At 46.0% G+C, this 72,089-nt stretch overlaps 2 protein-coding genes and 1 pseudogene across 2 annotated transcripts; 1 reads left to right on the top strand and 2 right to left on the bottom strand.

Moving 5' to 3' along the window:
- The first annotated feature begins 4,480 nt into the window (after window positions 1–4,480).
- Window positions 4,481–8,208, top strand: LOC136487105 (laccase-19). The gene is made up of 3 exons (XM_066484238.1): window positions 4,481–4,585; window positions 6,053–7,568; window positions 8,054–8,208. Exons 1-3 carry the CDS (start codon window positions 4,481–4,483, stop codon window positions 8,206–8,208), a joined length of 1,776 nt encoding a protein of 591 aa, XP_066340335.1.
- A 50,878-nt stretch (window positions 8,209–59,086) lies between these two features.
- On the bottom strand, window positions 59,087–59,716 carry LOC136489490 (putative F-box protein At4g09190). Its single transcript, XM_066486109.1, has one exon. The coding sequence runs from the start codon at window positions 59,714–59,716 to the stop codon at window positions 59,087–59,089; it is 630 nt and encodes a 209-aa protein (XP_066342206.1).
- A 6,050-nt stretch (window positions 59,717–65,766) lies between these two features.
- On the bottom strand, window positions 65,767–70,072 carry LOC136489489 (uncharacterized; annotated as a pseudogene).
- Window positions 70,073–72,089: the final 2,017 nt, after the last annotated feature.

The following is a 72,089-nucleotide window of genomic DNA, read 5'->3' as shown; positions in this document are numbered from 1 at the left end:
GGAAGCTCCATATCACAGGGACGTCAACTGATTGACCACAAGTCTAGTAATACTCAGGAAATTCATTATTACCATAGCCATCTGTTACTCATCCGGGATTTTAATCCAAATAATAAAAATAAACAAGCGTAAGTAGGTGTCGTACTCAACAAGTGTAACATAGGGTTCATGAGGCTCAAAAGGCTTGACACACGTTTAACAGCATTAAGCTTTTAGTTGTCACAATTTTAGCATAAGAGTAGCAACAAGTTGTTTTAATCCCATAGTAAACACAAGATCAATATAAACATGAATAAGGAATAGCATAAACGGATAATTCTTAGCGATCATCTATTCCATAAGAGTCCAAGGCCGCTCGTGGTCGTGAGCACGGCTAATATACAAGTTTTACACTCTGCAGAGGTTGTACACTTTCACTGTAAGTCATGATACCCATATGCCTGGGTTAATTACTCCCAAAACACTTCCAAGGTGAGCAGACAGGGTTCACTATGAAGCCTTTTAAAGGTTCGTCTAACAAGTTAGGGCCATTAGATTCACTCGGCAAATAGATGTAGAGACCCCTTTCCGATGGCACATTGACACGTAGCCTATACACATGGGGACAGAGGCCGCACTATACCCGATTCGGCAAACCATTCTTACGTCATAAAGGTAACCTCTAACAGGCTTGAAAATGTCCTCATACTGAGCTAAAGCCAGAGCCATGTAGCCCTCACAGCTGTACTGTAAGTCCCGGATGTTCGCTTACAGATAATTTCTTAGGGAGAGGAATCTGAAGCATCTAGAAAGTAGCCAAACACTCCAGCCCCTATTTCCTAATTGCTAAAAAGTCATGTTTTAATGTTTATTGCATATACCATTAGTCAAGTTACAAGATCATGGTTTAGTTGAGCACTAACAAAGCTACCCAATGCATATTCCATAAGAGACAAGGTATAAGTCCAATTCTAGTGAAATCCTATTCAAGGTGCCACATGCAATATGAATTAAATGTATTAAAGTTGACAGGAAACAAGGATGATCCCATGCTATACATGCCTTGAACAAAGTGTTCCTGCTGATCCTGCTCGTCAAAGTAGTACTCTTGATCACCTCTATACTCGATAATCACAGCAACATACAAGCATCTAGAAGCAATCATGCAAAGCAAACAATGACTATAGATTATAACAGTACACCAACAACATAAAATCAAGATGAAAAGTTTGTAAAACGAATCTACGTCTCGCTATGAACACACAGACGCGAAAATCACGAAAATCGGAGCTAAAACAAAAAAGTTATGAATTAAACAAGATTTCCTTTATTTAAACAATAGATTAAATCTAACCTCAAATTTTAAAAATTGAAAATATACTTAACAGTATTATGAACATGTAGATTACTCAATTATGAACCTAACGCAACCTGAACGGGTCAAATCGGAGTTAAAACAAAGATTTTATGGCTAAAACAAGATTAGTGGCAAAACTATAAATAGATGAAAATGAATTTTGGATCTAACCGAAGAAACTACATTTTCAAAAGAAGAAAACGTATTTTAGGAATATGCTTTGGACCGCGGGTTAACACATAGAAAACTTCAGGGGCTTGTTTGCAAAAAGGCTGGCTAAAGGGGTATGGTGAGATATGAGCCGTTGGATCCAATATGGATGGCTTAGATTAGACAAGGGAGAGAGAGAGCCGACCGGTCAGCCAGAATAGTGCCGGCCATGGCGGCTTCCATGGACGGCGGCAAAGAAACTCGTTGGTGCACATGGTTAGGGCCCTAGAGGCCACGATAGAGTAAACCAAGAGCTCGGGAAGCAAGAGGAGGAGATGGCGAACTCACCCAAGTAGCTTTCGCGGTCAGAGACGGCACGGAGGCGACGCGAGATGTGGTGGAGCGGACGACGAGCACGACAGTGCTAGGTTTTGCGGTGGCACGGCGATTCGGCGAGGTGGCTATGGCTCCGAGGCTTGGGATGGGGAGGCACGGCCGCGGGCAGCTGGTATTTAAGGCCCGGGGAACCTTGGGCTACATGGTAAGGCGGCGAGGCATGGGCGGAGCGGAGTCAGGCGGCAGCGGCAGTGTCCGACGTGGATACGTGCGGGAGGAAGAAGGCGCCGCTGATGCGTGGGACCGGACTGTCAGCGACACACGCGGGGAAGAGGGGAACGGCGCGGGCGTGGCTGCTGCTGGGCCGGCCAGCGGGATGGGCCGCGGGGAAAACGGCCACGCTGGGAAGGAGGTAAGGCCAAGTTGGGCCATTGAAGGGAGAGAAGGCCGAGCGGGAGGTGGGCTGCTCGGGCCAAAAGCCGAGAAAGGAAGAAGAAGAAGAAAATAAAATCCTTTTTTCTATTTTTCTTAACACATTTTCAAATCCAATTTAAACTCAAATTCAAATTCTTTTCAAATTTCAATCAAACCAAAGCATCAAAAAATAAATATGCAGCAGCATGTATGCACATACATGTATGTAGTCCTATATTTTATTTTATTTTTAACAAAGTTAATATTTTTCTAAATTTAAATGCTCACAAAATACATAATTAAATCATTTTCTCCTATTTTAAAACCATGCAAATTTTAGGGATTTACAAACACCCGATCTACTTTTGAAACATCCAGATGCAACATTTGCAATATACGTATGAAGACAGATGAAACACTTGAAACAGATGAAACACTTAAAACATGCATATGAAACACTTGCAAAAATACATGAAAAACACTTGAAAAACATGTAAAACATAGGCAACGTCCAGATAAAACACTTGCAACATATGTGTCAAATATATGCAACATCGAAATAAACACACTTGCAACGTACGTTTAGAAAAAACAGATAAAACATTGGCAACAGAAGCTTGCAAACATACGTGTACAACTATTGCAACAAATGCAACATCCCGAACTACTTTTACAACATCCTCATAAAACAATTGCAACATACCTCTGAAACATCTGAAATACTTGAAACATACGCTTGTAACATGCGTTTTCAGCACAATGTCACCTTGCTGCTTGCATGAACGGACGCTCGTCGTTGTGGAGCTTGACACCGACGCGGAGGTCGGTGGCGGCAAATGAAGCTCGCCGATGCAGCAGCGGCATGGCCCTCCTTCGATTCTCCAACGCCTAATCGTGGCCTAGGGTCGGCCCTGTTGCTGCAACTCCAGCGTTGCTGCTCGCTTGACCGTAGTCATCTAGCGCTGTCCACTTGTAGGGGATGGGGCGCGCCGCAGCCAACGATGGGTGTGCAGCACGGTGGGGGGAAGGGCGCGATGGGTCTAGGGCGCAGTTGGGGAAGGGGCCGCTGCGGACGGACGAGTGCCCGAAAGCGCTCAACGAGGCCACGATGGGCGGATGAGTGGAGTGGGGAGTTTTTTTTTTTGAGAGGCCAGTCCGCTGCACAGGAGGCAGCACTGGGAGCCACGTCCGACACGTCCGTAGCTGAGTGTTTCTGTTTTTTTTTCATTGCTTCCGGTTCTTATGTGGATTGTAGCAAGCAGTAGGAAACGAATGACGCAGTACCAAAGAGGCTTATAGGTGAGAAGTTGAAAACGTTTACCTTAAGACAAATTAACCTGGGACGAAGCAGTACACAGAGGTTCCACTGAACACCATCATTGAGGCACTAGCCCGATGTCCAAGGCAACACTTGGAATTTCAGTCCTTTATTTTTTTTTCTTCGAGTCTAGTATCCTCCGCAACTGTGCTTGTGCAGTACACACTGACCCTGTTTGATAGAGCGGTCAGAAAAAAGGCTTTTCAGTTAAGCTGTAGAAATCAATAAAGAACAAATGGGAGCTGACGAGCTGTCGGCAGAAGCATAGCCAGAAAAAAACTAAAAAAAGCACTGTTTTGGCTGTTTGTTTTAGTTTATTTTTGTCGTAAGCAGCTTATAAGTTGTACAAAAACTAAGTCAACTGTCTTCTCTTGAGCGGTTAAAAAGAAGCATTGAGGGTAAGATTTGTGCTCGGTCTATAATATAATCAGTGTCCCCTACCTACCTGTCAATGCAGTCTTATCTGGAGTTAACTAATGAGAACCAAAAGCATGCATGGTTATTTAGTCCTCCGATTTTATTGGTGTAAAAAGATGCATGTTGCCAATGATATCTATCTCCCTTCTGACCATCTTTTCACAAATCACATACCCTATATATACTAAAAAAATACTACGTGCAAAGAAAGTAACCAAATGTAACCCATGCCATGCAACTAGGTTGCGTACGTGCGTTGCGTAGTAAGAAAAGTAAAAAGTCCAATGTTTACTGTTCTCCACCAATCTTACCCGGTCAAACATTGCAAACAACGCCCGTCCGATTCAGGCGTTTCATTTCACCAACATTGCTGGAACCATTACCGTCATGGGCGTGCATAAATAGCGTCACTTCCTTACAAGTTACAAATCAAATCGATCAAACTGAAACCAAGTGGTGTGTGTTGGTTAGCTATAGCAAGTAGCGCCACTGTCGTTGCCATTGCCGCCATGGGGAAGATCTCCATGGCAGCACTCATCCTCTGCATGTCCCTTGTCGCCCTCTCCACGGCAGTTTCCATTGGCGAGGCAGCGGTTGTGGAGCACACCTTTGTTGTAAGTAAATATACATCAGTTTCTATTAGCTAGGTTCATGTTTAGTGATATTTGAAGGAAATATATAGAATTTCCATCGATTTTGTTTCAATAAGGCTCTCATTTAGTGATATTAAAAGTAAATTTCATTAGGCATTTTGCTAACTAAAATGGCGTTAAGATCCAAATATTATTCAGAAAACTATATTGATGCTCACCACACTATTACAAAAATACAGATTTTGAAGACGCTATATTCTTTTCCATAAGGGGCTCTGCTCTACTCCCTCTGCCACTTTTTAAGTGTCGCCTAGATACTCATACCAGTCAAACTTAAGTTTGACTAGAATTATAGAAAAGACTATTACTAGTTGTATCTCCAAATAAGTGTATTATAAAAATATATGCAATGATTAATCTATTGATACTTATTACGCATTATAAATGTTAATAATTGTTGTATATATTTGGTTAAAGCTGAGTATGTTTAACTCCTCGATATGTGAGATCGACAGTTAATGAAAGGGACGGAGGGAGTATAGTATACTTCAGGCGACCCCCAATGCCATGACTCATATCTATAAATTGGTATTCACTTTTTTAGAGGTGTTTGGCTTAAGACTACAGTCTCGAAAAATATGGGTATTTGTAGATGTCGTCTTAACTGGCTTCGTATGGAAATGCCATTTGCACAGGTATCACTTAAGATGACCACCTACGAAAGGGTTATACCGCTAAAAATACATGTCTAGAAGTAGTTAATTGGATGTCTATGAAAGCAAACCATTTTCTAGAGGTCTTTGGCCAAACAACCTCCTCCTGATTTTTGCATCTTGTAAAAATTACTTTTGGAATGTAGTGGTCCTAGTGCTTATTTCTATAATAAGCCTTAAAAGATGAGAAATAATAACAATTTTTTTTTTATCTTGGGAAGTAACCCGGGACAAAATTATAGTGTAACTAATGAGGTTATGAAACTTTACAAAGCAGGTACCAACTTTGGTACCTCCTAACTGTTTCTAAATAAATCAATTCCTAGTGTTGTCTTATTAAGTCAAACCTTTTAAAATTTGATCAAATTTATAGAAAAAACGTAAAGATTTATGACACCAAATTAGTTTATCATTAGATGCGTCATAAACTACATTTTTATAAAATGCTTATCTGGTTTAATAAATGTTTGTGTTTTTTCTATAAATTTGATGAAACATAAAAAAGTTTTGTTAATTTAAGATGACTCTAAGAATTGATTTATTCAGAAACGGTGGATGGAGTATAGTTTTGTGGTACCCCTCCGTTACCGTCAAACCAGCATAAATAAAATAATCGTTTGCATTCAACAAGCTTGTGATGATGTGACATTTTATCATTGTGCTCCAATTTAGAACTCTCGATGGGCTTGTTTGCTAGCTAGACAGGTTTAAGACGGGTCGTTAAACGCTGACATTTATAGTAAACTACATTGACTAACCTTGGCTTGTCAAACAGGTCCACGAGATGAACGTGACCCACCTGTGCAACACGACTAAGATCTACGTGGTGAACGGCCAGTTCCCTGGCCCACAGATCGACGTCACCGACGGCGACACGGTGGTGGTCCACGTCGTGAACCGGCTGGACCACGGCCTGACCATCCACTGGCACGGCGTGCGGCAGATCCGGAGCTGCTGGTCCGACGGCGCGGGCTTCGTCACCGAGTGCCCCATCCCTCCCGGCGCCAACCACACCTACCGCTTCAACCTCACCGGGCAGGTGGGCACGCTGTGGTGGCACGCGCACGTCACCTGCCTCCGCGCCACCATCAACGGCGCCTTCGTCATCCGCCCCAAGGACGGGAGGTACCCGTTCCGTACTCCGCCGGCCAAGGATGTGCCCATCATCATCGGCGAGTGGTGGCAGCTCGACCTCGTGGAGCTGGACCGGAGGATGGCCGACGGCAACTTCGACGACAACCCGCTGTCGGCCACCATCAACGGGAAGCTCGGGGACCTCAGCAACTGCTCCGGCGTGCCCGAGGAGAGCTTCGTCCTCGACGTGGAGCGTGGCGAGACCTACCTGCTGAGGATCGTCAACACGGCGCTCTTCTCGGAGTACTACTTCAAGGTGGCCGGGCACACGTTCACGGTGGTCGGCGCCGACGGCAACTACCTGACGCCGTTCGAGACGGACATGGTCACCCTCGCGCCGGGCGAGACCATCGACGTGCTGATAACCGCCGACGCGCCGCCCGCGCACTACCACATGGTCGCGCTCGCCAACCAGCCGCCGGAGCCGGACCCGCAGATCCCCGTATTCGTCTCGCGCGGCGTCGTCCGCTACGCCGGCGTGCGTGGTGACAACAATGGCCTGCCCGTGCCGGTGCCCCTCATGCCCGACCAGCACAACACCCTGCCGTCCTACTACTTCCATGGCAACCTCACCGGGCTCGCGTACCCGGGGCGCCACCGCGTGCCCATGCACGTCGACGAGCGCCTCTTCGTCACGCTGGGGCTGGGCTCCCTCTGCCGTGGAGGCAAGAAGGTGTGCAAGCGCCGCCGCAGTATCGAGACCATCGTGGTGGCCACCATGAACAACGTCTCCTTCCACCACCCCAACGCCACGTCCCTGCTGGAGCGGTACTACGACTACGGCAATGGCGAGGGCGTGTACACCGAGGACTTTCCGGTGAAGCCGCCGCACCCGTACAACTACACCAACAGGGAGCTGATCCCGCCGGGGCCGTTGGAGGAGGCGCTTGAGCCGACGTTCAAGGCGACCAAGCTCCGGCGGTTCAAGTACAACACGACGGTGGAGATCGTGTTCCAGAGCACGGCACTGCTGCAGAGTGACTCCAACCCCATGCACCTCCATGGATACGACTTCTTTGTGCTTGCGCAGGGGCTTGGCAACTTCGATCCCAAGAGGGACGTGGCCAAGTTCAACTACCACAACCCACAGCTAAGGAACACCGTGCAAGTGCCCAGGACAGGATGGGCCGCAATCCGCTTCGTCACAGACAATCCAGGTACTGCCACTGGACAAGCTCAACTTTGATCCTAGTTTTTGCAAACATAGACACTCATACATGCACATATATTTAGTGTACGGACTAAACTTTAGTCCCTACCACCCTGTATGATGGACTAATGGTCATCGAAACTACTATACAAAGACCAAAACGCCACTGATGCACAAAATCTCCAACTCCTCCTTCGTCTCCTCCGCCGCATTTGTGAGGGGCAGGGGTGTCTTTTTGGGCTGGTTTAGTTCTCTTTACTCACCCCAAAGAACTAATGGATTAATTGGTTTAGTCACCCTGTTTGGGTCCTTAGGGGCTAAAAGAGAACTAAAAGGGGGTGACTAAAGTTTAGTCACCCCAATCAAACAGGCCCTTACCACAACGAATGGAAGCACATATCCTAGTTTTATGAGCATCTTCAAAATACAAGTGAATTACAAAGTATCATTCATTTACCTAATCATGTTCCTTGCTTGAATCTTGATGGGTAGGAATGTGGTACTTCCATTGCCACTTTGAGTTTCACATTGTGATGGGCATGGCGACAGCGTTCATCGTTGAGAATGGGCCAACACCGGAGACCAGCCTTCCTCCACCACCACCAGAATACAAGAGATGTGGTGCCAATGGTCTTAGTCAACCATAGAGTTTTCATCTAGATCAACAATACTGGGTCCAACTTTTTTAGATATATGACTATATGTTGAATAAAGACGGAGGTCGGTGAATGTCATGCTTCGTCATATATTATTTATTGGTTATTTTTGTTGTGTAAGATGATTTAATTATTTTACTAGTTTGATATTTCAATGTATGCATGCGTCAAGATGTAATAAGAACTAAAACATATGTACAAGTTCAGTTGATGTTGTTATTGTTTTTTCCCTTGCCTCATTAAAATGACACTCGGATATATTGGGGGGGGAGGGGGGGGGGGGGGGTTGTTAATTTCTCCTCATCATAGGTCCATATTGCTCTTTCTTGCCAAACCCAAGTTCACGACACTACTGGAAACAGAGACTTTGCCGAGTGTAAAATTCTTTGCCGAGTGTCAAAAATCGGGCACTCGGCAAAGACCTTCTTTGCCGAGTGCTGTACTCGGCAAAGAATTGCACTCGGCAATGAGTTCTTTGCCGAGTACCGGGCACTCGGCAAACACGGGCACTCGGCAAAGGACTTCTTTGCCGAGTGCCAGACTCTCGGCAAAATCTCTACACTCGGCATAGGCTGCCCGCGAAACGGCGTTCGATCATGGCCTTCTTTGCCGAGCACCTGCTGTTAGGCACTCGGCAAAGATTTGATTTTTTTTAAATTCTTTGCCGAGTGCCCCAGATCTGGCACTCGACAAAGATTTAATTTTTTTTTAAATTCTTTGCCGAGCGTCTCAGATCTGGTGCTCGGTAAAGAAAAAAAAATTTTAAAAAATACTTTACCGAGTGCCCCTGGCACGACGCTCGGCAAAGATTTTTTTTATAATTTCTTTGCCGAGTGCTCCTATGGATGCACTCGGCAAACAGGAAATTTTTTTAAAAAAAATTAAAACACTCTTTGCCGAGTGCCTTATGCCTGGCACTCGGCAAAGACACTCTTTGCCGAGTGCCTTATGCCTGGCACTCAGCAAAGACACCCTTTGCCGAGTGCCTTATGCATGGCACTCGGCAAAGACACCCTTTGCCGAGTGCCATGCCCCGGCACTCGGCAAAGTTTTTTTTGTTTTTGGCCTCCAATTTTTTTGTGCAGCCCTTTTAAAGCACCAGGAACTCCTAGTTACAATTTGGGGATTTTTTGTGGCTTTTTGATATATTTAGTTACTTTATTTCGTTTACTTGAAATTTTCTGAAAAATAGAAATTTGAACTACACATGGTACGAATAATGGAGTTTAATGATTCGAAAATTGATAGTCATGTTAGTGAGTGTTGTGAGAGGTCGTATCCAGGAACGGACCCGAAATTTCGGACATCTTGTTCACGAAACATGTCCGCGAAATTGCGTGTGAAGTGTTTTTAAATTCTATAAAAAGCAAACAAAGTCCAAAAATCATGAAACTTGTTGAGATGTCGTGATATCATATGTGGAGGCTATGATAAAAATTTTAGAAGATTTCGTGCACGTTGTCATGTACGATGCTTACAAATCAGGACATCTCTACATGTGAAGGGTGTCTTTGCCGAGTGCCAGGCATAAGGCACTCGGCAAAGAGTGTTTTAAATTTTTTTAAAAAATTTCCTCTTTGCCGAGTGCGTCCACAGGAGCACTCGGCAAATAAATTATAAAAAAAATTAAATCATGGCACTCAGCAAAGTATTTTTTTTTAAAAAAATTTCTTTACCGAGCACCAGATTTGAGACGCTCGGCAAAGAATTTTAAAAAAAATTAAATCTTTGCCGAGTGCCAGATCTGGGGCACTCGGCAAAGAAATTTAAAAAAATCAAATCTTTGCCGAGTGCCTCCCTGATCCGGCACTCGGCAAAGCCGCGGGGACTTAGGCATTTTGGGCCGGCTGGGCAGTCAGAGCCAGCTAGCCCCGCGCCCACGCCTGCCCACCCCCGCCTCCGCACCGCGCCCACACCGCCCCGCTCACCCGCGCAGCCACCGGCCGCCCGCGCCCTCGCTGCCCGCGCGCCCGGCCGCGCCGTGCCCCCGGCCGGCCCTTCCCCCGGCCGCGCCGCCCTGACCCCGGCCGGCCCTGCGCCCCGGCCGTGCCCTTTTCTCGGCCGCGCCCTGCCCCCGGCCGGCCCTGCCCCAGCCGCGCCCCATGGACCGCCCGCCCCGACGCCGTCCGTGCCCGACCCCCATCCCCGACTCCGCCTGATCCCGACGCTGCCTGCCCCTACCTCGGCGCCCGTCAGGTATGCCTTCTCACTTATTATTGTCGAGGTAGTGGTAGTTGTAGTAGTATTAGTTGTACTAGTGGTAGTAGTAGTACAACTAGTGGTAGTATTAGTAGTAGAATTAGTGGTAGTAGTAGAAGTAGTGGTAGTAGTAGTAGTACAACTAATGGTAGTAGTTGTAGCAATAGTGGTGGTAGTAGTAGAACCAATGGTAGTAGTAGTAGCAATAGTGAAAGTAGTAGTACAAGTAGTGGTACTACTGGGATATATTCTTCTGTATGGATTGATATCCAAACTACATGGCTTCTCTTGAGCCATATGTGCTTGTCGGTCATCGTGCCATTGTTTTTTGTAGGTTTTGGAAACCTCACCGTGCAGGGGAGGTTCTGCCGAAATTTTTTGTAAATGACAATATTTTGTTCCATTTTTGTAGAGAAGAGCCCGTCGGAGTTGAGTCGGAGTTCTCGCCACCGTGCTGGTCTACCAGCACCGCGTTGTCTCGCCACTGCACCGACCTGCCACGGCCCTGCTAGCCTGACTCTGCCGCCACCCTAGGTATAACCCCTCTTTTCGTATCATGGTCGTAGATCGCGTAACCCAGTTAGGCGTCTCCCGTTCGAAAGAGATATGGTTGGAGGTATGCAGATCTATGACCGTATCTATTTTGAATTGTCCACGCTTTTTGGATAGCCCGCGGATGCGTAGATGGGTTAGTTTCCATGTTCTACTCTGGTCCGAGACAGAGTTTCAGCATCACCTCCCTGTTGTTCTCTGGATACGCACTCTTCTTTGGCAGGACGTGTATCTGGAGAACAGCGGGGAGGTGCTGCCAAAATTCTGTCTCGGATAGGAGTAGAGCATGGAAACTAACCTCATCTACGCATCTGCGGGTGGGATTAGGACCTATCCTCACCTATTAGACAGTAGGAACACCATGTAGATGCAATTGTTGGTTACATTACTCGCTGATACATATGTTAGAGGATGGATGACCATCAGTGGATGTACATGGGCTGGAGAAGTCAGAGTGATTACACCACGGAATGGATGAACAAGACCGATGCTTTCTTGAACAGTGCATTTGGCAACGCTGCTAAAGGACATTGCCTAGTTTTGTGTCCCTACAGCAAATGTGGAAACAGGAGAAGGGTAAACAAGGTGGAAATGGGTAAACATCTTGTGAAGAATGAATTTACGCCGGACTACACCCAGTGGGTCCACCATGGTGAAGCCCATCGTATGAGAGAGGAGATGGTGAGACCACGGGTGGAGGCTTTTGATGCTGATGCCGGGGTAGCAAACATGTTAGATGACTTTCACCAAGGATAGTTCGATGAGGGACATGAGAAGGAGGAGATGGAGGCAGCCGCATAGGCGTTCTACGACATGATGGACTTGGCACAGAAACCCCTTCACGATCGGTCAACGGTGTCTCAACTGGATGCCATTGGACGCTTAATGGGGTTGAAGTCCGAGTTAAACTTGAGTCGATCTGGCTTCGATAAGATGTTGGCCGTGATTGGCACCCTACTTCCGGAGGGCCACATTCTGCCAAAGAGCATGTACAAGTCATAGAAACTCCTTCGAGCACTTAAGATGCCGTATGAGTAGATACATGCTTGTCTAAAAGGGTGCGTCCTATTTAGGAAAGAACACGAGCATGCAAAGTTCTGTCCAAAGTGTAAATCCTCCAGGTCCTATTTAGGAGGTGTCGAACTTCATAGAGAAATACTACACTGAGAAACTTCCTAACGTTTATAATCCACCCCCTCATTATAATGCTGGCGAAAATGAATCGAACCTCAGCCTTTTCCAAGGGCAAGTCGGAAGTGCAAGTGCATCGACCACTAAGCAATTGAAAAATGAAGAGTGGCGCAGTATCATGCTATATGTGTTGACCAACCTTGTCGAGGTGCAACCGTTCATTCGGTAAGTTCTGAACGAACTTGTTTCATTTCGCCGTATGTCCTTGTTTCTTCGTCCAACCCCCTTGTTTCTCGTTGGTACAGGGAATTTCTTCGTCAATCCTGGCATGGATCAAGGCAACCTACCCCGCAAGAAAATGATACCCTTCTTTCACGGGGTGCGGGACTAGGGAGCTCTGATTTCATTTATTGGTTCAAACAGAAAGCCCAAACTAATGCGCCTATAAGTGATGAGTTGAGACAGGTTGCAAATAGTTGTGCCGTTAGGGTCAAGTCATTTACCGGTTATGACGTGAATGGATATCGTTTTCACACAGCAAGCTACGAGCAGAGTCGGCCCAATCGACAAACCACAAACAACGGAGTTGTTACGTCCGGCACTGATAGACTCGACTATTATGAAAGAATTGAAGAAATCTACGAACTATCATTTTATGGTTCCAAACCTCTTACTCCTGTCATATTCAAATGCCACTGGTTTCATCCTGGTGTAACGAGACGTACCCCTAAGCTTGGGCTAGTTGAGATTCGACAGGATTCCGTCTATCTAGGAAAAGATGTCTACATTGTGGCTCAACAGGCCGTCTAGGTTTATTATACGTCATACACGTGCAAAGACGCCGAGCATCTTAAGGGTTGGTCTATTGTGCACAAGGTATCGCCACACGGTAAACTACCTGTCCCAAACGATGAAGATTACAACTTCAACCTAAACACATATGATGGAGAGTTCTATCAAGAAGAGGGGCTACAAGGGAGGTTTGACATAGACTTAACCGAAGAGATAGGAATGGAAGTAGACAATGAAAGGGATGATGACGAGGACACTGGAGATGAGGTGCGAAATCTAAAGGACATACAAATGCTTGAGCGATTACATTTGGGCAATGACAATGAAGACAACATTCCTCCTTCGGATAGTGTTGATGAGTTGGACAATGTTGATAGTGATGACGAGACCTATGATTCAGCTAATCTCAATCATGAAGATTATTTCTAATACATGTAATACTATGTTTTTTGTAATTATGTTTTGTTCATTTTTGCATATATTTCTAATACATGTATTACTATGTTTTTTGTAATTATGTTTTGTTCATTTTTGCACCTATTTCTAATTATGTCTTGTTTTTCTTTTTTATTGCAGGTGATTGAACAAAGATGGCGGGCGACCGTCATAGGTCTGTGAACTCGATTTACCAAAGACCACGCTGGCCGCAGGAGGGGGCAGAGGGGGCGGCAGAGGGATCGAACAGGAGGAGGAGGACCGCTAGCTGTAGGAGGGGGCCGTCTCCTCCCACGCCACGTGAGGAGGACCGCCAGCCATAGGAGGAGGTGGCGTTCGTGGACGAGTCAGATGAGGAGCTGGTTTGGCAGAAGGAGGAGGAGGAGGAGGAGGAGGAGGAGGAGGAGGTGGGGGAGGCGGCAGGCACGGGTTCCGCTTCCTCCAACTCCTCTTCGAGTGTCTACTTGTGAGGTCCCACGAGCCTCCCACAGGTTCCGCTTCCTCACCAACGCCCAGTGATTCTCCTTGAAGGACAAAAGTAAGTAAATGTATATGTTATCACCACTACTTCATATGATATGATGAAAAAAACTAATAATTTTTCTTAATCACTTGTGCAGGAACTGGGTGGTTGTTTCGGGTGGTAGCGCACGGCTAGTCAATGGCATCCTGGGTCTTCTGTGCAGGCAACACTTCCCCAGCATTGTCACATACGCATTGAAGACGGAGCCAGCCTACTCGTTTGACCACTACATCGTCGCCTCCAATGCGGAGTACCCCAACAAGGCGGCGCGGGTGAAGGCAAAGTTTTGGGTAAGTCTCCCTCGCACAACATTGCTCAATACGTCGCATTCATAGGACTTTTCTTGAAATAATGAATGTATACATCGCTTTTGTATGCAGACTTATTATAGATGCGAGGGCGGAGCAGGCAACTACCAAAGCCTGTAAAAAACTCGTCATCGACATGCATCACGAGGTGCGCATCTAGGCCATCGTAACCTACTACGGGTCGAAGCTTGGAGAGAGGAAAACCAAGAAAGACACAAGAGAGATGCAGCTGACCCGGGAGCAGTACCTTGAGGTAAATGAAGAACATCAATATTGATTCGTTTTGAGATTAAGTTGGTTTAATTTGATCTTTTTATATGTCCAATACTTGATGACGTGTAGATGATTCCCTAGTGGTGCCAAGCGTATCCCGAGTGCTGGGCGATGATGGTGGAGAGGTGGTTCACGGAGGAGTATCTCAAGATGCACAGGGATGCCCGGGACCATCGTTTGCTGATGCAAGGTCCAGCACACCATCAAGGCAGCCGCAACCTTGCCGGATACAAACAAGCATGGGTACGTGAATTGATTTATCTATTGTCACGCTAAGTTCTGCCTGATTTCTAATCATCGTGCTGTCTTTCTCGCAGTCGGCGTCACAAAGTGGCCAGGCTTGCTCGTACTTCTAGGCATGGTGTATGGCCCACAAGGGCAAGGCGACGTCCGACGTCTCCTTCAACCTGGAGGACCCGACCGAGGCATATACGAACCCGAGCATCCACTCCCGCATCAGTGAGTACACTGAGGTGGCGAGGTCGCTCCATGGACTTTGATGGAGAGGCCGTCATGAGGGCAGGGCAAGGCAAGAAGCATGGGCGGTTCTGTCTTGGCGACGGCGTCATCAACACGGCCTCTACTCCCTCTCTCTCCCAGATTCGAGCACAGAGCACGAGCAAGAGCCCGACCATTCGCACACGGCTGACCGCTGCACAGCACCGGGTCGACGCACTCGAGGTTATTCCTGTTTTACTCGTCATACATTGATCTTTACACACCTTAATTAGCTTTGCATTACTAAAACATTGGAGTGAAATATTGCAGGCCCGGATGGAACAAGAAATGAAGGAACGTCAGGAGCTGGGGGCCCAGCTAGAGACCGAGCGGGCCAAGCGGCAGGCCCAGGCGTAGAGACTGATGGACATTACAGATTTCCTACAAGGGCTTGGGCAACGTATGGGCTTGTCTCTGCCACCTGGGCTGTTGGTTCCACCTTCGCCTCCGCGTCATGCAGCTGCAGCTACTCCTGTGAGTATCAAAGTTTTTACTTTCGCTTGTGCTTTGCTTGTATGGCCTCTATCGTCCTAGATTAGCTATCAAAATAATCTTGTCTCACATGCAATCTTTTCTTCTTTTTGCAGTCTCCATCTGACGGTGGTTCGAATAATCCACCTCATGCACCTCCGAATGATGTATCTGAGCCTTCACCATAGTCGCAGTGGCCGAGATGAGTGCATGTTGTATTTTTTACATTTGTTGTTTACTTGGTGATGGACTTGTGATATACTTGTGATGCACTTGTGGACTTTGATGGACTTGTGGACTTATTTGGATGGACTTGAGCACTTATTATTATATATTGTGATGGATGTGATATGGGCGGATGGATGTGTGGATGGATGAGATATATATGTGATGGATGAGATATAAATGTGATGGATGAGATATATATGTGATGTATGTTTGTATGAATGTATTTGTCATGATGGAATGCAAAAAAATTTTTTTTGCCGTTTTGGGTCACTTTGCCGAGTGTTGCACTCGGCAAAGGACCCCTTTGCCGAGTGCAATGGTCACAACACTCGGCAAAGCTGGAAAAATGGGCGACCAGAAAACAGATTTTCCAGCTTTACCGAGTGCTATGACCATAACACTCGGCAAAGAAATTTAAAAAAAAATTTAAACTTTGCCGAGTGCCGGCCATAGGGCACTCGGCAAAGAAATTTTTTAAAAAAAATTCAAAATTTTGCCAAGTGCCATCCATAGGGCACTCGGCAAAGAAATTTTTTTAAAAAAATAAAAAATCTTTGCCGAGTGCCTTCTGGGTTGACACTCGGCAAAGCAATTTTTTAAAAAAAATGAAAAACGTTTGCCGAGTGCTCGATGGCCGGCACTTGGCAAAGAATTTTTTAAAAAAAATAAAAACACTTTGCCGAGTGCCTGTAGGGTTGGCACTCGGCAAAGAAATTTTTCAAAAAAAATTAAAGCTCTTTGCCGAGTGCCTTCCGGGTTGGCACTCGGCAAATAATTTTTTAAAAAAAAATAAAAAATCTTTGCCGAGTGCCTCACGGGTTGGCACTCGGCAAAGAAAATTTTCAAAAAAAATTAAAAAAATCTTTGCCGAGTGCCTGCAGGGTTGGCACTCAGCAAAGTGACCGTCAACGGGACCGGCGCCGTGACGGTCGCTTTTCTTTGCCGAGTGTCCCCGGGGCACTCGGCAAAACCTTTGCCGAGTGCCCGATAAAAGACACTCGGCAAAGAGGGCTTTGCCAATCAAATTTTTGCCGTGTGTTCTTTGCCGAGTGCTGCACTCGGCAAATGCTTTGCCGAGTGCAATTTGGCTTTTGCTGAGTGCCTCAGGCACTCGGTAAAGAACCTGAATCCAGTTGTGCGAGGCATATACATGGCTGTCGAAGTCCTTCTGTCAACCTAAGCACAAGGTGTTTCTTTTTTTTTTTGCTTCTACTCAGTGATAGGCTAAGCACAAGAAATATATTCTGAGGAGAACACATATATATGCATCTTGATTATTACAATGGTTTCTTATGCCAAAATAATAATGAAGAAACTCTGGAGCGCCTGTTCATGAATTGCATGTTTGCAAGAAATTGCTGGGACTTTCTTACAAATTGTGATACCTACAAATTGCACAACTGAGGAAGCTTTCTTCATGAATGCAGTAATTATTATGTGATGGGTAATTTGGACAACAAGAATGGATTAATCTTCAACAACATACCTGCGAGCATATAGAACTGCAAGGAGATTTTCTCTAGAGAATTGTCTCTGTTTGTGCACAGAGCATAAAAAGCAAGCTCATTTCTGTTTGAATTATGCATGACTATTCTGTAATCTTCCTTTCTGCGCTTCTTTTCTTTTGATCCTTTTTTTTTGTTCTTGAGCTTTGTACTTGTACTTCTTAAGTGTTTTAAAAGTATTCTTTTTCAGTAGGGGCTTGGGCCTCTCCTGTTCTTCTCTCAATAAAAAAAATTAATACACTGGACACATTCTCGTGTAAGCACTAGGATACTCTTCTCATCTGGAAAAATTAAGCAATTTATGTGATATTCAGACAAACTATTGCTATGGATTCCATATGGTAATTTATAAATAAATAATCACAGCAACAAAGAGTGCAGGCTTACACTTTGTATCATCAAGGCAAAAACCTCAAGATAATATAATGAAAGGAAGACAAATATATTCAACAAACAGCTCCAAACAATATTTCAATCATGGATTGTCAATATGTCCTTATTTCATATCAAAATATTGCATAAGTACCTTATTCATATAGTGGAGAAAGATTCAAGAAATAAAATCAAAGCTTCTACTAAAACACTACATTTCTTCAAAGTACCATAGATGATCTGCTAAGACCACAACATTCATGCATCTGCCAATGGTAAGATTGTAAAGCTTCTACTCACTGCGCTCCAAGGGTGTGTTCGCCTTACTTCTAGTCTGCAGTTGTGAAACCACCCACTAATCTTTGAGGAACTGAATTGGTTTACGCTAAGCACTTGTGACATTCTCGCTATGACATGGTGCTCTGAAGAACGCTGAGGACTGGCTGCATATCCACTAATCCTGCAATTCATGTGCTCCCACAGTCTCATGTTCCCGTCGTCAATGTACATTTCCTCAAGGGCCATTCCTCTCTCGACGAAGAATTTGGCTAGTTGGACGCCGACACAGTCAGGCTTATCCATCTGAAACTGCAGGCTCAATTTCCTTAGATGGAATCGCAGACAGCTGAAGTGGAACAATCTATCGCTCAAACCAGGAATATCAGAAACAACATGAACTTTGTCATCATCACCACACAAGGGAATCACTGGACGATCTTTGCGGCGCCTGAAATGATCAACAGACTTGTGAAACTCCAACTGAGCTTTGTTTTTCAGAAAAGTGCTCCTGCTGTTTCTGCTTCTGCTTCTCCTAGGTTGGTCAGCAGTGTTCAGCTTGAGCCTGAGGTCTAGAATAACAGGGCAGCACTGGAGCAAAGTTTCCTATTGCCACAGCCGCATCCTTTCACGTGGGGTTGTGTCGTGCATCGATCTCAAGGTGCTCGACATTGAACAACGTCTCACCTAGGAGCTCCCTGAATCTCTCCCTGTCCGGGACCGCAACATAATCGATGGGGCACTCCAGCTTCAGCTTCAGGACCATCGCATCGCCGAAATTCTTTAGAAAGTTCCAGAACATTTCGCATTTCACGTTGTCTCCAGTACCACAGCAGGCAAGAACCTCACTTCCAGCAGGGGAGATCTCAGTGTGAACCGGTCAATCCTCCCTCTGTATCTGAAGTGTTGCACCCTTGGCACTGTTGGCCCACAGGATCACCAGCTCAGGTGAGTCGACCACCCACCAGTCTTACCGACCACGACAAACGTTGTTCGACCACACACTAAGGCTAGAGGTAGAAGAAGCGAGAGAGAACAGAGCATACACACACAACAGAGACACCAGAGCTCTGTATAGGAGATGCCAAATCTGAACTCTCTCTCTTTACTGAGTTGTAGTGGAAAACTATATATACAATTCTATCCATTTAGTCCTAGTACAGCTGTCATGCTGCTACAGTGAATAGATGTGACAGCAGGGCTAACCCTAGCGCCTGCCCCCGCTGTGGCTACAGTGCGGCAGGTGAGCCGTTCGGCGCCTGCCCCCGCTGTGGCTACAGTACCACGGCAGGGAGCCTTTTCGACGCCGCCTTCCCCTGACATGTGTTCACATAAAGGAGCAGTAGATTATCTAATAATTTTTCCCCTAATCCTACTGCTAACCCTTGAACCCCCTCCATGCCGATCATCTCCTTCAGCTCCGTGAGTTGAAGACGGCCGAGTGGCTTGGTGAGGACGTCCGCGAGTTGCCGACCAATTTTGACAAACTCGATAACGATCTGCCCGTCATCGACACAGTCCCTGGGAAAGTCAAACTTCACGTCGATGTGTTTGCTCCGGTCATGGAGAACCGGATTCTTCGCGAGGGGGATGGCGGGCTGGTTGTCCACCATCAGTGCTGGTGGGTGAGCTTCCACACTGGTCAGCTCGCCCAACAGCCAGCGCAACCACACAACTTGGCACGCCGCTGTGGCTGCCACTACGTACTCTGCCTCGTACGTAGATAGCGCCATCACCTTCTGTTTCAGCAATAGCCATGTGATCGGAGCCGACCCAAGGAAGACGAGCACGCTAGAGGTGCTCCGTCGTCCGTCGATGTCCTCCGCCATGTCTGCGTCGCTGAACACAGTAAGCTGCAGCCTACTTCTACCGATCTTGGGAAAGACGATCCCCTGATCTACCATCCCCTTGATGTAGCATAGTAGCCGCTTCACCGTAGCCCAGTGATCCTCTCTGGGATCCTCCATGAAGCGACTGGCGTAGCCCACGGCGAATGCAATGTCCGGCCTCATGTGGACTAGGTAGCGCAAACCGCCGACGATGCTCTGGTAGAGTGTTGCATCCACCTTCGCCGTGGTACTGGCCTTCGTTAGCTTCAGCCGCTCCTCCTTCAGAGTCACGCATGACTTGCACTCAGCCATGCCACTCTGCTCTAACAGCTTCAAGGCGTACATGCTCTGACCGAGCGTGAGTGCCTCCTTCTCCTGTCTCACCTCAATACCGAGGTAGTAGGAGAGCACGCCGAGATCGCTCATTCGAAAACGAGCCACCATCTTACGCTTGAAGCTGTCGATGTCCTCTACACACGCGCCTGTGACGATCAAGTCATCCACATACACGTCAACGACGAGCTCCTCCTTCCCCATCGTCGTGTGTAGAGCACGTGCTCGGTTGCGCACCTCATGAACCCAAGCTCACCCAGCGTGGCATCAAGCTTGGCATTCCACGCTCGCGCTAGACAAAGCCTCGGGCGATGAGTCGCGCCTTATGCTTGACAATGGCGCCATGCTCATCCCGCTTGACTTTGTACACCAACTTCAGGCTGATCGGATGGCATCCTTAAGGTGGATCGACGAGCTCCCAAGTCTTGTTTTTCTTGATCGCTTTCATCTCCTCCAGCATCACCCATCGACAATTTCCATCGCGCTCGGCCAGCGCGAATGTGGGTGGTTCCTCTGCACTGACGAGAAGCAGCTCTAGGTCATTGAGCAGCCTACCCGCCAGTTCTAAGGGTCCTGTGCCACCGACGATGTCGTCTAGCCTGTGGAACCACACCTCCTCACCATCGTGGAAGGCATCCACGAACTCAGTGATGTCACATGGAGGTGAGGCAAATTTAATCAGTGTTGATGGAGTTCCATGTTCCACCGGAGTGATTGACACAGCACCTGGAGTGCTCGGCACCCCGGATGCAGTACTCGGCACTCCTCCTGGACCGCTCATCACCACTCTTGGAGTGGTCTGCATCCCTCTTGGAGTGCTCGGCACCCATCCTGTAGTGGTCGGCACCAATGCAAGACACCTCAGCTCCGCTACGGGAGTGTTCAGCACCCATCCTAGAGTGGTCGCCACCACTGCAGGACCTCCTAGCTCCCCTCCTAGAGTTCTCGGCACCCCTCCTGGAGTGCTCGGCACCTCTTCCCCAGCGTCTTGACCACCGTGGATGACCAAGTGCTCAACGACGAAGGTACTAGTGAAGCCGCCTGCTTCCTCCATGCTCAGATTGTTCTAGTCCCAAGCCGCCTTCTCTTCGAACACGACGTCGCACGAGACAAGCACCTTGTCTCCACGTGGGTTGTAGAGCCGGTATGCCTTGGTACCCTCCGCGTAGCCCAGGAACACCATCGGTGTGCTCCTATCCTCTAGCTTGGTCAGGATCGGCTTTGTCTTCCTGATGTGGCCGATGCAGCTGAATGTCCGGAGGAAGGACACGCTCGGCTTGCGTCCATGCCAAGCCTCGAACAGCGTCTTGCCCTTCAGGGCCTTGGAGGAAGCGCGATTGATGATGAACACCGCTGTGGTCATCGCCTCACCCTAGAACCTTATCGGCATGCCCTGAAAGCATCTAGGCCCCTAGTTGGATTTCGGTGATTAATGACAATACAAGATTGCTATGACTAACGTGTGTTTTGTAGAGGCAATTAAGTTAGGTCATGGTAATGGAGATCGATTGGGCAATCGAGGTTGTCATGCCCCTACGATGGAAATCGTTTCGGTTTTCAAAGGATGGACGACAAGGTTAAGGATGACTAGTTCTAAGTGTCGATTGGAGTTGGAGTGACACTTAGAGTAGTTTAGGACTTTGTTTTTCCTTTGGCCGTACTATTAAGGGGGGTATGGACGGGTAGCTTGACCTAGATGAGTCTAGTGAGTTAGGTGTGTTGCACACTTGTTGAAACTAGCACTAGGTAGCTCCTCAATATGCCTAAGATCCATTGGAGCAAACTTCATTCACATATGTTCGAGAGTTGGAAGTGAACAGAGGGTCAAATGCTGACCGGACGCTGGCTCCGGTGCGACCGGACGCTGGCCGCAGGGTCCGGTCAGTTCATTTGATCAAGAGACTGCGTTCAGTGTGACCGGACACTGGAGTGGTCAAGTGACCGGACGCTGAGAGGCAGCATCCGGTCGACTCCAGTAAGGTTCCAGAGAAGAGAATCTGCGACCAGACACGTCCGGTCAGTACTAACCGGACCTTGGGTTTTAAGCATCCGGTCGAGTACAATAAGGTTCTAATAAGGGTTTAATGCGACCGGACACGTCCGGTCAGTGGTGATCGGACCCTGCCAGCGTCCGGTTAACACATTTTCACTAGAATGCGGGTTGAACTAATCGGAGCGTCCGGTCAACATGATCGGAGCGTCCGGTCACCTCGCAGAAACTCATAACGGTTCATTTTTCAGGCTGCCTTATAAATAGAAGCTCCACTCGTGTGTGGAGTTACTTTTGCTCATTCCAATAGCTGAGAAACACGTTTGTGAGTGCCAAGAAGAGCAAGGTCCTAGTGAGGTGATTGAGATTTATGAATCCAAGTGAGTTGCCTCATTAGTGAATCAAGAGTAGATAAGTGTGCATCCATCTTCTCATTAGGCTTCGCGTGGTCAAGTGAGAGTTCGTTCTTGTTACTCTTGGTGATCACCATCACCTAGATGGCTTGGTGGTGATTGGGAGCTTGGTGATCACCCGGTGGAGCTTGTGGGTGACCCAACTCAAGTTGTGAGCAGCTTTGGGTGATTCGCCACGACGGAGTGTTGAAGAATCAACCCGTAGAGAGCACTTGATCCTTGCACAGATCAAGGGGGAGCTACACCCTTGCGCGGGTGCTCCAACGAGGACTAGTGGGGAGTGGCGACTCTCCGATACCTCGGCAAAACATCGCCGCATTCCTCTCTCTCTCTCTCTCTATTTACTTTGAGTATTTACTTTGAGCAATTCAATACTTGTCTTTACATTCATAGAATTGCCATGCTAGAGTAAGTTTGGAACATAGATTGCTAGTCCGTTGTGTGTTAGTTTATTAGAAACACTTTTCTAGGCACAAGGGGTTAATTGGGCTAACCGTAGGATTTGATTATTACAAGAAAATTTAGAATTAGCCCAATTCACCCCCTTCTTGGGCATCTTGATCCTTTCAATTGGTGTCAAAGCCACGTGCTCACATTTTTAAGCTTAACCGCTTAGAGCAAGATGTCTCACGGGGATGGACCTCCTCCTATCTTTGAGGGAGATGACTTTCCATATTGGAAAATCCGCATGGAGGCGTACCTAGAAGCTCTAGACGTTGGTATACTTAGAGCCACCTCACAAGGCTTTCCAAAACCTCGGGATGCTACTAACTTACAAGGTGATGAGGTTAATTATGAAAAATGGAATGCAAAGGCTCGAAACACCATCTTTAGAGGCCTTTGCAAAGATGTGTTCAACCGCGTAAGGAACCACAAAGACGCCCATGTACTATGGTCGGACGTTTATGCGCTCCATGAGGGAACCAAGAGTGAGCATGAGGAATGCTATCATCTTGTGATTAAAAAGCTAAATTCATTTATGATGCTTCCCAAAGAATGTGCTAATGAGATGTATTCGTGTTTGAATGTTCTTGTAGAGGAAGTCAATGGGCTTGGACTTACTCAAATGTCACCATCCGACGTTGTGAGAAAGATCTTAAGTGTCCTCCCCATTGACAAATATGGGTATATTGTGACCGTGCTACACCAAGGTGATCTTTCCACCGCTACACCGACACAAATCTTGGGAAAGATCAATGCTCATGAGATGTACATGCACATCATGCCACAAGATGGCTCATCCTCTACCAAGAAGAAAGAGAAGGACCTAGCATTCAAAGCTAGCCAAGACAAGGGCAAAGCAAGACTTGAATATGAGAGCTCAAGTGATGAAGAAGATAAAGATGAAAATCTTGCTCTCATGGTGAAGAAAGCCACCAAGATGCTAAAGAAGCTAAACAAGAGTGGCATCAAGTTCGATGGCAAGAAGAAGTTCTTCACAAGCTCTAGAAGAAAGCCAATCTCCGAAATGGATTGCTTCAATTGTGGTGAACTTGGTCATCTAGCACATCAATGCCCCAAGCCCAAGAAAGACAAGTTCAAGAACAAGAACAAGGGCAAGAAAGACGACTCAAGTAATGAAGATGAAGATGAAAAGAAGAAGAACAAGCCATACAAGAAGAGAGATGGCAAAAAAAGGGACTTCCATAAGAAGAAGAAGAGTGGAAAGGCCTACATCGTCGGTGATTGGCTCACGGACATTAATTCATCTAGTGGATCATCCGATGATGATAGTGACAATGAGAAGGTGGCCGCCATTGCTATTGATCTTCCATCTTCACCACTACCATCGCCATCATCCTCTACACACCTATGCCTTATGGCTAAGGGTGAACGCAAGGTAACTAAGAATGATGATAGTAGTGATGATGAGCAAGCTATTGATGATGATAGCGATAGCGATGATGATGATTCACCTTCATATGATGATCTTGTCAAAATACTAAGAAAATACACTAAGATCATTAGAAAGAGTAGAGCTACAAATGAAAAGCTTGATGCTAAAAATGATTCACTCTTAGCAAAGTGCGACACATTAGAAAAGGCTAATGATGAGCTTAGAGAAACTAATGATATGCTATATCATCCAAACTCAAGGAGCTAAAATCTTCTAAGAAAGAGCTTAAAGATAAACATGATAGACTTGAGTGGGTGCACAATGAGCTCATCACTAGCCACAACAAGCTAAAAGATGAATATACAACTCTTAAGATCAATCATGATACACTTGTTATTGCTCAAGAATTTTTACAAAATGAGCCACATGATGCTACTAACCATGTTGTTAAGATTGATATAGCTACATCATGCGATGATTTGATTGATGAGAGCATTGAGCAAGGATCTAGTGGCAAAGGCAAGCAAGTGGTTGAGTGTAATGACTATGATGAATATGTCAAGCTCAAGAACACTAATGAAAAGCTCATGAAAGATCTTGAAGAAATGAAAAGCCACAACACCATTGTACTAGAAACTCTTGATCATGACAAAGAGTTAATTCTTGATAATGAGAAGCTCAAAGAAGAAAACAAGAAGCTCAAAGAAGAGAAGAAAGATGATGCTCTAAAGGAAGAAAATAAGAAGCTCAAGTTGGAGAAAGAGCATCTCAAGATGGGATTGAGCAAGTTTGCAAGAGGCAAGTATCTCTAAAGTGAGCTACTCATGAACACCATCATGAAGATGGATAGAAGTGGCATTGGATATGTGGCAAGTGTAGAGAAGAAGAAGGCTCAAGCTCAACAACAATCAAAGCCAAAGCCAAAGTCAAAGAGATGTTTTGAGTGTGGACAAGAAGGCCATTTTGCTCATGAGTGCCAAACTCCACTGCCACAACCCTTGCCCAAGCATGCTAGACCCTTTGCCTTCAATGCTCACTACATGCTTAGAAAGGACTCTAGTGGGAAGATGAAAGTCATGTTCTTAGGTCCCCCAACAAGAATAGGCCTAAGAAGATTTGGGTGTCTAAGTCACTTATTGAGAAGGTGAAGGGCCCTCAACAAGTTGGATTCCTAAAGCTTGAATCTCTTGTGTGTAGGTGAACTACAAGACCGGTGGAAGTCATTAGGTTATTGATAGTGGTTGCACTCAACATATGACTGGTGATCCTCGTATGTTCACCTCACTAGATGAAGAGGTAGATGGACAAGAGAAAATAACATTTGGAGATAACTCAAAGGGCAAGGTTAAAGGATTGGGCAAAGTGGCAATATCAAATGATCATTCCATCTCCAATGTGCTCTATGTTGCTTCATTGAGCTTCAACTTGCTATCCGTTGGACAATTGTGTGATCATGGCTTCCAATGCTTGTTCATCGAGAAGGAGGTTGTTATATCCAAGGTAGATGACAATCAAGTGATATTCGATGGATTTAGATACAACAACTTATATCTAGTGGACTTCACCTCCGAAGATGTAAATTTGAAGACTTGCCTATTCACCAAAACAACACTTGGGTGGCTATGGCATAGAAGACTTGCTCATGTTGGGATGAGCTCACTCAAGAAGCTTATGAAGAATGATTTGGTGAGAGGGTTGAAGGATGTGAAGTTTGAGAAGGACAAGCTTTGTAGTGCATGTCAAGCCGGCAAGCAAGTTGCAAATACTCATCCAACCAAAGCTTTCATGTCAACCATAAGAGTGCTAGAACTCCTACACGTGGATTTATTTGGACCAACAACATACAAGAGTTTGGGACGGAATCTCTATTGTCTTGTGATTGTTGATGACTATTCAAGGTATACATGGGTATTCTTCCTTCATGACAAATCCGAAGTTGCATCTTGCTTCAAGAAGTTTGCCAAGAGAGCTCAAAATAAATTTGAAGTAAAGCTCAAGAAGATAAGAAGTGACAATGGCAAAGAATTTGACAACACAAACATTGAAGCCTATTGTGATGAAGTTGGGATCAAGCATGAAGTCTCCGCAACTTATACTCCTCAACAAAATGGTGTAGTTGAGAGGAAGAACCGGACCTTGATCACTCTTGCAAGAACTATGCTAGATGAGTACAACACCCCCGAAACTCTATGGGTGGAAGCAATCAACACCACATGTTATGCATCCAATCGCCTATTCCTTCAAAAGTTCCTTGGCAAGACACCTTATGAGTTGCTCAATGGGAAGAAGCCGGACGTTTCCTTCTTTAGAGTGTTTGGTTGCAAATGCTACATCTACAAGAAGCGGCAACACCTAGGGAAGTTTCAAAGACGTTGTGATATTGGTTTTCTTGTTGGTTACTCATCAAAGTCCAAAGCATATAGAGTATTTAATCATGCCACCGGCTTGGTTGAAGAAACATATAATGTGGAATTTGACGAATCTAACGGCTCCCAAGGAGCACATGAGAATCTTGATGATGTAGGTGATGAACCATTGAGAGAGGCTATGAAGAACATTCTGGTGGGAGACATCAAGCCTAAAGATGATGAAGATGATGTACAAGTCATTGATCAACCTTCTTCATCAAATATGCCACAAGATGGTGAAAAAGATGGGAGAGTAGAAAATGAAGATACTCATGTCTCCCATGAGCAAATGGTGGTACAAGCACAAGATGTTGATGCTCCACAACCTCCTCCTCAAGTGGTCAATAGAAGAAATACACCCCTACTACAAGATCATCCACAAGATCTCATCATAGGGAGTCTATCAAAGGGAGTGATGACTAGATCTCAAAAACTTGCTTCATTTATTGCTTATCACTCTTTTGTCTCTTGCTATGAGCCTACCAAGGTAGAAGAAGCGCTCAAAGATCTAGATTGGATCAATGCCATGCATGAAGAGTTGAACAACTTCACTCGCAATGAAGTTTGGACTCTTGAAGAGCGACCAAAAGGTGCAAGAGTCATTGGAACAAAGTGGGTGTTCCGCAACAAGCAAGATGATCAAGGTGTTGTTGTGAGGAACAAGGTAAGACTAGTTGCAAAGGGGTTCTTCCAAGTTGAAGGTTTGGATTTTGGAGAGACCTTTGCACTGGTTGCAAGATTAGAAGCCATTCGTATCCTACTTGCATATGCATCACATCATGAAATGAAACTATATCAAATGGATGTGAAAAGTGCATTTTTAAATGGCTTTATTAATGAACTAGTCTATGTTGATCAACCTCCCAGGTTTGAAGACCCTAGATATCCTAATCATGTTTATAGGTTGTCCAAGGCACTATATGGGCTTAAGCAAGCCCCAAGAGCTTGGTATGAGCGCCTTCGGGACTTCCTCATTGAGAAGGGCTTCACCATTGGGAAGGTCAACATCACACTATTCACCAAGAAGCTTGATGGACATATCTTCATTTGTCAAGTATATGTTGATGATATCATCTTTGGATCATCAAATAAAGACTCATGCAAAGAATTTGGTGAATTGATGTCGAAGGAGTTTGAGATGTCCATGATTGGTGAGCTTATATTCTTTCTTGGTTTTCAAGTCAAGCAAATGAAAGAAGGCATCTTCATCTCTCAAGAGAAATACACTAAAGATCTTCTCAAGAGATTCAAGATGGATGAATGTAAGCCAATCAAGACTCCAATGCCTACTAATGGACATCTCGACCTAGATGAGGGAGGTAACCCGGTTGATCATACTCTCTACCGTTCTATGATTGGTAGCTTATTATATTTGACCGCATCTAGGCCCGACATCATGTTTAGTGTGTGTATGTGTGCTAGATTTTAAGCTAGTCCTAAGGAAACACATTTAATTGCCGTAAAAAGAATCCTTATGTATCTTAAGCACACACCAAGCATTGACCTTTGGTATCCCAAAGGAGCTATATTTGAATTAGTTGGCTATTCCGATTCGGATTATGCCGGTTGCAAAGTTGATAGAAAGAGCACATCCAGAGGGTGCCATTTGCTTGGTAGATCACTTGTGTCTTGGTCCTCCAAGAAACAAAATAGTGTGGCTTTGTCCACCGCCGAAGCGGAATACATTGCCACGGGTGCTTGTTGTGCACAAATTTTATAATTGAAACAAACTTTGCTAGACTATAGTATAGTTCTAGAAAAGGTACCTCTTTTGTGCGACAATGAAAGTGCGATAAAACTTGCAAATAATCCGGTTCAACACTCTCGCACCAAGCACATAGATATCCGCCATCACTTTCTAAGAGATCATGTTGCTAAAAATGATATATCACTAGAAGGTGTAAGAACCGAAGATCAATTAGCGGATATCTTCACTAAACCGCTAGATGAGGCTACATTTTGTAGATTGCGGAATGAGCTCAATGTACTTGATTTTAGCAACTTCACTAAAAATTGAGCTTGTGTTGTCCCTTGCATTCATTATAATATACAACATGTTTAATTTTTGGCAATGCATATAGGGCTTGTCTAACATGGTTAAGATAACCGCCGAAAAGCGTGTGAAGAAACTTAACCTTGGATCAAATTTGACAAGCATCTAGATTTACTTAGAAAGTATTGCATATGCATGAATGTTGTTTTGTCATTTTGTTCCATTTGCCCTCTTATTGCCTATTTTCTTAAAAAGAATTATAGCCTAAGGCAAAATATTTTGAAAAATATGAGGGTTTGAGAGAGGTCACTCACATCAGTCCCAATTGGTGTTTATTTGGATCTTATTCAAGTTGGGACTTGATTGGGAACAGGCAGCGCGAAGGAACTTTGAAGATTTGTTGGAAAAGGACCACCGGACGCTGCATCGGACGCTGTTGTCCAGCGTCTGGTCAGTTCACAAGAGGTGAACTGCTGCTGAAGGAGTGACCGGACGCTGCGTTTGTGCGTCCGGTCAGGAAGGGATCCTGCGTCTGGTCATTTGAAGAAGAAATAGGCTGTTCTGACTGAACCCTGCCTACGTCTGGTCATGGACCACCGGACGCTAGGTGGTAGCGTCCGGTCGCTACCACCGGAGCGTCCAGTCTGTGGATCTCACGCGGCGTCAGGACTCTTCTTCCATTTCCTTATCTGTTGCGTTGGGGGACCTATTTAATTCAATCCGGCCGTACCACCCCATCTAGCTCAATGACCTAGCCCCTGCTCCGCGCCCTCACTAGCCGCGCACGCCACCGAGCCTCCTCGTGTGCTCAAGCCACCGCGTGTCACCACATTGCCGTTCTCTGCTCTCGCGCACCTCTCGCAATCTAGTTCCACCGGAGCCGAGCTAGTGCGTCTGGTGCCTCCAGCCAGCGAGCAGCTCCACCGCGCCGATCTGTCGTGCCCTAGCCCTACCTCCGCACCGGTAAGGCCCTTCTGTCGATTCATCAGTTTACCTAGCGTCAGCGCAGCAACCCTAACTTTGTCATTGTCGTTGATCCCCGACTGATTCTTCACAGAGCTTTGAGAACCCTAACCCTAGCCGGTTCAGTGTTTCCCCGCACAACGTCTCTTCTTTTCCCGGATCGCTGATCGTCAGGTAGCATGCCCATCGTCTCAATTTTGTACCTACATTGCTTGCTTCCTAGGTCTTTTGCATCTATTAGATATATTGTATTTATTTGTATATCCATCTATTCCATCGTGTAGCGAGTCAGTGCCATTGAGTTTCTTGTGGCAGTTGTCAGACAACTTGGAGCCAAGCTCACGAGTACGGATCAAGGCCAAGCCTCTGGAGTGTCAGTTTGACAGTTGATCTTCACAGCGGCAGTTCATCCTCTTATCAGATCAGATGGCTCGCACGAAGAATATTGGGGGTGGTCCAGGAGATGACGATCGGAGGCCTCCACCTCGCTTGCCTGTAGGAACCAAAGGCAAGGCGATGAAGCAGGTTACATCTAAGAAGCACAAGTACCCCAACGTAGAGACAACGAGAGTAGCAGCAGTCGCTGAGGCAGCAGAGCGTGCCGAGAGGGGAGGTGCTCGCAGTGGGGTTGTTATAGCAGATCCACTTCCACCAGCAGCAATTGAGGGCATTGAGCTTGTTGAGCGCCTACATGGTGGTTCACCCAGAACCATCATGGTTGCTGGATGGCTTCTTGCTCTTAATGAGAGTCAGCCATATGGGCCATCACAGCAGCAGCCATCGTCAGTAGAGTAGCCTCAGGTGGAGTCACAGCCATAGTAGCAGGAGCCAGCTCAGCAGACCTAGGAGGGTGAGCAGGCACGGTAGGCCGAGGGGACAGGGCCGGCACCCTAGCTTCGCCGCTCTGGACGTACCCGTATACCAGTCTCACCGAGGTCGCCGACACAGTGGAGAGGTTCACACCCACCATCTAGACCACAGGGTCCGCCTCCAGTGGTACATCTTGACTTGAGGGCCGCCACGGCTAGGTAGGTTCAACAGCTACGATTTGTAGAGTTTGAGGTTTGGTTTCCTCCGAGGAGGGATGAGAGAGCAGCTGAGGATTTCTACACACCACTGCAGGAGGATTTCTATAATGCTTATCTCAACAGTGGGGCAGTGTTCAGATCTCAGAGAGTCTATAGCATAGAGTCTATTGTGGCAGTAGCCGGAGAGCATATTCATCCTTACTTATCATACTTGCCAGGGCTGACAGACCTGATTGGCCGGACTAGACTATATGTACCATCCTGGGTCCGGCAGTTTTATGCTTTGCTCTATGTTGACCCGCATCATAACTATAAACACTTTGCATTCAATGGCAGAGACTACAGGGTGACGAGTCAGAGGGCTAGGGAGATACTAAGGGTACAGGAGCTTCCTGTCAGATTACACGAGGTATGCTATGGTCAGCAGGAGCCTCCCAGGCATCCACATGGTGGAAATGTGCCCCCTACAGACCTTGTGCGCCATTGTTTCAAGGAGCCCTTTGGTGAGGGGTCGAGGAGGAACCCCAGTGACCTTACTCCTATAGCTCATGTGCTAAAGGCTATCATCAGGAGGACACTACTTCCTAGGTTGGGATACAAAGAGGGTCTGACTCGCCTACAGCTCTGGCTCCTCAATGCCCTGATGTAGCAGACCGTGTTCGATATTTGGGACCTCCTTCTATCTAAGATAGAGGATACTATAGCTGAGGGCTTCAAGGGTCGCAGGTAGCTTCTGTATGCACATTGGATCACTTTCCTGATGTTCAAGGCTGTGCAGGTTAGGACCCTAGAGATGGTTGCTGAGTACAAAGGTGCCACCATAGAGTTTCCAGCTTATAACATGGCACAGAGGATCAGGCACAGCACACCACAAGCACCCACTCGGCCCAGCCGTCATCTAGATGTTCCAGAGTCAGCAGCTCAGTAGGACGAGATCATTAGAGGCATAGCCGCTACTGAGGAGGAGCAGCTTGAGGCACAGCAGGAGGCGACAGAGTCTAGTGATGGCTTGGATGATGATTATCTGTCAATTCCTCATAGGCCTCCACGCAGACACAATGCAGAGGCCGGTAGTTCTAGCTCAGCTCCACCTACACCGTAGACGGACCCCGCCTTGATTACTATTCTTAAGCGGATGCAGCAGGATCAGGCACGACAGGCTCAGGAGACCGCTGCCAACTTCGCATAGTTTCAGGCTCGTCAGGATGAGTTCCAGCGGCAGCAGCAACTCCTTCAGCAGTAGTAGCAGCAGATGCATCAGCCACAGATACTTATGCAGCCGTAGCTCATGGGATTTATGCAGCATGTAGTAACAGCTCTTGGGGCCCCACAGCCACAGCCTTCGCCCTAACTTGCTTAGCCTGCCACCGCCACGACAACTCCAGCAGTACAGCTCAGTGGGCTTTAGAGTTAGGGATAGCCTATAGCTCCTTTTGCTTCACCCATAGTTCAAGTATCCCAGTGGTTGTCCTCACCAGTGGTTGCCCCGCAGTTCACACCATATCATATGGGCTTCTCATCGAATCAGTCTTCCTCGCTTTTTGTGCCTGACATGTCAATCTCCAGGAGTCTTGGAGCATCCTTCAGCGAGTTGACCAACATGCCTACACCGCCTCATATGCATGCTGTCGGTCCTTCTACAGCAGCTCCAGTTGTCATGACTACTCAGAGGCTCCCCTCGTCTGTCGCGTCCTCGGATCCTACGACAGATATTCTAGCAGCTTCACAGGCAGCACCTGCCCCAGCTCAGACCCAGACTGCTTCAACGACACTTCCTGCTATAGAGGGTTAGTCAGTACAGAGCTTAGGGTTAGATGATGATGGCACCCAGTTTCATATTGCTCCACATACTTCAGCGCCCGACTCATCCACTGCAGCCCCGCCGACTGACCCTTAGGTTTTGGTGTTTGACGCCAAAGGGGGAGAGGGTTTGAGTATGTAGACTCAGGGGGAGCGACATTTAGGGGGAGCTAGTTATCTAGTATTAGTTTTCTATATACATTTGGAGTTTTATTTGTGTGATACACTATTATTATTATGCATTCGTGTATTACTTTCATGCATACTATTATATCTATGTGATAGTGATATCTACGTGATTGTGATATATGACATGTGTGCTCTCTATTTTACATTATTTATATGTCATATCACTTGTGTTAATGCTCATTTGCCTTTGCTTCCGCGTTTATACTCCGATGCAAATGAGCTTTGTTACTCATGCTCATGCTTAATTCATATCCTTTGAGTACATTGTGTTGGCTTGGGTCATATAAGCTTGACTAACACTTTTGTTCTTATCGACAAAAGCTTATATGAACCAAGCCCATCAAAAACCTCACTCTTTCACATACTCAAGGTGGTATTGTCATCAATCACCAAAAAGGGGGAGATTGAAAGCATCTAGGCCCCTAGTTGGGTTTTGGTGATTAATGTCAACACAAGATTACTATGACTAACGTGTATTTTACAGAGGCAATTAACTTAGGTCATGCTAATGGAGATCGATTGGGCAATCGAGGTTGTCATGCCCCTACGATGGAAATCATTTTGGTTTTCAAAGGATGGACGACAAGGTTAAGGATGACTAGTTCTAAGTGTCGATTGGAGTTGGAGTGACACTTAGAGTAGTTTAGGACTTTGTTTTTCCTTTGGCCGTACTATTAAGGGCGGTATGGATGGGTAGCTTGACCTAGATGAGTCTAGTGAGTTAGGTGTGGTGCACACTTGTTGAAACTAGCACTAGGTAGCTCCTCAATATGCCTAAGATCCATTGGAGCAAACTTCATTCACATATGTTCGAGAGTTGGAAGTGAATGGAGGGTGAAATGCTGACCGGACGCTGGCTCCGGTGCGACCGGACGCTAGCCGCAGGGTCCGGTCAGTTCATTTGATCAAGAGACTACGTTTGGTGCGACCGGACGCTGGAGTGGTCAAGTGACCGGACGCTGAGAGGCAGCATCCGGTCGACTCCAGTAAGGTTCCAGAGAAGAGAATCTACGACCGGACACGTCTGGTCAGTACTGACCGGACCCTGGGGGTTCAGCATCCGATCGAGTATAGTAAGGTTCCAGTAAGGGTTTAATGCGACTGAACGCGTCCGGTCAGTGGTGATCGGACCCTGCCAGCGTCTGGTCAACACATTTTCACTGGAATGCAGGTTGAACTGACTGGAGCGTCCGGTCAACATGACCGGAGCATCCGGTCACCCCGCAGAAACTCATAACGGTTCGTTTTTTAGGCTACCTTATAAATAGAAGCTCCACTCATGTGTGGAGTTACTTTTGCTCATTCCAACAGCTGAGAAACACGTTTGTGAGTGCCAAGAAGAGCAAGGTCCTAGTAAGGTGATTGAGATTTGTGAATCCAAGTGAGTAGCGTCATTAGTGAATCAAGAGTAGACAAGTGTGCATCCATCTTCTCATTAGGCTTCGCGTGGTCAAGTGAGAGTTTGTGCTTGTTACTCTTGGTGATCGCCATCACCTAGATGGCTTGGTGGTGATTGGGAGCTTCGTGATCACCTGGCGGAGCTTGTGGGTGACCCAACTCAAGTTGTGAGCGGCTTTGGGTGATTCGCTGCGATGGAGTGTCGAAGAATCAACCCGTAGAGAGCACTTGATCCTTGCGCAGATCAAGGGGGAGCTACACCCTTGCATGGGTGCTCCAATGAGGACTAGTGGGGAGTGGCGACTCTCCGATACCTTGGCCAAACATCACCGCATTCCTCTCTCTCTATTTACTTTGAGCATTTACTTTGAGCAATTCAATACTTGTCTTTACATTCATTGAATTGCCATGCTAGAGTAAGTTTGAAACATAGATTGCTAGTCTGTTGTGTGTTAGTTTATTAGAAACACTTTTCTAGGCACAAGGGGTTAATTGGGCTAACCGTAGGATTTGATTATTGCAAGAAAATTTAGAATTAGCCCAATTCACCCCCCTCTTGGGCATCTTGATCCTTTCGTGCCCTTGGCCTTCATCATGGATCGAGCCATGCCGACCACCATCTGGTTCCATCGCTCTACCAAGCCATTCTGCTGTGGTGAGTATGGCGTAGTGTGGTGTCGCACCACACCCTGATCCACGCAGTATGCAGCGAAGTCCACCAAAGTGAATTCGTCACTGCGATCAGTTCTCAGCACGCGAAGCTTCTTGCCGCTCTCGGCCTCCACACGCATCTTGAACTTCTTGATCGCCGCTGCCGCTTTGTTCTTTCTCATCAGGTGTTGCAGCCACATGTAGCGGATGCAATCATCCATGAGCAGGAGAAAGTACCGCTGACCACCGTTTGTGGCTAGCGTGATTAGCCCGCAGAGATCGCCGTGGATGAGCTTGAGAGCGTCCACCGTGTCATACTTGGGCGCCTTTAGGAATGACAGCCTCATCTGCTTCCTGGCCAGGCAGTTGTCACATAGCTCGCCTTCATGCTCGATGTGGGGTAGCCCTCGGACCATCTTCTCTAGCTGACCAAGTGCATTAAAGCTGAGATGTATGAACCGGGCATGCCACAGCCATGGTTCCTCGGTGTGCCTTCCCGCCAGGCACATCGGCTATTCTACCTTTAGGTCAAGCAGGTACAACTAGTTCTAGGACCTCTTTACCTTGGCAAGAAGTTGCTGCTCTTGGTCTCTGATCCTAAGGACTCCATCCTTGATCAGTACCTCGCTACCGCGCTCATCTAGCTAGCCAATGCTAACGATGCTTGAACGTAGCTGCGGGATGTAATATACATCTGTTAGCGCGCGGTGCTTGTTGTTCTGGCACCTAAAGATGATGGTGCCGCGCCCTTGGATTGACACCCTTGAGCCATCATCGAACTTCACCATGCCAGTCACATCGTCGTCGAGCTCAGAGAAGGCTACCATAGAGCCCATCATGTGGTTGCTAGCGCCGGAGTCCAGGTACCACCGCTGCTCCTGCTCGCCGCCCACATGTCCAAGGTGAACTTGGACACGTGGTTCGTTGAGGTTGACAGCCTTCAGGGCCTTCCCAGATCCTTTGCCCGCTGTCACCTCTCCCTTCTCCTCGACCTCAATGTCATGCAGTGCATAGAATGTCGCCATCAGGATAGTGGCTTCATCATCATCAGCAGCTTGCGCTAGATGAGCCTCAGCCTTCTTCTCCTGCTTATGATTTGGGCACTCCCTTAACCAATGGCTCATCTTCCCATAGTGCTAGCAGGCGTTGGTGTCAACCTACTTCTTCTTCTCCAAAGAAGCCTTGCCGTGGCGCTTGCCATCGCCACCGCGGCTAGAGGAGGCTACCCTAGAGTTCCTCCAAGCAGACACTCCTCCTCTATTAGCATCAGTTTGCCACTGTCCTTCATTGTTGTGGCCTACTCCAGGCGCTCATCCACCGCCCACAAACGGCCTATCACATCCTTAATGGTGAGGGTGGACAAGTCCAACATCGTCTCTATGGAGAGAGCGATCTAGATGTACTTTGCCGGCATGGAGTGGAAGTACTTGGAGACCACCTCCTCTTCGTCGATGGTGATGCCGTGGCTCCTCAGCTTGCTGATGAGCATCTACAGGCAGAGGGAGAATTCCTCCACTGATTCACCATCCTTGAACTTGAGGTTGGCGTACTCCTACTTCAGAAGCTTGGTCATTGCCTTCTTTGCGCGGTCGAAACCGATACAGCAGCGAGGATAGCCTCCAACACTAACATGTCATCTTCTTCATTATCTGTGCCCTTATCAACAGCATTCCAGAGCCATCGGGTTCTGAGCTTGACCTTCATGGTCACTAACCACTCTCCATAGTTGGTGCGAGTTAGCGTCGACCAACTAGTGCCACTGACCTCCCACACCATGCGAACAACGACCTCCTATTGTGGCTGGGCAGCCACAACAGTGCCACTGCTATTGCCCATCTTCAAACCATCCATCATCGCTAGTGGTTAGTCCAACGACGGTGCTTGTCTGGCTCTGATACCACTTGTTGGCCCACAGGATCACCGGCTCAGGTGAGTCGACCACTCACCAGTCTTGCCGACCACGACAAACATTGTTCGACCACACACTATGGCTAGAGGTAGAAGAAGTGAGGGAGAATAGAGCATACACACATAGCAGAGACACCAGCGTTGGCCGGAGCTCTGTATAGGAGATGGCAAATCTAAACTCTCTCTTTTACTGAGTTGCAGTGGCAAACTATATATACAACTCTATCTATCTAGTTCTGCCATGCTGCTATAGTGACTAGATGTGACAGCAGGGTTGACTCTGGCGCCTGCCCCTGCTATGGCTACAGTGCGACAGGTGAGCCATTCGGTACCTACCCCTACAGTAGTTACAGTACCACGAGAATGGAGCCTTTTCGGCGCTGCCTTCCCTTGCCTTATGTTCACACAAGGAAGCAGTAGATTATCTAACAGGCACATCAAGGTTGACTACGATATAGTTCCCCCATTCATAGTCACAATTTAGTAGCATGAGGGTGGTGATCCCTAGGCAGCAGAAGCTTTGTGCCAAATCCCAGTGTTGTCCAGACTAATCATCACTGTAGTTATAATAGTATGCATCATTGTGATTGTAGTACCCCTACCACTGCCATTCATTCTTATGCTGTTGGGCTGCGGTCATGGGACTACTATGAACCACTATTGAGGGAAAGACGTATTCAAGCTGCAAGGTGGCCAGCTACGGCGAGGCGATGACCATGTCCTGGAGCCTCTGAAGATCGACATTGCACTTTCACAGCCACAACACCTCGAGAAATGGGAACGTAGATGCCCGCGGTGGCGGTGTCAGGTCACTGCAGTTGCTGATGTGCAGCACCCGGAGTAGGAGGGCAGCGGATGCCACGGAGTCAAAGCTGAACTCAAACTCCCCCACCTAGTGGTCGAGCATGATATTCTTGACAGGATCACTAGCCATAGATCTAGCATGTAGAACTGACATTTGAATGAAGTAGTAAACCTTAGAACGTGATCTAGTTTGAGAAATAGAGATAGAGAGAGATGCGGGGTGTAAAACCATTGTCCGCCTTTGCAGAAGACGAGCTGGCCATCGCTGATGCGCGATGGAGGTGCGGTGGTGATGCGGTGAAGTCCCGGCGGTGACGCCATGGAGGCATAGTCGTAGGGCAGCAGTGCAGAGGTGAGGTGAAGCCAGCGGCGGTGCTTCCCGTCGCTGGCAGCGCCCCCTCTCTAGATCGGCTTAGGGTTTGTAGGTGGGGTGTCTGGTGGCTCAGGTGAACCTCGTGCATTGTGCCCTGGCCCCCACCTTCCTTTTTATGGCGTTGAGCGATAAGCGCCCACCAACCATAGTTAGGGTTGGGCGCCCCCGATCAGGACGTGGATCAAGGCCCAATTGGCCATTGGGCCAACTGGTGGGATCAATCTAACATTGTCCCCCTTGATCTCACCTTATGACTTAAACTTAACTTACTTACTTTATCTTGTTCCCATTCCATCACAGATCAGTACATTGAGCATGCCTCATTGTCATGGTCAGTTGCCATTAGATTAAACAGCTACAATGCACCTCTCTGTTTTGAAATAGATTCTCAATTAGGACCTTATTGTCCAGAAATCATAGGCTTTTCCCTTTAAACCCATGCCGGCTAAGTGTTCTCTAAACACGCTGGGTGGTAAGCCTTTTGTAAGTGGATTCACGAGCATCTTTTCTATTCTTATATGCTCAAGACTAATTATATGATCTCGGACTTTATCTTTCACAATATAATACTTTATGTTAATGTTTTTGGCAGCACCACTTGACTTATTGTTGTGAGCATAACATACTGCTGGATTATTATCGTATTATAACTTGAGTGGCTTATGTACGTCGTCTACCACTTTCAACTTGGGCATGAATTTCTTCAACCAATTCACCTACCCTGTGACCTCATAACATGCTACAAACTCGGCATACATTGTGGAAGATGTAGTGACGGTTTGCTTTGAGCTTTTCCATGATATAGCTCCTCCTACGAGAGTGAATATGTATCCTGACGTGGACTTTCTGTCATCTCCCGCATAATCAGAATCTGTATACCCCTCTATGTGTAGGGAATCAGATCTTCTGTACATTAGCATGATACCCTTCGTACCTTGCAGGTAACGCAAAACTTTCTTTACTAATTTCTAGTGTTCTATTCCTAGATTACACTGATATCTGCCAAGTAACCCGGTAACAAATACTAAGTTAGGGCGAGTACACATTTGAGCATACTGTAAACTTTCGACAGCTGAACTATATGGAACCGCTTTCATTTGATCGATCTCATATTAGTTCCTAGGACATTAAAATTCCCCATATCTATCGCCCTTGATTATGGGAGCAGGTGAAGACTTACATTTTTGCATACTGTATTTGTTTTGAACTTTTTCTAAGTATGCCTTTTGTGATAATCCAAAAACTTCTTTTTCTCTATCTCGGTGAATCTCTATTCCTAGGACGAACGAAGCTTCACCGAGATCCTTCATATCAAACTTCGAGGATAAGAACTTCTTTGTTTCTAGTAGTAGATTAACATCACTGCTAGTGAGCAAGATGTCATCCACATATAAAACTAGGAAAATATATTTCCCATTCTTGAATTTTGCATAAACGCAATTGTCCTCTACATTTTCTTTAAACCCAAACTTTCTTATTGTACTATCAAACTTCAAATACCACTGTCTTGAAGCTTGTTTTAATCCATAAATGGATTTTTCTGGCAGCATCCCATACATTCTTTTCCTTCCACAACAAAACCTTTCGGTTGTGCCATGTAAATATTTTCCTCCAGATCCCTGTTTAGGAACGCCGTCTATACATCCATCTGATGTAATTATAAATCGTAATGTGCTACAAGCGCCATTATAATTCTAAAAGAATCCTTACATGAGACTGGAGAAAATGTCTTATTATAATCTATACCTTCTCTTTGCGTAAAGCCTTTCACCACAAGTCACGCTTTGAATATTTCTATATTCCCTTTAGAGTCATGTTTGGTTTTATAGACCCATTTACAGCCTACTATCTTGGTTCCTTTAGGAATTGTTTCTAAGTCCCAAACACCGTTGGTTTTCATTGATTTCATTTCATCTTCCATGGCTTCAAGCCACTTTGATGAGTGAGCTCTTCTCATGGCTTCTTCAAATGAGGTGGGATCACCCTCCATTTGAAATTCCTCAGATTCATAAGCTTCATAGTCTTCAGGAATGGCTGATCTCTTGACTCTTTGAGACCTTCTAGGGGCCCCGTCAGATGACACTTGTTCTATATGAGGCTATTGTTGCTCCTCATGTGTGACAACGGGTTCTATGGGATCCTGAATGATAGGTTCTTCATGTTCATTCATTGTTGCCACAGGAGAGCTAACAACAGGTGTTGTTACTATAGTGTCTTGCACTGTTGGTACAGCAACAACAGGTAGCGTGAAGAATGGTTCCTGAACCATTGGAGTAGGCACGTATACCCATTTCTCTTCAAAATTAATTTCTCGTGCTACCATGTTCTCCGTTATCATATCATCCTCCAAGAACACAACATGTCTTGTTTCTACAAACTTCGTTTGTCTGTCAGGACAAAAGAAGTGATAACCTTTTGTCTTTTCTGGATAGCCAATGAAATGGCAACTGACTGTCTTGGAGTCTAGCTTCCCTATGTTTGGGTTAAAGACTTTAGCCTCAGCTAGACAGCCCCACACACATAAATAGTTAAGTGAGGGTTCCTTTCCTATACACAACTCATATGGTGTTTTGGGCACCGACTTGCTTGACACTCAATTAAGAATATGAATTGTGGTTTTTAACGTCTCCATCCATAAACTTATCGGTAGGGTAGAGTAACTTATCATGCTTGTCACCATATCCATTAAGGTACGGTTGCGTCTTTCAGCTACTCCATTCTGCTGAGGCTCGCTCGGTGTAGAATACTGAGCAACTATGCCATTTTCCTGTAAGAACCTTGCAAAAGGTCTAGGAACTTGGTCATATGGGGTGTGTCGACCATAGTACTCTCCCCCATGGTCGGATCTTACTACCTTAATCTTTAAGTTGTGTTGATTTTCTACTTCAACCTTAAATATCTTAAATTTATCCAACGCTTCCGATCTTTCCTTAATTGGATAAATATAGCCAAAATGAGAATAATCATTTGTGAATGTTATAAATGAATCACAACCATCCACACTTTTCACAAAAAAAGGACCATAGATGTCTGTATGAACTATTTCTAAAATTCCTATGCTTAGTTTGACATCTTTCTTTATTTTCTTAATGTACTTTCCTTTTATGCAATCAATGCATTGCTCTAAATCTGAAAATTCTAAAGACGGAAGAATTGATTTCTTAATCAATCGCTCTATTCTCCCACTTGAAATATGGCCTAAACGACAGTTCCATAATTTTGAAGATACATCATGCACTCTCTTCCGCTTATTTGTTACATTCATAGACGAGGAAGCATTCTCATTCTCAGTGCTCACAGCATTCACATTCTCAGAAAGTGATAATAAATAAAGCTTGTCTTGTTGGAAGGAAAGACCAACACACTTATTATTAATCACAATCTAACATTTGTCATTACCAAAATGGCAATCATATCCATCATCATCTAATCTTGAAACACTTATCAAGTTTCTACGCAAAGAGGGTACATAAAGAATATCTGAAAGCTGAAGACTAAAACCATAATCTAATTCTAGAGAGAGATCTCCAATGGCTTCAACTTCAGCTTCAACTCCATTTGCAACTTTAATTCTTCTTTCTCCTCTTTGCAGGGTCCTCCTCATCTGGAATCCCTGTAATGAATTTGCAACATGAACAGTTACACTTGAATTAATCCACTAAGTAGATTTTTCATAACTTAAATACAAGGACTCATCTATGAATGTAATATGGTCCTCACCTCTCTTCAGAAGGCTCTTTCAGGAAGTCTGGATAGTTCCTCTGGTAATATCCATGCTCTTGCACTATTTGCACTGATCCTTATCAAGTTGAGCATTGTTGTTCTTCTGATGGTGCTCAGTCTGAGGGGCTTTCCCATGAGGTTTGGTATTCTTATTGAAGTTCTTCTTGTTGCCCTTCACAAGGTTAGCAGAGTCACCCTATGAGCTTTTTAGCCTCTCCTCTTCTTGAACACACATTGCAATGAGCTTCTCTATATCCCATTTATCGGGGTGTATGTTGTAGTTCACAACAAAAGTTTTATATTCTTTGGGCAAGGAAGCAAAAACCAAATGAATAAGGAACTCATCCTTGAGCCCCAAATTCATTGGCTTCAGCTTTGAAGCCGTGTTGCTCACCTTCAGTATGTGCTCTCTGATACTACCACCAGTGTATTTCTCATTGAACAATTTCTTGATCAAAGTACTAGGATAAACCTTTGAAGAGCCAGTAAACTGACTCCACTTTCTTGAGGTATTTTTTGGCGGTGTCACAATCTAGAATAGACCCCCTTATCGTATCTGAAATTGTGGACTTAGCCACCATCAAGCACTTGCGGTTTGAAATGTCCCATTTCTTGCTTTCGAGATCATATTTCATCTGCACTTCTGCATAATCTCGCTGCCGAGTAGTGAAATCAGCATCAGACTCATTTTCTTCCCTCACTAGGTCCACTGGCTCAGTAGGACACAGGGAGGTAAGCGCTAGGTCATTCTCAGACAACGCAAGTGCTAGTTCATACTTCTCTCGCCATACCTTATAGTTGCCCTCTTCAAGAGGCATTATGTGCGAGATAAATGCCACTAGGTTTAGTCCTAAAAAATAACATCAGAGATAGTGTGAAAAAAATGACATAATAATTGCATGCCTTAATTTAACATTGGTCAAAATTAAAACATAGAACCTTCTTATACACTAATTCTACATCACCGTTGGGCAGAAATAGAAATAATACATGAAAAAACTCATTAAAAATAATTATAATATTGCTATTATCAACGTTGGTTAAAAAAATAACAATATCATAATTTACTGAATAAAATTTAACTGCTCTTCAAATTAAATTATTCCGTTGGTTCGAATTTAATTAGAAGATAATAAACTTTAACATTGCAGCGGAAATATGAAAAAATTATTTGTCTACTTTTTAGAAACATTTCACTGTACTCATCTACTCTATGAAAAAATTATCCCGTTGGTTCAAATTTTGATAGAGATTTAAACTAGACAAAAATCATCAAAATTTGCTTCTAAAAACGAATAAACATGACTCGGTATCTATTGTTCATTTTGCCCAGCCCATTGAAATAGTACGCGGCATAGCAGTGAAACACCGCCTAGGTGCCCGCGCTCGTGGCCCAACGGCAGCCCAACACGGTGCGCGCGCCCGCTCCCCAGCGCCCAGGCCGCAGCCTGGGCTTGGACCGGGAATCTCCGATCCCGCCTGGGCCACTTTTGGCCTAATCCATTATGAGCCATTGATCTACATCCGACGGTCGTCTACGTGTTTCGCTCGGAATAAAAGTGGCGACCACGGCGTTGCGCCTGAAACCCAAACTCATTTCTTCCTCGGCCTTCTCTCTTCGCCGCACACGCAGCCGAGAAGTGAAAAGAGCAGCGGTATCGGCGTCGCCTTCGGTCCCCTCACCGGTGCATGCGCTTGCCCTAGGCTGAGTGCGCCGCAGTTGAGCGGTCTAGGCGACGGTGCCCTATTCCCCACACACATTGTGCTGGGCTCGCCCTAAACCCTAGATCTTCCCCTTTCTCCTCAGTGCAACCGACGTCGGACACAAAGAGTGCGGCGCCACCGTGGGTCCCCTCGCCGGAGCACGCGCTCCCCAGTGGGTGAGTGCGCTGCCATTGAGTGGTCCTGTGTCGATGTCCTGAGCCCACACGCCGTCGATCGAGCGTCGAGCGGCAGCTTGGCCCATTCTGCCCGCGCGACGGCGGTGGTGACGAGTGGCAGGGAGTCCGGGTAGGTCCTTGCCTTCTTCGTCCTTACTTTAGGGTTAGGGTTAGGGTTTTGTGTTAGGGTCGATCCGCTTGGCAAATCGAGTCCCCTCCTTTTGTTTTCTTGTTCTGATCTACTCCAAGAGCTAGATCTACCCTAGTTAAGCACTCTGATACCATTGATAGAGTTGACGGGATCACTAGCCATAGATCTAGCATGTAGAACTGACATTTGAATGAAGTAGTAAACCCTAAAACATGATCTTGTGTGAGAAACACGCACAGAGAGAGAGAGATGCGGGGTGGCAAACCATCGTCCGCCTTCATAGAAGATGAGCTAGCCATCGCTGATGCACGGTGGAGGTGCGGTGGTGTCGCAGTGAAGTCCCGACGGTGATGCGGTGGAGGCACAGTCGCAGGCAGCGGTCCAGAGGCAGGGTGAAGCCAGTGGCGGTGCTTCCCGTCGCTGGCAGCGCCCCCTCTCTAGATTGGCTTAGGGTTTGTAGGTGGGGTGTCTGGCGGCTTTGGTGAACCTCGTGCCTTGTGCCCTGGCCCCCATCTCCCTTTTTATGGCGCTATGCGATGGGGGCCCACCAACCATAGTTAGGGTTGGGCGCCCCCGATCAGGGCACGGATCAAGGCCCAATTGGCCGTTGGGCCAACTGGTGCGATCAATCTAACAGGGTAGCCACGACGATGAGGAGTCATCGTTGTAGCTATCCTTTTGGCTAGAATCATGGCCTGCGATGCGAACACCCTGCACTCCACGGGACACTCGGTAGGAAAGCACGTCACCGACGACGGTGTCAACGAACCCGCATCCCTTGCCAACGTGGATCGAGAGCCTCTTTACGGGTCCATGCGTGGCGGCGAGTGCCTCCTTTGCGCCGTGTAACGAGGCATCGCGCCGCCTGTGCTAGAATCTATTGCTGTTGATGGAGGGGATGTTGATCTTGATGGCTCCCATCGGTGGGGGCCACAGCCCGTGCCACCACCGTGAGAGCATGGCTGTGGACTCCGCCTCCCTTGAGGGCATGAGCTGGAGCTTGGAGGATGTGCTGCAGAAGTTCATCGGGAAGCTGCAACAGGTGGTCGGGCTTGTCGTCCGCCATCGATCGCCGCCATCGAGAACGCCGATGGGTGCTGGCAGCGTGTCGCGATCGTGGCTTGATCTCGACGCGTGTTCTCCTAGGTCTTCCCTCCAATTTAGTCTTTCCTGTTGCAATGTTGGTTGGGCCTTGAAGTTCCGACGGCCCATGGTCCAACGACCAGATGATAGACATCCTTTGAATGCAAATATGCTCCTGTCTAGAATACATAATCTATGAAATTTTTAATGGAAATGCTAATAAGAAAGCGCGCACGCTAAGAGGATGCCGCTCGCACACCCGTGACTCGTCTTCAACCTTCCCCCTCCCTGCCTGCTCTCTCTCTCTCACTCTCTGGTCACCAGTGGCCTCCTCCCCAGCGCCCGACGGCCTCCTCGCGTCTGCCCCACCACCGCCCACGCGCGCGGCCATGGCGGTGATGGATCCACCGGATCTGGCGGCAGCAGTAGATCCGCCGCCAGGTAGGCCCCTCGTCGTCCTCCTGCCCCTCCTCCTCCTGCTGCTGGATCTGGTTTTTAGGGTTTTGGCGAGCTCTCTCTACCTTCTTCTCCAACTCCGGTGGGGTATAGAATGGTCGGCCGGGGGAAGGTAGGTAGGCCAGGCGATGGAAATGGTCGATGGGTGGCTTTGGAGAGCTTGCGGCGGCAACGGCGGTTTGGCCAAGTCGGGGCGGGGGAGGCTCGTCGGAGCTGGAGAAGATGGCGGCGGTGGGGAGGGGGGAGGGGGGAGGGGAAAAGGGCGGCCGCCACGGGTGCTAGGGTTCACCGGAGCTCTGGTGAACCCTAGCGCCCACCGGCGAGGCGGTAGCTGGCGGCGGGGCCGAGGGCGCCGGAGTCGGCGAACCCTAGATCAGATTTTTTCCCCTTTTTTGGCAACCAAAATATTTTATTTCCTAAAATGGAGTGTGCATTTGGAAAATTGACTTCCTGCACGTGCATGCTTCAGTATTGTCCAAATTTTAAACATTAGCCGGATAATTTTTGTAGCTCACCAGCCACTTGTTTCAAAGACTTGGAAGTGTTTTGTGAATTTGTGCTATGTTGAAAGTGATGTGTGTCCAAGTTATGAGCCGAACAAAAGCTGTGATGCGTGCTCGTGACAATTACGGCCCAGATAGAATGGAGATGCTCATAAGCATGATATTGATACGCTTCACCATGGTGGCACTGGAAGTGGGCTCGCAAGAGTCTAAACAGCAGAGCCAAATTGGACTTTTCCTACAGTTTTGCCTGTATATGTTAACTGAACTTTGCGTTAGCTACTCTATCATGTGTTGATGTACATGCATATCATCCCTCATTTGCATTACCATCCATGAATTGATGTATGTACATGGAAATTTTCCTGATATATCATCTGTTCAGCTTAACTTCTAAGAGCGACAAGTATAGACAGAATGTAACCAATGGTTCAAATGGACTGGAAATTGCAAGACAGTAGGTTTATATGGCATAAATATCTAAACCAGTACAGCAGTATAAATTTGCTTTTAAAGACCTGAGATCTATCAAAGGCCGGATAGCTCGAGTCTGCACGCAGCAGAGCAAAATTATAAGTCGTTTCAACTTTCTTGGAGAGTCAAATCATGTCAAGTTTGACAAAAAATTATATAGAAAATTACAAAGATTTAGGACATCAAATAGTTATACTATAAAAATATAATTAATGAAGAATCTACTTATTTGCTACCATAAATGTTATTATTTTCTTATATAAATTTAGTCAAACTTGAGATACTTTGACTCTCCAAAAAAAGTTGAAAAGTACAGTTATTCATCAAGAAGATAGGAGACTCCCATTGTAAAAGGTCATTCTACCACTGAATTCCTCAGCCACCTTCATGATATCCATAAATGCCTCCGTGCTAGGGTTAAATAACTGAAGGACAAACCGAGAGCAAATCCTATGCAACAACAATATGTCGTGTGCCTCAGTATATGAACACCCTGCGGGCAACCGAATCGTGTGCGCCTTGACCCATACACCCTTGTTATGATCGATCAAGCGCCATGTCGGAATAGAGGCCGAGGCCACCCAAATTGTCACTGTGTCACTACGTAAAAAACGATTTTTAGCAACGGTTCAATTTTTTTGTAGGGGCGGCTGGTGATGGAGCCGCCCCTATAGTGCCGTGCTCGGGTGCCCAGATACCAGCCGTCCCTACAAATAGAACAGAAGGGACGGCTGGTGATACGAGCCGTTCCTACAAATGGGGTCTGATTTGTAGGGACGGCTCAATCACTAGCCGCCCCTGGAGTTGCTATTTATAGGGGCGGCTGGTGATTGAGCCGCCCCTACAAACGCCTCCGTATATATAGCTCCGATTTGTAGGGGCGGCTCAATCACCAGCCGCCCCTACAAATGACCCACATATAAAACAGCTGCAGCACATTCTTCCTCCTCGGGTCATTCACTCCAATCCGTGAAAGAAAGGTGGGGAGGCCTTGGGCACCTCCCAAAAATTGTTCTACTAAGGGGGGAAGGTTTTGGTCTCAAATCCTTTGGTGGAGGGGCTGTAGAAGGTAAGAAAATGCTATTCCACACTTTTTTTTGAAGTTTTAATGGTTGGTTAGTGAGTAATTAGAGTTTTGTTTTTCTCTCTCTTCTATGGTGCTTGAGCTACTTATGAAGCAAATTAGACTCAAGTTTTAAATGTACTAGGATAAATTAGGGAGGGGAACAAGATCATACCCTTATTTGGTCCATGTTTTTTAATTTTAGTGAATAATTAGTTAGTTTTATGGATGTTTCATGTGCATGTGGATCTAGATCTAGGGTTTGGTTTTTTTATTTATTTCGTTTTTGTAAATTTATGTTTGATGAAATTGGACTAGGGTTTGTATGAAAGATATTGGGTAAAGTATAATTATTGCTAATTGTTGTCTTTGAAATTGTTTATTGTAATCAATAAATATGTATTTTAATTATTTATGGATAAATGTACCATTAATTAATTTTCCTCTACCATGGTGTGTTTGTATGCTTCATGTCATTATATTAGATTTATTTTCATATATATCTGAAGTATATACAATTATTCTCAAGTAATTATTAATTTGTTTCATTTTTATATATATCTGAATAAGTAGTCCTTTAATGTTTGTTTTGTTGTTGTTGTAAAAGATGGAGTACAGGAACTCTTGGATGTATGGTTCGTTAAGGTTCAAGGCAGGTTTCCGTGAAGAGGTGGATAAATTTATTGAAGCCGCAAAGAAGCATGCAACGACATTGAAAGAGAATAAGGATACAATTATTTGCCCATATAAAGATTGCAAGAACCGTATGGCATGGACAGATGTGACTATCATCAGATCACATTTGATTATGTGAGGATTTGTTGAGGACTACATAGTGTGAATTCATCATGGTGAAACGGTTATTGTTAATGACAAGGATGAGGACGAATATGATGACGAAACCATAGAATCCCTGTCCCAATATTCAGCAGAGCTTGATGCACGAATGGATTTCGAGTTTGGCAATGAACAAGGTGGTGATGCTGGTGGTTGGGATGGTAACAACGAAGGTGGTGCCAATAATGATGGTGGAGCACGTGTCGGGGATGAAGATGATTTTGAGAACATGATTCGAGCCCTTGGACCAGAGATTTTACTAAATAGCCCGAAAGGTCTAGAAAATTTGGAAAGGGTGACAAAAGCATCGAAGGAGACTGTGTATGGTGTTGAAAAGGGTTATCCGACACATTGGACATTGCTATGTTTTGTGCTTGAGTTGCTCATCCTGAAGGCTAAGTACGGCTGGTCAGACTGTAGTTTCAATGATCTATTGCATCTCCTGTCATGTGTGCTACCACAACCAAACTCAGTTCCCACCAACACATACCAAGCGAAGAAGGTCATAAGTCCATTGACAATGGGGTTGAAAAAATCCATGCATGCCCCAACCACTGTATACTTTTTTGTGGTGAAACGTTCAAGTCACTGGATAAATGTCCCCGGTGTAGGGCCAGCCGATACAAGAACAATGACCTTTATGGTGGGGACGAAGCCTCCACGGGGAAAAAGAGGAATAAGAAGGTTACAAAAAAGGTGGTACAAAAATCTCAGCCCCTAGAGGACACTCCATTAGGCAACGATGCAAAGCAGAGAAGAATTTCTGCCTTGGTAATGTGGTACCTGCCAGTGACCGACTGCTTGAGACGTATCTTCCTAAACCCTAAAGAAGCCGCACTCATGACATGGTGGGATGATGAGCACAAGGTGGATGATGATAAGATTGCACACCCGGCTGATTGTAGTCAGTGGCAAAGGTTTGATGAGAAGCACAAAGAATTCAGCGATGACCCAAGGAATGTACGGTTTGGCTTGAGCACCGATGAAATGAATCCCTTCAATGAGAGGATGAGCGACCACAGTACATGGCCAGTGATCTTGACCATGTACAACATCCCAACATGGTTGTGTCAGAAGAGAAAGTACCTTCTCCTCACTATTCTTATTTCTGGCCCTAAACAACCAGGCATTGATATAGACTTGTTCCTCGAGCCTTTGATGCAAGAAATGGAGAGACTATAGAGGCATGCGGAGCATATGTATGATGCATTCCGAAAGGAGGACTTCATATGTAGAGCAATAATAATTGTTACTACCAATGATTACTCCACGTTGTTTGCTTTGTCTAGACAGATCAAAGGAAAGACGAGATGCTTGGTTTGCTTGGATGGTACTACATGGGTGTACCTGGATGCATCCAAGAAGATAGTTTACCTAAGGAACTGACGCTTCTTAAAGACAAGTCACAAGTACCGCAGCAAATTGTTCTTTAGATTTTATGACAATGCCCTAGAGATTGAACCCCCTCTGGAAAGACGTCATAACAGAGAACACGTGTACAGAATGGTGAAAACATATGCGTCGTCTATGGAAAGAAGAATCTGGATGGGACAAACAAAGATAGAAGCACACCTCCTGTCGAAGGAGTACCTTTCAAGAAACAATCGATCTTCTTTTAGTATCTGCCTTATTGGCCAGACTTGGAGGTCCCCCATGCCATTGATGCTATGCACGTGCAGAAGAATGTCTTTGAGAGTCTCATTGCTACCTTGATGGACACAGGCAAGTCAAAGGATGGTCTGAAAGCACGGAAAGACATGGTGTAGCTAAACGTGATGCCACAGCTTCACCCGGTACCTGAGGCTAATGGAAAATACACTCTGCCCGCGGTGTGCTTCAACCTAACACCAGACGAGAAGAGAGCTATATGCACTTTCCTGAGGGGGATCAAAGTCCCAACTGGGTTTTTAGCAAATATGAAGAAGCTAGTGTTGATAAAGGACTTGTCAATAACACACTGCAAGGCTCACGATTGCCATGTGATGCTAACAGTGTTTCTACCTATTGCAATCAGGGCTATAAAGCCAGAGTTTTTGAAAATGGCCATCACCCGCATGTGCTACTTCTTTTCGAAGATCTCACAGAAGATGATTGACAAGCAAGAGCTGAGTGACCTATATGAATTTATGGTGGAGACACAAAATCAACTGGACATGTGTTTACCTCCTGCTTTTTTTGATATAATGCCACATCTCATGATTCACATGGTTCATCAGATACAGGCGCTGGGCCCTTGCTACTTGCATGAAATGTGGTCCTACGAGCGGTTCATGTCGGTTCTAAGTCGATATGTGCATAATCAAGCATACCCAGAGGGCTCCATGATAGAGGGTTACAGTACTAAAGAAGTCGTCGAGTGCTGTCAAGAGTACATAAAAGTATAGAAAGGGATTGGTAAACCCGATTCTCGTCACAAGGGTAGGCTAGCTGGAAAGGGCACCAGTGGTAGAAAAGTGTTCATCGACCATGATTACAAAGAGGTGAGTCGGGCGCATTACAGTGTCTTGCAGAGTACACAACTGATGCAACCATACATTGATGAACACTTGGCTATCATTATGGCGGAAAGAAATAGCCGTTCAGATGATTGGTTCATGTAACAACACAAGCAACGACTAACTATATGGTTGAAGGACCAAAACATACCGCCTGGAGAAACCATAGACTCTATTACCATCAGTAAGTTAGCGGAGTGGCCATCGAGACAAGTGACATCTTGGAATGCTTATGACATCAATGGATATACGTACTATACCCATGCAAAGGATAGTAAATATGTGAACCAAAACAGCGGTATTTGAATAGAGGCTCTCGATGGATTGGGGCGAAAGATCCAATACTTTGGCATCATTGAAGAGATATGGGAACTTGACTATGGAAGGGATATAACGGTGGCCCTGTTTCGATGCTGCTGGATCAAACAACACCAACTGAACGAGATCGGATCGGATTTATGAACAATGTTTACTAATACTTTGTCACATGAAGAAGTGACCAAAATAAAAGTTGTAGATAGTGATGAGTTAAATAACTTTTATGTTCACGACTTTTATTGTTGAAATCATTTAAGGTTTCAAAATCTTGTTTGAAGTTGCCAATTATTGAAATTCAAAATTTCAACTGTTCAAATTTGGTCACATGACAAGATGATCAAAATAAAAGTTGTACATGTTGATGAGTTATACAACTTTTATATTTACAACATTTTCATTTTATTTCATTTAATGTCATAAAATTGTAGTCAAAGTTTTAAAATTCAAATTTTTAATTTTTGTTTTTTTATTTGTTTTCTATATTGTTTTGACTACAATTGTTTATATATATATTTCTTCATATATAGAATAATACAAAATATTATATTTGTGCATATACACAATTGTTTTTATATTACTTTTATTTTGGTCACAATTGTTTTATATATACACAATTGTTTTTATAATACAGAATTAATAATTTTAAAAAATAAAAAATATTTGTAGGGGCGGTTGGATCAGGAACCGCCCCTACAAATGCATTTGTAGGGTCGGTTGGATCAGGAACCGCCCCTTCAAATGCATGCATTTGTAGGGGCGGCTGGATCAGGAACCGCCCCTACAAATCATCCCGACTATAAAACCAAGGCCGCACGGGTTTGCCTGCTGTTGGGCGCTCTCTTCTCCTTCGACGCTGTCAGGCTGCCCCACCGACGTCGGCCCGCGCCCCTTCCCCGCCGACGCTGGCCCGCGCCCCTTCCCCGCACCCACGCGCCCCATCTCCGCACCCGCGCGCCCCCTCCCCGCACCAGCGCACCCTCGCCGCACCCGCGCGCCTGCTCCTCCCCGCCCTAGGGTTTCCGACCGGCCGGCGGCGCGCCTCCCTAGGGTTTCCACCGGCGGTCGGCCTCCGCGCACCTCCACCGGCGGCCGGTGGCGCACCCGCGCGCCCCATATCCGCACCCGCGCACCTCCACCGGCGGCCGGCGGCGCACCAGCGCACCGCATCTCCGCACCCGCGTGCCCCACTTCGCCACCTCTTCACCGACGACGATCACCCACCAGGTATGCCCGCTCCCTTCTCTCCCCTTCCATCCTTTGCGGAGCAATCTCGGTGTGCCACCAGGAAAATTAATTTATGAATGAATACACTCTTGATGTGTTCTTATTATCGTCAAACTGAAATGATGCTTGCCTTGTTACTGCAAAACATGGATCTTGTGGACTGCCGTAGTTTACAAAATTATGGTGTAGTGTTCTTCCTACAAATCGAGGTGCAAGTGCAATATGTGGTTGCCTGTGCAGTAGAAATGTGACACAGTGACATACTAATGACTCGATCATTTCCTATTGGAACTTGTATGAATGTGACCATGCAACCTCTACAGTTTTCCTCTAGCATTTTCGCTTTACCTTTCTTTTTAATGGTCATGAAACATGTAAAATTGTTGTTTGTTGACTACACAGATTTTTGGGGGTATTTTACCAGTGATGTATAAATGTATGGTTCTCTGGTGTGGTTGTGGGCCACTAAATATTTACCCTGAACTTTTTTCCAAATGATGGGAGTTATTTGTTTGGTAGCCTATCTATTTTTTAGGCTTAGAGATACGATGTACAATGGTCTGTGTAGCAAGATACTAATGTTTGTAGCATTTCTTGTTGGAATTTGTTCATGAATGTGACTGCTACTTTGTCTGCAATATCTCTGAGGTTTGATTTAGACAAGGTCACAAGGCTGGGTACAGTCTGAAGACATTGCAGTGTGTTGATTTCATCAAACAGCAGCAACTAGTATAGCTGCATGCTTCACTTCTATGCCTATCTTCATTTTGTTTCATGGAGCCTCCTAGAGGCCCCATTTGGTGGAGGTCCTGCTGGCTTGGCTCCAGCTCCTCCGTGCACTACCAAGGAGCCATTTTGTCTTTCTTTTCAAAATGAACTAGGAGCCAGTAAATGCACTATTTGTTTTGCTTCACCTGCTCTATCTCCTCCGCGCACCTTAGCAAGGAGCCGGAGTCATGCTAAATCGCGCTCCATGGCAACACCGTTCTAGTTGTACACCTTTCTAGTTGTGTTTATATATTTTGAAGATTGCTAAATTAACAATACAACATTACTGTTTGGTTAACAAAGCTGACTCCAGTTACTTAACCTTGGATTATTTACTTGCTTTCTTCTCTACATGTCATGGAGCCTACTGTTGGGACAACTTCGATGGCTCCTAGGGTCTAGTTGTGTTAGCATATAGTTTATCAGAATGTTTTGGGATGCAGTTCAATCGTGAACTGTTGTATATAAATGAACTTTCCAATGAAACATTCTTCTTCGTTTGGGGCTGACCCTGTTGATAAGTTGGTAATTATGCAATAGATGGTTGTGCCTCTACCTTATCTGATCTGAATTAACTAGTTTCATATTTTCAATTTTGTGGTTTTCCCTATCTTCTATGACTTGAAACAAATTCTTATGGAGCAAATTGTATGTCACATTTTGTTTTTTGAAGTGACTACTAATTTATTCCAAGTGACCGGCCCCAAATCATGGTCCAGTGTATACAAAGGAATGTAAAAACCTTAATCCCACAAACACTATTAGCTAACCTGTCTCTATATAGTATTATATAGTGAGTGTAATGCTGGGCAGAAAACACGGGTCAGTTTATTACATGTTTTCTTTCTTCGTTCAAACATGCATGGCTCATCTCTCTGTTGTCAACTTGTCATCCTTTACCCCTCAAAAAAAATTTAACATGGGGACTGTTGTCAACTTTTTCATCTTTGTGGTCTGTATGCTCGAGCTGTATTACTAAGAAGTTGCATGCTTGCTGTATTATTAATTCCAGTATGAAACTTAGATGGCTCGTGAACTCTTGAAAATAGACTGTTTTATATATGCCAACTATTTTAATATATCCTTATATATGCCCAATGTTTTATATATGCACAGTGAGTCTTCTTGCAAGTTAATAAATCATATTTTCTCCATTGCTCATTTAAACTATCAACAAATTGGCTTTATTTCCTATCACATTGTCAACATGGTACTACTGATGCTTGTATTATGTCACATTGTTCTTATTAATGGCTTTATTTCCTGGAACACATTGACTGGTGCTCTTAACTACACTGCTGGCTACTACTTCTATACTACTGTCCTCCTACTGCTGCTGCTGTTCTACTACTACGCTATACTACTCTAGTGTTGGCTGCTGCTCTGCCCTCTTCCCTATACTCTTAGAAACTACTACTGGTACTAGCTGGCTGCTAGCTACTCTACTTGCTGCTAGCTACTCTCCTACTACTACTACTACTAGCTGGCTATCTAAGTTACCAGATTTTGATCTGCAGGGGTCTTCCAACCATGTGGCAGCAGTCAACTGTTTTTTGGCTATTTTTCCTATCCTCTATGTTTGGGAAGCAGCAGCTGCTTGTTTTTACACCTTTTCCTCTCTATGTTTGTTAAGCAGATGTTGCTTTTTTTTGCCAAATCTCCCCTCTCCTCTCCTGTCCTTTGCTTTGCCGATGATGAAATTGTTTAAGTCCATACATTATATGGAATATGAGCTGATGATCAAGAACTTGTGAGGAACTTGGCATCATTAGCAGCCGCCCCTACATTACCTTCTCATCTCTTCTCTGTTATGATGCCTTGATGCTCTAAGTTCAAGATCAGATGATGATTGACATGTTTCTGAGGCCTCTACAACTGCTACTTCTCATTTTTTTTATATATTGTTGTTTTATATGACTACTTTGGTTTATAGACCTTTTTGATTTCTTATACCTTCTCGCGTACCTAAAGCACACTTTCTTGCATCTATTAGAACAAAGCGTGAAATAATGTGACGGACACCATACAGTGCAGCCCGATGCCCCGAGCATGATGAGCAGCCAACCTATGAGGAGCAAGCACTAGAGGACCAACTTACTTATGAGCAGTTCAATAACAAGGTAGAAAAGGATCTAAAAGTGATGCTTACTCAGGAGTTGTGTGACAAGGAGGAAGGGGGAGTAGAAGGAATAGCAGGAGAGGCTGCTGAAGGCGACGAAGTTTATGATGATGATGAGGACTCAGAAGAGGGATATGTAAGTCCCAAGGATCCTTTCCCACGTGAAGCCAGAAGGAGGCCAACGGAGGAAGATTTGGACAAGGATTTTGACCCGAACGAGGAGGTAGGAAAAAAGCCTTAGCTTGTAAATTTTGCTAAAGCTTTGGCTGTATTACCTCTGCTAACACTTTGACCTGTCGTATATACAGGTCCCTCCTGAAACTCGGAAAAGACGACATCGACGTCCGCGACATCTCGCTGGACAAGACAGAGTAGAGGAAAGGAGAGCAGAGGCAACAGCCACAGAGACGGATCACGATGCCTCTGCTCCACAATCTCAAGACACAACCACGACTACCAAGCCTAAGAGGAAACGAGGGGATAGAAAAGGAAATCTATATCCAGATAAGGCATGCTATGTGATAACGGAGGTCGGGCTAGCAGGGGAGATCCTTGAGCCAAAGGAATTAAGAGGATGATTCCATAATGCGATCGGGGTCCTAGTAAAAGATAAATTGAACCTAGCAATCCCTAACTGGAAAGAAGTACCAGAGAACAAAAAGAATAAACTATGGGATAAGCAGCCGAAGCTCAATTTTAGATTTCCAGAGGGTAAGCACAAACTGGTAAAAAAATGCTTTTGGGATGATGGGAGAGTCATTCCAACGTTGGAGGTCGGAGCTCAACATGAAGTATATCCAAAAGGGGTTAACTCCCTTCAAAGAGTTCGGCAAAATAACTCCTAGTCAATGGGAGGAACTCGTGGCTCAGAAGACTTCACCAGAGGCATTGGAGCTCAGTGCCCGTAACACCGAGCTGGCGAAGAGGAACAAAATCCACCTTCATCTAGGCCCTGGTGGCTACTATGCTAAGGAAGAGCAGTTTAGAAAGATGGACAAAGAGGCCGTAACTGCTGGGAATATCGATGTGACGAATTTGAAGGTACGCTCAAGGAATTGGATATATGCGAGGAGTACAGAATCATCCGGTGGTAATCTTAAGTTTGATAAGCCGGAGACCCAAGAGGCAGTATCAAGGATACTGAAATATGCTAAAGACAAGGAGAATGGCTCATTCAATCCTTCCAGAGAGAGGGACGAGCTTAGCCTTTGGTTTGGGAAACAAGGAACACACAGGCCGCACCAGGGGGCTAGGGGAAAGGACGACCTAGAAGCAAGGATTCGAAGAGGACGGGCACATGTACAAGAAATATGGCAGAGACCGGAAGACTAGTCTTGAGCTCCAAGTGAAGGCTCTAGTTGCGAAGGCGCTGGAGGAGCAAGGACTATCTATGGAGCCGCGAATATTAGTGACGTTGCCGGGAGAACTGGCATTAGTTGGCAGCCCTCCGAAAGTTCCTAGCAACCAAGGTTCCACTGCAGCCACAACCCCCGTCGATCACATATGTGAACCAACTAGTTGCACCTTGGTGTTTCTCAGCGACCGGCAGAACACTATGATGGAGGTGGCAACGGGTGTGGCACATCCTCCCGGTGGCTTACACCACAATAATAAGATATCGCCGGACTACACTAGGGTCGAGGTGCATACAGTGAAGCCCGAGTTCATGCAGTGGAGGATAGACTATGCAAGTCCCGAGGGGCTGGTGTTACTCGGAGACATTATAGGGCAGTTCATCCTCTAGCACAAACGGGATATTATATTGACTGCTTCTTCGCCGCCCGCCCCCCCCCCCCTCTCCCCAATTTAGAGCGAGTTGTTGAGGTCGGGGAGATATTTTCACCGTCTTGTGACCACCACATTCCTGAGATGCCACATTCTTCTCCGCCTCTTAGCGAGCATATGCCTGATGAGATGCCACAACCTTCTCCAGCTCGTACCGAGCCAGTGCATGATGAGATGCCATAGTCTTCTCAACAAGCACAGCCGATACATGAACAATGAGTGCCTCCTGAAGAAGGTGATGCACGAGAAGATGAGAACGTGCCTGAATGGGAACTTTGAAAGAAGATTCCAATCAACATAAGGCCAGTTTATATTTCGATGAAAGACGTCTCGTCGGTGTCCAAGTGGTATTCCCATGACCAGTTCAAGCCTTAGAACCAAGTTTAAAAAGTTTCATCACGGAGTTCTGAGGAGGCCGTCACTAGCAAACTCCACCAAATTGCAAAGCAGTATCCAAATGTTGATTCCATCAAATGGTCAAAGGATTGCCCGAAAACATATGAAAGAGGCAAGCCCTTCCTACCAAACCGGGACATCCAGCGCCTACCACTAGTAATGAGAAGGTTCCATGATTGGTACTTGCGTGTTCTCCCAACGAGCATAGACCACATACAAGCATGCTTCCCCACCGGCACATTTGGAAGCCCAGCCGGGAAAATTGTCTTTGACTTCAATGACAAGCAGACATGCTTTCACCTGGGAGAAATGGAGATGAATCTAACTCGCATGTGGTGCCTGTAAGTCCTTATCCTCCCGATATGATATGAATGTAATCTTTGAATTTTGTTGTAACTAACCCACGCCGTGATTTGTAGAATGAAAGTGCACATTATAAAACAAATGCCAAGTGTGAAAGCCGGGTATACAGACCCTCAAGCTATAGCCCAAACAAATTTTAATTACCCTAAACAGTGGAAACTAGACGCCAAAGAGTTAGCTGCTGCAAAGACTCTTCGGGAGAAAGAGCACATCCGTATGGCGAAACTAAGGGAAGAGTCCCTTAAGGTTGCGGCATACATTGCCCTGGCTTTCAAAACTCTCCAACAACACTCTACTATATGGCTACCATACAACTTCGAGTAAGTTTAGCTCTATACTTAAAGCTTTGTTCGATATATTTTATTCGATGCCAAAGAGCTTATCTAGTTCTATGATTAAATCCATGTAGCAACCACTGGATTTGTATAGCCGTCGATGTCGGGAGGAGCATGGCATGGGTCTTTGATTCAATAGATAGGGACCCGGTGACATACAAAGACTTCATATCGATTCTCCAGATGTATACATATCAACAATCCTCATTAGCTTATATGTTTGTATACATACTTGTAACGTTCACTTTTGGATACTAACAAGTTGTATTTGCTAAAATAATTCGAACATGGCATTTAGGTTCTATGTCACTAATCATCGAGGAAGGCATGATCCATCAATGAAGGAAAAGCTTGCTATAAAAATACTATGTGCAGTAAGTGTAACTTACTTCTTCAGTACTCCATTACATGGCTTTCAAAAGCATTACTTAACATTTTCATATGCAAAACATACAGTGCCCCAAGCAGAAGCCTAGGAATGTACATTGTGGATACTATATATGTTCTATGATGAGTAACACCGGTGCCTACAGGAGACACCCCTTAAGGGTAAGTTTGAACCTCTTCACCCGTAGTATAAAAACTTCATACATGGTATGAAATACTAAACCAAAACTTATTCTCTTGTAGTGAAAAGAAGAGAAAGGAATAAAAAGAGACCCATACAAGGATGAACAACTCTTAGAGCTTGTCGGCGACCTTTGCAACTTCATATGGGACCAGATTGTACACGTCAAAGGCGCCTACCATGACCGAGAGTCTGACTTAGGTAGAAATCCTCAGTACCAACATCTTCGTGAGACTGAAAGGCTAGCTCTAGGACGTTGATAACAATGTGTATGGAATTTGTATGTTTAATGATGGATTGTATATATTCTTGTGAATTGGACTTGTAATTGTAGTTTATATAATACTCTTGTGTTTGTAGTCGCGATCGCGGGGCGTTCGGCAACGCGAACGCGGTTCGGAACATTGGTCGCGGGGCGTTCGGCAACGCGAACGCTGGTCGCGGGGCGTTCGGCAACGCGAACGCGGTTCGGAACGTTAGTCGCGAGACGTTCAGCAACGCGATTTTGAATTATAAATTTGATTTTTTTTTTGCGGGAAAACGTACTGTAGGGGCAGTTCTAGACTGAACCGCCCCTACAAACAGGTATTTATAGGGGCGGCCTAGGAACCGCCCCTACAAATGTATGATTTGTAGAGACGGTTCGTTAGGAGCGGCTGGTCAAACCGCCCCTACAAAGGGTTACGAGCCGCCCCTAAAAATCGAATCTGTAGTAGTGTGTCGTATATTGTGAACCATACACAAGGTTTCCTTGAGCTCGGTTAGAGCAATCCACCAGTCCTCTTGCTCCTCCAACGGCGGACCATTGATCGTGTCCATCCACACTTCGCTCTCGAGGTCAAAAGCAGCTACACGGTTCCAACCGGGAATTCTTTCATAAATGTTGTAACCTTGTGTTGGGGGGAAAAGCCATTAAACAAATCGGGCGTCGGCCTTTGCCTCCATGTCGGCTCTGCACCATCGCCCGTGATCGTAGCGACCTCACAGACCGTCGTGTGAGTTTTGGAAAGATGTAGGACCTTGTAGGCGCCAGACGGGGCGGCACGGCCAAAGCTGTAGTTGCTCCACCGGATCTCCTCGTCATGCGCATGCCTGCCGACGGTGAAGGAACGCCGGGCCGCCGGATCGATGATCATGGCGCCTTGCCACCTCCTTTTTACGAAGATGAGGTCCATGCGAGTGGATCGATGATCATGGCTGCCCCAGGCCTCGAACACCCTCAGGACGTTGCCCTGCATGTCCAGAAGCCGCAGCTCGTAGTCCGGCCAGGATCCGAACGCGGCGACGATGAGACGGCCGGCGTGGGATCTCTGCGAGGCAACGAAGGCCGGGTCGGAGATGAGGGCGCGCCAGGCCTTGGACTCGCATCGGAACCGGCACAGGGCTTTCACCGGCAGCCCGACTAGCACGTCGAAGATGATGTCCTCCGGCAGCGACACGCCATCGTCCTCGTGCTTGCTGCTTCGTTTCGCTTCCATTGTTTGTTCCGGCCTGTTATTAGATTAGGGTTATGTAATGTCTGATATATACTCCCTATATATGAACAGTCCCTTTCAGTTGTCAATCCAATGCAATCGCAAATCTTCCAAAAACACGGCAACCGACTGACCGATGGTGTCCTATTCCAATCAGAGTATCAGACTACCAAACAGCTAACAAAAAGCTCCTGTACGAACCGTGTATAAGTCCAACTCGATGAATCAATAAATCTTTCATCAGTCAAATTCTTGCCCTTTGTGGCTTTGTCTAAGTATCACGGGAGAGGATATGATTCTAAAATAGTGTTAAGTTGGACGATCATGTACTCAATTTTATATTATATGAAAATGTATTAATATTTATCATGTTGTTGACAGCGATTAGAGTCACACACACTGGTACGTAGGGGCGAGATCGCCCAGAGGCCGCACATGGCCTAGCACGAGGCCAACTAGCAGGTAGGCCAACTAGCAGGTAGACGAGGCCGACCAGACACTCGTTCTTCACCCGATAAACCTACAAATGCCTCCCGGGAAGACCCAGTTGGAAAAGTTTGAGGTAGAAGATAAAAAGTAATAGTTGTGTTTTTTTAGGATCAAGTGTTGGATCCCGGCCAATCGGACACTCGTTCTTCACTCCATAAACCTGCAAACGCCTCTCGGGAAGACCGGGTTGGAAAAGTTTGAGGTAGAAGATAAAAAGTAATAGTTGTGTTTTTTTAGGATCAAGTGTTGGATCCCAGCCAATCAGACACTCAGGTCTTCACCCCATAAACCTACAAACACCTCCCGGGAAGACCGGGTTGAAAAAGTTTGAGGTAGAAGATAAAAAGTAATAGTTGTGTTTTTCTCTGAGGATCAGGTGTTGGATCCTTTAATCGGCTGTCACCCTAAAAATTTATATAGGCTACCCTTAGACTAAAATTTGCTCCCATGAGGAGTTCAACTCAGGACCTGGGGTTGCTACTAAGGCCATCTAACCAGTTCGGCTAGAGACCCGTTCGCATCATAGTAAACAAGTATCATTGGAATTGTCATTGAATTTATTTTAGTAGTACACCTATTTAGATTACTATATATTGATACTATTTTATATAAAAAACCTAATTAAATTTGAGATAGTTTGACTTCGACCGGACCTATAATTGTTTTTATATATAGGCTTTGCTGCAGTACCTCCAAGTGACTGTGAGCCGTTCATTTATTTTGATCGGACGATTATGGCAATGAAATAAATATTTAATTAATTTTTTATTTGGTAAATTTGAATAAATAAAGGAAGTTTTAGATGCAAATTTTTTTCTGGATTTGATCGGTGCATGCATGATCCGGTGGATATGGCATTGTTTTTTAAAAAAATTGCAACTTTAAAATTGATATATTTTGGCATGTGGCCTGATACACTTGATTTTGTATTTAATATGACTTGTATGTGTGATAGTAATAGCATTTGATACCGTACAGACGTACGTGATTACGTGTACGTGACATGTGTGTGTATCATGTGTACACGTGTTAGCAAGTGGCCGGTAATGTGAGTACGTACGTGTACGTGACTTACATGTAGGTAGCGTGACTTACGTGTTAGCAAGTGGCCGGTAGATCACACCCTGCAATTTACGCAATCTTATGACCAAACCAACATTTAGAACTGTAATTATTTATTAAAATAATATTATTTCGAAAAAAAAGTTCAAATCTGAACCGCCGGTGGCCTGCTGGGCTGCCTACGCCACGCAATGACACAGAGTCACAGACCACCGTACGGCACGGGGCCCAGCAGGAGGTGTACGGGGATGGGGAGCAGCAGCAAGCGAGCAACACACCGACACGTACGGCAGCCCCTGGCCTCCAAATCGAAATGAAATGGATCTCATGGCAAACCTCTCACGCATTTTTCACCCACCTCCGATCCTCTTTGATTTGTGCCTCTCTCGTTCTACAGTAGCTTTCTTTCTGCAATAATATTGGCAATCGAATTGAAGCGAAGGTCCATCAAGAGAACAGTCAGTCCAGCTTCTCAGCAGCCGATTAATGTCAACTCAAAACCGAATTAGGCCCCGTTTGGCACGGCTTTCACCGGCGCCGGCTTATCTGACATCAACACTGGTAGCAATACTGTAGCATGAAGCCGGTTTTCTTCCTCTTCCTCTTCCTCTTCCTCTCCCTCTCTCACTGACACGCGCACTGTTCATCAGAGCCGGAGAAGCCGGTTTTTTGCTTGCCCCCCATACTACAGTACAATCGCTACAATGAAACAGAAAAGGTGGAGAGAGCAAACCGGTTTCGTGCTACAGTGTTGCTGTGAGATAAGCTGGGGCCGGTGCAAGCCGTGCCAAACGGGGCCTTAATTTCGAGTAACCGAATAGCACCAGAGCCGTTACCAAATTGATCACGAAAAATTTTGGTTTGGCAACATCGGTTCGGTTAATCAATTTCGGTGAAATTTTGCCAAGTCCCCACTTGTTTGTCGCTAATCTAATCCACTCTGCCATTTGTCCAATCAAATAGAGAAAACGTCCAATTTACGCAATGTTAGCTACCACAACGTGTCCTGTCGTGGCTCCAGATGACTTCGGCCGTCCACTCGTCCTCATCCCTTTCCGAACGGTAGAGAGCGGATGGAGAGAGAGAGAGAGTAGAGGGGCCGCAGGAGTTCAGGGCAGCGCTCCGGCAGTAGTCAAGGTGGTGGACGGTGGTGGCCTCGGGAGTTGAGCTCAGTCATCGCCGGAGTCGTGCCACCGGGGCCGGGGTTGCCGGGGCTGGGGCGCAGGGGCTGCGTCGAAGCAGGGCAGGTCGTCGCGCACGAGCGATGCCGCGTGGAGCATCTCCATCGCCGCGGCAGCCAGGAGCTCGGACGCGGCGACGCAGAGTATGGGGGGTGCCCGCTTGGTGGCTCCCCTCCTTGCTGGTGCCGGGAGCACCGCGTAGCGCATGGCGGAGTGGATGCTCTCCGGAGGGTGCATGGGCATCGCGGCGTCAAGTTCGGACTCCAAATCGGCGACCACAGAGGTCCAATAGCGGTGCAGTTCATGAATCAGCGACGGTCATGTGTTACATCTAAGGGCTGGAGGTTAAAGACAGGGGTAGTTTAGACATTTCCTTCACCTTCTCTCTTCCTAAAACTGAAAAATAATAAAATAATCAGTGTAGTGTCTATTTCCTCCACCTTCTCTCTCCCTAAAACTGAGAAATAAATAAAATAATCAGTGCAGTGTCTTTTAGCAAACAACCACAAATTTACAGTGTTTTTGGACAAATTCTCGGTTTGGTGGTGTGATCTGGTCAAGTACACATTTCTCCAACGTCCCTTAGCAAAATTTGTCAGAAAACAATTGGGTCCATTTTGGGCCAGCGAGGTCGTAGCCTTTCGGTAGAATAGGTCGATCCATGGCTCCTTCTTTTAGGAGGGCAACCATCGCTCCAAAAAAAAAAGTAGCATTGGGGCTACGGGGCCAAATCTAAGGCTAGCACCGGGTCAGCCCATTTCCATCCACAGAGAAATTATGCCCTAACGAGAAGAACCAAATTCTAATTCTGGGTTTTTTGTTTGAATATGTAAGACTATCTCATTCAAAATATACCACTCATTTGATGTTTGGGTAGCACTACAGGCAAAGGGTTCAAGACTTAGTTTTGGTCTTCTTTAATAATAGGACCCAAAAGATAACCCTTTTTGAAAATAAGTCTCCAGGAGAGATAATCCATCGTTGTAGCTCTTCGAAAATCAGCTCCGGCTCCGCCTGTGAACACCTACAATCGAACAGGAGCTGTCGGAGCTGCGTTGGTGTGGCTCCGCCGGGCTCTGCCACAGTGCTTTGTACAAGACTGCTACATGGAGAGAGCCGAAGCTGGGCGGAGCCTGACCAAACAGGCCCTTATTCATCATGGGAGCTCCTATGGTCCGAGTGGCCGGACGAAATCGTCGCGCCGATGGTGTCATAATTTTCCCGCCCCCGCTCTCCAGCTTTCCTGCTACGTACTCCCGTCCACTCGCGCACGGCCCACCTCCGCACACGTCAGCTCATGCACCGCGTCTGCACATGCATGGCCAGCGTTGCTCTCAACATTTGCATGCAGTTTCTACGACTTAAAAAAGTTATAACGCTAAAGCAGACATCCAAACTAAATTCCGATTATATCATCCTGTTTCTCACAACAAATCCTTCAAAACAGATCCCATATGAATATATTTGGATAAATTTTTATTAACAAACATTTATCTTATGAAGATGGAACATTTTCTTCTATTAAGCAAGGACAATGTTCTAGATTCAGAGAACAATATTCTGTCTTCGTAAGAAAATGTTCTCGGTTTAGAAGAGCAGTATTCTAGTTTGCCCGGGCAAATTTAACCGAGAACGGAAAACTGAACCAAAAGAACCAGAACCGAAAATTTTGGTTCCTTATTCGGTTCCTGATATTGAGGAACCGAAATAACCGAAGAAAATTAGGTTCCTACTCTCGGTTAACCGAAAAAACCGAATTACATGAATTATACTTCACCTACTTGTATTTATAAGATTATGTTTGTTTTATATGTAGTGTTTTATATTTGAACTGCTACATATTTGTGTTACTGTATTGCTATTGTTTTTTTTATACATTATCATTATGAAAATAAACATAGTGTTGCATAAATTTGCCTTACAACACGTATATTTATTGTTGTCTTGAGGTCTTCTGAAAAAATTCGGTTAGTTCGGTTAGAACCAGAACCGAACCGAAATAACCGAAAACTGAAATGCTCGGTTCCTAAATTTTTTTGAAACCGATCGTTTCCCATTTTCCAGGAACCGAATTTCATCAATAACCGATCGAACCGAACCGAGAACCGAACGCCCATACTGAATTCTAGTTACATGTTCATGCAATTGGTATTATAATATACATAAAAATAAAATTAATAATAATAATAACAAAAACGATGAAATATATAGAAATAGTAAATAAATAAATAAATAAATACAAAACATAAATAAAAATGATAAAATCTAGAGCAAAGAATAAGGAAAAAAATAAAAACATGTGTAATAGAGAAAAATTTAAAAGAACATCACATGGATACTTTTTCAACATCCTAAAATATGTCATAGAACATCACGTGTATACTAAGTGATCATTACTAAATACATCATAAAACATCACTAAATACATTATAGAACATTGCCTAGATATTACGTGAATTCACTAAATACATCATTACGCGAACATCATAAAATACATAATAGAACATCCATGAACATCATAAAGTACATCATAGAACATCACATATATATTATGTTAACATCACAAAATATGTTGTAGAACATCATACACATACCACGTGAATATCACATATCTCATACAATATACTCCCTCTGTCCCAAAAAAGTATTGTTCTGAGATTTTTTAGACAGATTTTTGGAGAAGAGAAATGTCCCTAATACCCTTAATATGTCACACATGATTCTCTTAAAAGAAGAGATGTTGCATGGGTTAATTCCTAATTAAGACGTGCTGCAAGCAAGCATGCGAAGATCCGAGGCAGGCAACAATCAGTAGCGCATCTCAGTTGATAATTTGGCGCCGGATCTGTGGGCCAAGAGTGTGTCTAAAACTCAGAACATCATTTTTCTAGGACAAATTTTAAATCACAGAACGTCACTTTTTTTAGGATAGAGGGAGTAGAAAATAAAAAAAATCAAAAATATATTAAAATAACTAAATAAAGTAAAATGACAACAAAAAATACACATAAAAGACTATAGAAACAAAATGCACATAAAAGTTTAAAGAATAAAAGACCAAATGTAAATAACAAATAAAAGAACAAATAAAATAAGATTTGAAAAATTCGTCGGTACATAGCCTAGGAAGCCACTCCGTATAAACATTACGAACTACTCCATATAAAGTTGTCGGCCATGCAGTTGCACTACCTGTGTGTCGCATTGGGTTATGCCTGCTGATACAACATCTGCACTCACAGACGCGTGGCTAGTAGTAGTATAGTAGATAGTAGTAGTATATAGTTAAAAAGAAAGAATAAATAGAAGCAAGGAAAGAAATCAATAAAAAGAAAACAAAAGAAATATAAAAAACAAAAAGAATAATGAAAAATTGCTATCCCCGCTATCACTGTCCTCGCCGCCGAAGTCCATGCCGTCGTTCGACGATGGCGGAGGTGTATGCCAATCTTGAAACTCAATCAGCCGTAGACGCACGAGATATCTGAGCGTAGGCACCTCGACATGAATGACTTCGTGCGGCTGCAGGAAGATAGGTGGCCCGCCATCATGCTCCTCTTCCGGCTCCAGCACGGCCATAATCTTCTCGTCGGGGATGAGGTCAGGGTGCGCACACCATGCTACGACGAAGAGCTCTCGCTCATCGTCAGGGTCTGCAAGGGCCTCTGGATTGGCGATGTCGACGTTGGTGCAAGAGGACCCAAGAATGATCTGTGCGGTCTCCATGGATCTCGCGTGCGACGGGATGCCTTTGAGGCCGACGAGCACCCTGGACCAAAATGCCCCCGCCGATCCCATAATCAGACAACTCCACCTCCGCTACCAGAGGGTGAAGGGAGCTCCCTCCGGAGTCGGGGAACCAAGGACAAGCTCGAGATCCTCACGACGACTAAAGCGAATGATAAAATCATCCGGCCTCGTACGACGTACAGTCGCCCGGTCTTCCGTGACACCAAAATGCTGCCCGAGATGAGCCAACACCTGTTGGGGTTTAGTTCCACATCGTGTAGCGATAGTGGGGGGGCACAACATATAAGGCGGGAGAACCCCCACCTATCAGGCTAGTCTTTTGGGTTGAGTAAGGCCCAAATGCCTTATATGTTATAGCTCCGGTGAACCTGAGACCTGTGGGAGCGTAAGCTCGTGGTAACGAGCCAGGCCGGCTGTAAGCCAGCTCCAAGATTGTGAACTCGGTGGTCATCACTGGTTCCAACAATTGATATCGTGAGCCCATGGTAAAAGGTCACCACCAGTTCCAACAATTGGTATCATGAGTCTATGGTAAAAAAAGCTAAACTCGATAAAAAATCTCGAGCGTCACATATGGCGAGAGCACCCCGATGTGTGACTAAGGGGGAGATTGTTGGGGTTTACTCCCACATCGTGTAGCGATAGTGGGAGAGCACAACATATAAGGTGGGAGAACCCTCACCTATCAGGCTAGTATTTTGGGTTAAGTAAGGTCCAAGGCCTTATATGTTGTAGCTCCGGTGGACCTACGACTTGTGGGAGCGCAGGCTCGTGGTAATGAGCCGGGCCGACTATAAGCCAGCTCCAAGATCGTGAACTTGGTGGTCACCACCGGTTCCAACAATTGGTATCGGAGCTCATGATCAGAAAAAGCTAAACCCAATAAAAAATCTCGAGCGTCACATATGGCGGGGGCACCCCGATGTGTGACTAAGGGGGAGATTGTTGGGGTTTAGTCCCACATCGTGTAGCGATGGTGGGGAGCACAACATATAAGGCGGGAGAACCCCACCTGTCAGGCTAGTCTTTTGGGTTAAGCAAGGCCCAAGGCCTTATATGTTGTAGCTCTGATGGACCTGGGATCTATGGGAGCGCAGGCTCGTGGTAACAAGCCGGGCTGACTGTAAGCCATCTCCAAGATCGTGAACTCGGTGGTCACTACCGGTTTCAACAATTGGTATCGAAGCTCATGCTCAGGAAAGACTAAACTCCAACAATCTCCCCCATAGTCACACATCAGGGTGCCCCCGCCATATGTGATGCTTGAGATTTTTTATCGGGTTTAGCTTTTTTTACCATGGGCTCACGATACCAATTGTTGGAACCAGTGGTGACCATCGAGTTTACGATCTTGGAGCTGGCTTACAAGATTGTTGAGGTTTAGTCCCACATCGTGTAGCGATGGCGAGGGAGCACAACATATAAGGCGGGAGAACCCTCACCTATTAGGTTAGTCTTTTGGGTTGAGTAAGGCCCAAAGGCCTTATATGTTGTAGCTTCGGTGGACCTGGGACCTGTGGGAGCATAGGGTCATGGTAACAAGCCGGGTCGGCTATAAGCTAGCTCTAAGATCGTGAACTCGGTGGTCACCACCAGTTCCCACAATTGGTATCAGAGCTCATGGTCAAAAAAAGCTAAACCCAATAAAAAAATCTTAAGCGTCGCATATGGCGGGGGCACCCCGATGTGTGACTAAGGGGGAGATTGTTGGGGTTTAGTCCCACATCGTGTAGCGATGGTGGGGAGCACAACATATAAGGCGGGAGAACCCCCATCTGTCAGGCTAGTCTTTTGGGTTAATTAAGGCCCAATGCCTTATATGTTGTAGCTCCGGTGGACCTGGGACCTGAGGGAGCGCAGGCTCGTGGTAACCAGCCGGGCCGGCTGTAAGCTAGCTCCAAGATCGTGAACTCGGTGGTCACCACCAGTTCCCACAATTGGTATCAGAGCTCATGATCAAAAAAAGCTAAACCCAATAAAAAAATCTCGAGCGTCACATATGACTGGGGCACCCCGATGTGTGACTAAGGGGGAGATTATTAGGGTTTAGTCCCACATCATGTAGCGATGGTGGAGAAGCACAACATATAAGGCGGAAGAAGCCCCCACCTATCAGGCTAGTCTTTTGGGTTGAGTAAGGCCCAAATACCTTATATGTTGTAGCTCTGGTGGACCTGAGACCTATGGGAGCGTAGGCTCGTGGTAATGAGCCAAGCCAGCTATACGCCAGCTCCAAGATCGTGAACTCGGTGGTCACCACCGGTTCCAACAATTGGTATCGTGAGCCCATGGTAAAAAAAAAGCTAAACCCGATAAAAATCTCAAGCGTCACATATGGCGGAGGCACCCCAATGTGTGACTAAGGGGGAGATTGTTGGGGTTTAGTCCCATATCGTATAGCGATGGTGGGGAGCACAACATATAAGGCGGGAGAACCCTCACCTTTTAGGCTAGTCTTTTGGGCTGAGTAAGGCCCAAAGGCCTTATATGTTGTAGCTCTGGTGGACCTGGGACCTGTGGAAGCGCAGGCTCATGGTAATAAGTCAGGCCGACTATAAGCCAGCTCTAAGATCGTGAACTCGGTGGTCACCACCGGTTCCAACAATTGGTATCGGAGCCCATGGTCAGAAAAGCTAAACCCGATAAAAAATATCGAGCGTCACATATGGTGGGGGCACCCCGATGTGTGACTAAGGGGGAGATTATTGGGGTTTGGTCCCACATCGTGTAGCGATGGTGGGGAGCACAACATATAAGGCGGGAGAACCCCCACCTGTTAGGCTAGTCTTTTGGGTTAAGTAAGGCCCAATGCCTTATATGTTGTAGCTCCGGTGGACCTGGGACCTGTTGGAGCATAGGCTCGTGGTAACGAGCTAGGCCGGCTGTAAGCCAGCTCCAAGATCATGAACTCAGTGGTCACCACTGGTTCCAACAATTGGTATTGGAGCCCAAGGTTAGAAAAGCTAAACCCGATAAAAAAATGTCGAGCGTCACATATGGCGAGGGCACCCCGATGTGTGACTAAGGGGGAGATTGTTAGGGTTTAGTCCCGCATCATGTAGCGATGGTGGGAGAGCACAACATATAAGGCGGAAGAAGCCCGCACCTATCAGGCTAGTCTTTTGTGTTGGAAATGCCCAAATGCCTTATATGTTGTAGCTCCAGTGGACCTGGGACCTGTGGGAGCGCAGGCTCGTGGAAACGAGCCGGGCCGGCTGCAAGCTAGCTCCAAGATCATGAACTCGGTGGTCACCACTGGTTCCAACAATTGGTATCGTGAGCCCATGGTAAAAAAAAGCTAAACCCGATAAAAATCTCGAGCGCCACATATGGCGGAGGTACCCCGATGTGTGACTAAGGGGGAGATTGTTGGGGTTTAGTCCCATATCATGTAGCGATAGTGGGGGAGCACAACATATAAGGCGGGAGAACCCTCACCTTTTAGGCTAGTCTTTTGGGTTGAGTAAGGCCCAAAGGCCTTATATATTGTAGCTCTGGTGGACCTAGGACCTGTGGGAGCGTAGGCTCGTGGTAACGAGCCAGGCCGGCTATAAGCCAGCTCCAAGATCATGAACTCGGTGGTCACCACCGGTTCCAACAACACCATGGCCGGAGTGACCGTCGGTCTGGTGCCAACCACGAGCGCCAGCAGAGCCAACAATAAAGCATCTTCCGCTGCTTGGATAGTTGGAGTATGAGGGACGACAATGAGCTCCAACAATGGTGTCCTCACCCACATCCTCGGCGAAGCTGGCGGTGACTGCGCCCTTGGCAGCAGGGAACGTGGAATGTGGCGAGGCTGTTCCGGCGTGTGGGAGTCCGAGCGATCTAGAGCAGCACCAGCACCAGTAGCGTCATGGTCGCCATCGTTGGCCATCACTGCCGCCTCCCAGACGTGCGGACCACCACCCTCGGCCACCGGCTTAATGACCTTCGGCTAGGAACCGAGGGCTCCCTCCTAGTGGAAGCCGAACGCACCGATGCCGTGTCCACCGATGATGCATGCCGGCTATTCAAGGACCGAAGACGACGAGCACCCCATCGAGTCCTAGACATAGGTGGTGGAGAGTAGCCGTGTTTGCCATCCCAGCGACAGGAGGGTGGGGGCAGTCCCTCGCCTAGTGCCCCACATCCCAACAATTGAACCACTTCGGCATGCACGTGATCACCAGTGAGGCAAATGAAGCACTTTCCGATGAGGTTGGACGGGACCGGCCGACATGGTGACGCTACGTGATGCCAACACCGCCTACTCTATGCCTACCAGAAACCATCTGCATCCGGCGTGATAGACATCCGGGGGGTGTACGATGATGGACGCGAGCTGACGATGCCAGGGAGCCTAGAGCCCAACATCCCTGTGCGTGTCGGCCATGAAGCCCCCTTGACATGGACGGCAGCGCCAGCGTCAACGCGGCAGCCACGGCCGACGCACGGCCTTGCCACAACCCAACGATGGAGGTGGTGCATCGGAGTCATCGAGAGACCCCCCCCCAAAGAAGCAAGGAATGGCTCCGCTTGTAGGTCCAGCGAGCTCGAGCGAAGGATGAACTCGACGTGTGAAAGGTCCTAATATGGCTAGAGGGGGGTGAATAGCCTATTTAAAATTCTATAAATCAACTAGAGCAATTTGATTAGTATGACAAATAGCAAAATATAAACTTGCTCTAGCTCTATAAGGGTTGCAAGCCACCTATCCAATAATTCTAGTTGTAATGATTACTATGCACACAACTTGCAAAGTTACTACTCACTAAGAGCTCTCAATCTTGCTACTCTAAAGAGCTCCACTAGATGAACTTAAAACAATAAAGCAAGCTCTCAATTCTAATTACACTAAAGAGCTTGTCACAACTAGTTTACAAGAATATAAATGAGTGAGTAGGGTGATTATACCGCCGTGTAGAGGAATGAACCAATCACAAGATGAAGATTACGCTAATCACCGGGAGAATGCAAATGACAAGAGACAACCGATTTTCTCTCGAGCTTCACGTGCTTGCCAACATGCTACGTCTACGTTGTGTCAATGAAAATGTGCAAGAGAGTGAGCTTGAGCCAGCCATGGGGCTTAAATAGAAGCCCCCATGAAATAGAGCCATTGTACCCCTTCATTGGGCACTGATCGGGGTGACCGGACGCTCTGGTCCTATTGACTGGACGCAGGGCTCAGCGTCTGGTCGCCCGATGGAGGCCACGTGTCATCCTGTGTTCAACAGGAGTTGTCTGATCTCAATGGTCGTGACATGACCGGACGCTTTGCCATAAGTGACCGGACGCCGAACACCCAGAGTCCGGTCATTTCCAGTAAACTCCCAAAGACAGCAAAACTTGACCGGACACGTCCGGTCGACCTTGACTGGACACATCCAGTGTTCGGTCAGTTACCCTGACATTTGTGTAGCTACGTCAGCTCTGACCGAACGCATCCTTCCAGCATCCGGTCAGTCAGAGGCCTAGCGTCCGGTCACATGACCGATGCCAGGGTATCACTGCCATGCCTGACCAGACACACCGGTCTCCCTGAGACCAGTGTCCTGACCGTTGTAAAATAGCAAGACTGACCCTTTTTCATTTCTATCTCCTTCACCCTTGCTCAAATGTGCCAACCACCAAGTGTGTCACCTTGTGCACATATGTTAGCATATTTTCACAAATATTGTCAAGGGTGTTAGCACTTCACTAGATCCTAAATGCATAAGCAATGAATTAGAGCATCTAGTGGCACTTTGATAACCGCATTACGATACGATTTTCACTCCTCTTAATAGTATGGCTATCTATCCTAAATGTGATCACATTCACTAAGTGTCTTGATCACTAAAACAAAATGGCTTCTTCATTTTATACCTTTGCCTTGAGCCTTTTGTTTTTCTCTTTCTTCTTTTCCAAGT

This window comes from Miscanthus floridulus, chromosome 10 (assembly GCF_019320115.1).
Source record: "Miscanthus floridulus cultivar M001 chromosome 10, ASM1932011v1, whole genome shotgun sequence".
Taxonomy (NCBI): Eukaryota; Viridiplantae; Streptophyta; class Magnoliopsida; order Poales; family Poaceae; genus Miscanthus; species Miscanthus floridulus.
Note: the sequence above shows the minus strand (reverse complement) of the source record. Positions and strands in the feature narration are given on the sequence as shown.

Excerpts from the sequence above, each read along its gene's own strand:
- LOC136487105 (XM_066484238.1), top strand. The coding sequence starts at position 4,481 with ATGGGGAAGATCTCCATGGCAGCACTCATCCTCTGCATGTCCCTTGTC. Across the intron at positions 4,586-6,052 it reads TTGTGGAGCACACCTTTGTT|GTCCACGAGATGAACGTGAC; the intron begins GTAAGTAAATAT and ends CTTGTCAAACAG. Across the intron at positions 7,569-8,053 it reads CTTCGTCACAGACAATCCAG|GAATGTGGTACTTCCATTGC; the intron begins GTACTGCCACTG and ends CTTGATGGGTAG.
- LOC136489490 (XM_066486109.1), bottom strand. The coding sequence starts at position 59,716 with ATGGAAGCGAAACGAAGCAGCAAGCACGAGGACGATGGCGTGTCGCTG.